The following is a 72,089-nucleotide window of genomic DNA, read 5'->3' as shown; positions in this document are numbered from 1 at the left end:
ACATACCTATAGTGGCCGAAGCTATTAGATAACTTAGGTCACTGGATTCTCGTAAAGGGCGAGATAGATAGACTCAATGTACCTAAAGCAGGCAAACAATTACTTGCATTACTATATGTTTCAAATACGTACTATTAGAGGTTGTGAATATCAAAACGCAGGCTACTTGCCTTAGCTTTGGAAATATTCAGCATTTTCTCGGATCCCGCGGTCCGTAATCTTCTGACTCCGACTGTGCATATATACTGATATACCTTCCGCAACGAATCCGTTGATAAAGGAGCTAGCGAAGTTTAATGATGTTCCAAATTTCACTAGTTTGGTGCGCGCGTTACAGGTGGATAAAGTGAATCCCGTCAAGGAAGCACCCCCGCCCATCACTTTCTTTTTTCAGTTATCCGCGTATACTGTGCTTGATGCTGTTTTAGATGCGCACCCGTCACGCTTCTTTTTCACCTTTCAGCCTGAGCACCTGAAGCAGCTTGACGGGCGTGCCGCATGGCTAACGTCTCCAGTACTCGTTAGTCTCTCTCTCTTTCAAGGCCGCCAGTGTTGTGAGTTGAATCACTGAGCATCGCCATTACTTGACTTCAACCCACCTAACCGCAGTAGCGCGAGCAGCTTTGTACAGGAGGAGCATTTCTGATACTGTATTGCTCTCCTGCGGCGCCATGTTTTAGGGTTTCGTTCATTTTGTTTGTTTGTTTTCGGTACCGGTGTTTCCGGCGATCATCGTGAGAATCAAGCGGCAAAATATGCCATCGTGTCGCAAGCGGCGGGTTTCCTCCCGCCGATTTCCGTCGTCGGGCCAAGAAGGGGCAACGCGGTGCAGTGAAGATCCTCGCTGCTGGCCACGGCTTCCGGTCCGTGCCGGCGTGAGCTGCGGCTCTGCAGCGGCGGCAGGTCGCACTCCTTGAGACCGCGCGCGCCACTACTCGCGTCGGGGCTTCCGGTCCTGTGGGAACGGAGCACGCGCGCGTGCCGTTTGTGGAAGGAAGCGGTGCGTGTGTTGTCGCCGGAGGCTGCGGCGCGGGGCGAAAGTGGTCCCCCCCCACCTCTAGAGAACCTCCTCCCACTTCGCAACGCTCACGTCCGCGCAGCCGGCGGTGCTGTCGCAGATGGAGTGGAACACCGCGCCAGCCACGCGTTCAGGGTCAGCGCGCACACCGCATTGTTTCAAAAGGGCTTCTTTTCACGACTCAATGGAGTCCTCTGCGGCCCGTGTCAACTCGCTACTCGCGCGCTCCGGGCCGGCGAAGAGGAGAGGGAGAAAAGAAAGCGGGCCCAAGGTCGCGACGCGCCTTATCGCGCCCCCGTCGCGAGAGCTCTCCTCTTGTCGCGCCTCCGGTCGCATTGTCCTGCCGCCGCGGGGCTGATTTTATAATTAAGCGGGACGGGCGACGGAAGCTTCCGGCGCGCGGCCGAGGGCGTGCGCGTCGCGTGGTGGTCGCGGGATGGCCGCGGCTCGCCTATCTCGCGCTCCTCAGGCGCGCGCTCCATCCTTTGTTCGGGCCGCGGGGCGGGGGCGGCGTCGCCAACAAGCGCGGCCCGTCCTCTTGAAAGGAAAAGTCATAAACTGCCGCCCCGCTTCGAACTCGTCGCCTCCCTATACTCGAAACCTCTGCTCCCCTCCAACCACACTCCCCCCTGGCCCCCTTCTAGCTCCTTGAGATGTTTGAAGAGAGCGATCTTGTAATGAACAAGCAAAGCGGAGCGGAGGCACGTGTGATTCCACACTGTGGCATAAAAGACTCGGCACGTCGCAACCGGCGTGTAAAGGTCCACGGACAGCCAGGATTACGTAAGTGAACGCTCGCAGCAAGAGGGCATGACTCCAGAGGGCATGGTGGCCTCAACCTATAAACTACAAGTTGCCTTGCGCACATGGCTTTTTTCTTTTCACGGAGACATTGTGCATTCCCGCACTATTACCGTTTACGGAGCTTATAGAAAATAGTAAGACTGCGCGCAAGTCTACCATCCTCCTGTGTCAAAGCTTCAGGGGCTGAGTGCCACTGTGTTACTCCATACTCTGGAGGTTTTCCTTGTAACTTCGTGCTACTGTCAGGTGAAGGATTATTTTTGTTTCCTTTCATGTTTCAGTAATTTTCGTTACTATTTCTCCCGCTAATTTTCTCCAGTTGAAAGCGCTAATTAAAAGTGGCAAATCCTGAATACAGCATCTAGCTCCTCGTTTCCAGCTAATTGCGCAATTTATCGGGCACGTGAGAGAGAGCTGTAGAGGAAGAGATATATAGCGCTCTCAGTGTGCGTGCAGCGAGGCACCGCCGGTCCAGGCACGCGTCAACTCCGCCAGGCAGTGCCGGCACTCGGACGACGGGCACTTGGGCGCGCAATCTCGGGCCGGGATCTCGTCGTCGGCGCGGGCGACCGCGGTGCAGTCAAAACTGCGCTTCCAGGAGTCGCACTCGTCGGCTCGCACGCGGCGGCAGCCGAGTGACAAGCCGGCGGGCTTTCTTCGCTGCTCCAAAGCGTCGCCGCCGCGCTGACGAGCCTTCCTTCTCGTCCGGCATCGCTCGACTCGATGGGCTTTTAAGTTAACAAGGGCTGGCAGCTGCTGCTGCGCGACACCCGGTAGCCCGGAGCGGCTCTCGGCCGCGGTCGGTGCATGAGTGACGTCGGGACAGGGAGCATTGGTGGCACCGCGCGAGGCGCACCGGAGGCGAATGGGAGGCGATGAAGTTCTGATGGCAGTGCTGAAGGTGTAATGAAGCTTCCGCGCCGTCATCGTCAGTGGTCGGGAGTGCGTCGGGGAGAAGATCGGCGCGGACGTGGCGGCCACGCTGTTCGCCTCGCTACAGGCGGCGAACTCTTTTGTTGTCACGTTCTTCTTCTTCCTTACAGCAATGAGCGGGTTTCGTTGCAGTTTGTGCGCTGAAATAAAGCTCGCAGAGCGCCGCGTATGCGTTTGGTCGATAATTGGCGATACATCGCTTCTTTTGCATTGCGCAAGGGCACGCAGAATAAGACAGAGCTCTACTTCCAGCCAGAGCTTTGCTTTGACTTCACGGGGATATATAGATTTTATCTGTCATATATGTGGAGTCATACATAAAATCAGCGTACAATTTTGGTTGGGTATAGCGATCTGTCTTGTTTCCTTCCGCATGTGCTTGTTCCTGCAGGCTACAAAGGAAGTGCGGGGGAAGCGAGCATCACACATAATATCCCGTACACGTGTTATGGCGCTCTATTGGGGCTGGTCTTTCTTGTCGCCCGATCAAAGAGGGTTTCATATAATCTTTTGAGTAAGGAAGCTACTAATTCAGAGTAGCAATGTCTTTCACTGTAACTAGTGCAGCCCGAGGGGCAACCGCGAAGCACTGCATACTAGGATATGTATTAATGGGGACTCTGCTTGCAACGTGTGCGCATTCCGCTCGCGAAGTGCCTATCGGGCTTTGACGTACAACAAAAAGGACGTTTCACAGCAAGTTCATAGCACCTCGAGAGTGAACGCAAAAAGGAGTTCGGCAAAAGAAGATTGTTCATTGTATAAACGCCTGTATCACCCATTTAAACGTAATCTGAGCCCTGCATTCACCGAAACTACCTGATCAAAATACAGCCTTATATAGTATTCGACAACAAAGCAACCGGTGACAGGGATGCACGCACGTATGTGCATCTCTTTTTTGATGCTTCTTTACACAGCCAGAAATTTATTCACCTCTGTCATCTTACGCGAGTGTCAGTCAGTATATGCACCAGTTCACATGTGCGATCACGTGCTGCATATAACTTTTACGAAATTTTTAGAAATCGCCTGTGGCAGGTATCATAATTCTTATCATTGAGCTGGGTTATTCGATGAGGCGGATATTAGTAGCACGAGAAATCGAAACAATCGACATTCAACCTCGTTTTAAGTTCTATATTTAAACACATATATCGTTAAGCACAAAGAAGTTGGTGACTGCATATTGACCGCTGCACTTGCTCCTCGTGCTCGCCTCTTCGTTGTGTACTGCTGGCTTCCAAAAATCAGAATTCGCTGCGTCTGTGTGTCATTTCCGTTTCACGCAGCTGCTGGGGGGTTGTTGTAATCTTATGCAAAACGTGCTCACCTGTGTTTTCACCCCCAGTAGTGACGTTTATAGAAGGCGAGACGAGGGGCGAAGCAACATTGAAGGCTTGCCAAAAAGCCAACGCCCTGCTTGCTAGCCGCAGACCAGTGTTGCAAACTCGTGCGCAGCAGATCGTGACTCGCGCTGCTGTTCTTGCGGCATTATTTTCGTCGAAAAAATCCATGCATTTGTTTTCGATGCCAAGAAGCAAAAGTGGCCTTGACGACGTGTAATTATAAACGGTACGTCCACCTCATCGTCCACCACAATTCCTTGTTCCTATTAATGCTCTGTGAGTTATATTAATTGATGAGTGAAAAGTCAATAAAAAGACTATCTATTAAATAACAGTTAAATTACCGTTAAATATACAATAATTAGAAAGCACAGCGGGAGAGTGTTAATGTAGAGACGGACAGGTGGTGCGGGCATGGGTTCGTGCGCGCGTGCGCGAAATCTACAATGACAGAAGATCCGTGGCTCGCTGTATTCAAGCTTCCAGGCAAACGTGAGCCTATCTCAACGTCGCCTCTGAACAAGCTTCGAAGCTTCGTATCGTTGCATTAGGTAGCAGTGTTTGTGCTGGTGCGAATCATATAGGCCTCACATATGGGCAGTTAGCTACACAAAGCAAACCATTCAGGAGCGTACTTTTTGTTCAGATGTGTTTAATAAGGAGATGTTGGCGCCTATATACGGGGCCGCGGGTGTTCCTCTTCTCGGAAATTTGAACAAAGCGCTGCAAATGTTCAAATAAAAAAAATTTGTGGGAAATACAAAGTGACATCACTTCGAAGAGAGAGGGAGAGAAAAGAAAGAGAGAATGCAGGGATGTTAACCATGCAGAACTTTGTCTGGTTCCTTCGCTATAGGAACCAGACAATGTTCCCTACAACAATGAACCAGCCCTATGCTTTAGGGGATAGAAAGATGAGAGGGAGGAAGACAATGAATGTAAAGTTCACAATATACTAATGAGATCTCTCAGGCGTCCGCACTCCACCACCCACGAACACACGGAAACACAGAAATAGGAACATCTGCAATTAGACAGAACAGGTATACTACCCCCACAAATACTACGTTTCACCGAGATGACAGGCGCAGTAAACAGCCACGTAGAAACTTCGAGATAGCGTAGATTCCTCAAGAAACTGCACTAATGTACGTGCGGCAGTGGAAAGCTATTTCTCTGTTGGCCATCCACCCTAGCTGTTTCCAAACAACACTGGCTTCATATCCAAAGTACATAGCATCGCCCAAGCATGCCTCTTTCGGTTAGCATCCTACTTTTTGCAGTGTAAAAGCCGATCAGCTATTTTTTTTTGTTATTAATATTGAAATGGACGTAAAAGAAACAGGTGTAGCCAATCCATATCGGTGACGGCTACTTCTTTTCGCATACTAGGAACAATAAAAGTAAAAATATTGTAAGATACGAAGAAACAACGTCATAGGGTCGAAAGAGCTAGTGCGTACAGTTCTATATATGCACGCAAAAACCCAGCGTTCGCAGCGCACTTAATCCCTACATAAGTGTGTAATCAGAGTTACCAAACACATACACGAGGCCGCGATACATTCTGAGATGAGCAGATGCACAGGTGAGAATATATACGTATGAAATAATGCATGCATAGAGATACGACAGCCAAAGGCGAGCTTCATTACAGAAATGAAAAAAAAAAATAGAAAGAAGAGTATGGTACACGTAATAGACAGCACAACGTGAACACAAATAATCGTTCTTTTTTGTGGGATTTTACATGCCAAAACCAACATAATTTAATGAAGGTAATAATGAAGGTAGGTTGTGGTTACATTGTGGTTACTATCCAGTGCAGCACCTAAAGTACACGTAAAGCATGTCTGTCTCTTGTAAGAATTGTTCGAGTGTGTTTAATATTTTACGCGGTGCTGAGTTCGATAGTCAAGGACAGTATTTGTTCGTCAATCTCTGCACATGAGCAGGCAGCGCTGACAGACTTTACTACCCTGTACAAGAAGCACTTAGTAGAGATTGTGCCAAGCCGAAGTCAATGAATGGTTTCAACAAAGCAGTTACTTTTCATCGGCATACGGTAAATTGCATGTCGGGGTCTATCTCATATAATCTGACGCTCTCCGCGCTATTTCTGAACCAAGTTTACCTGGGATGTACATCCGGCCTCAGATATTGACTTAAAAAAAAAAACGCGGCGTCACTCAGCGTTAGAGCATCGTTCTGATGCGCAGCCCGCGCCATGCCATCTGCAGTGGCATTCCCTGTAATGTCGCAATGACTTGGGAGCCACTGCAATATACGATGTCAGGATGAAGCCCCCTTGCTATGGCGTAAACATTTTGCGCTTCATTATATTAATGTGCCATTACCTTTTCCCGAGCTGACCCCCAATGAGCACAACAGTGAAGCTTGCGAAACACTCAGAATTGGCCCGATTTAGAAATCTGTAAATCACTAGGTATTGCACAGAGCTGTACCTTTGTAGGTGTAGTGGGAAGTGAAACAGCTTAAAGGGGCGCAAAATAGAAAACTTATTTCAGCTGTTGTTATAAATTACAGTCCTACTATACGCCATCCCCCTCCTCCACCCCACCCCCTCAAAAAAAAAAGCCACTATTACTCTGAGGAGCCAGAAAAGCACATAAACTAAAAACGGGTGGTGAAGGTTCCTTGAAATTCCCACACCCACTCATGGCATCATCACGAACTTTGACGGTGTCCCCTCGTGTCTAGTTAATTTTTTATAGGTAGTTATTGACTGTATTGTATTTCAAAAGAGACAAAAGACGGAACAAACACGTTATAGCAACTTTCACTAATATCTACAACACCCCAAACACGAACTTCACTTTGAAATTTGTGACGTACGTACCACTGACGTACATACATGCGCTGAGGTTTCGGCACGAAATACAAAAAAAAAAAAAAATCATCTTTGACCCTCACTTTCTCTTTTAATATTCAAAGTATTACCGCACGGTTAACGAAAACAGGGCTTTGAAATAATAATTTATTAGACTAAGCTGACTTAGGGTGCTTCTCTTTAGTGCCCTTTTGTATACTATTCGCGCATGCTGTGCGGGTGTGATGAACACGGATGTACAGTTTTCATACTGACACGGACCATCCGTGCAGACATCAGCCCAATCCTGTTATCTAAAGTGTGTGGATGTGACAAAGTTAACTTACTACAATTGCTGGCGTTCAGAACTTACCGGCGAGTCCTCACTCCGTAGCACCGATTTCCTGAATTGTTGGTCCATTAATTTCTTTTGCTCTGCATACAGGCGCCTCTGTTCCAGCCCAGAAGCAAAGCAGTTGAACGGAAAAGGACAGTGCATTGGCAGAAAAATACCAGGCAACCATAACTGGAATAACCGAGGACGATCAGTGCATAGCGTGGCGTCATTCGATTGCGCGGGTCCACAAAGAGCTACATATGTAATGTAGCGGCGTTGCTGCACGAGAGAGACGAGAGGGCGATGACAGAGATGCTGTTCGGCTAGGCTGGAGGGTGCGGGGAGGGGGGAGGCCTCTTTTGACGGTATATATATTCGGTCGTCATCTTGGTGAGGAGATCCAGAGGCGGCTCCCTATACGTGCCGTCAGCCGTCAGGCGAAGAAAAAACACGAAAATAGAGACGCGTGCCCTCTCGGAGCCGCTTCGCATCCACGGGCTTGCTGCTTTACGCGACTTCTCCATCCCCCCTGCTGACCCCGACAGCGATGGCCAAGCACGCCCCTAACTTCATTCTCGCCCTCTACTTTCGGCAACTCGTACCTTAACTGGTTAACGAGTTGCGCAGGGCAAATCCTGTGGGCCTTCGCTGCGCGCATCACTTACAGGACAGCCTCTCGCGGGAGTACGATTACTTTTAGTGGTGCGACACAATTTATGTCCTTAGAGCATTGAGAACTAATTGAGTATCAGTTGACAGAACACCCGCTATGATTATGTGCCGCAAATCTTGTTTGACCTAACACACTTATGTGGATTTACGTGGCCTGTTAACGACTACATATAGTTAACTTTACGAGCGCGCCTCTACATTTCCAGTTAGCGCATGAATTGCAGAGAAACAAACTCTGCAGTTAAGGCAAGTGCGACCATTTTGGGGCGCCGGAATATCGTACACTTGCTGGCAATTTGATTTTACTAAATGCGTTTTGTCCGTTATACGCTCTACTAGAAAGGTGTACAATGGCCACCAAGACGTTTTGGGTGATGACAGACTGCCCTTTCAGGCATCATTTGCTATACTCGTTGGCCAAGTATAGAGTCACCCGAAGGAATTGACGCTGTTGCAACTAAGCAAACTGACAAAAACGGGCCTGTCTGTGCTTCAGATTTTGAGGCAAATCCGCACACAGCCTCGCACACACTCTGCTAGTACAACGTTGTCGTTTAGTAACCACCTTAATTCCTTTGTTGCCTGCTTATGCGCACTTGTGAGTACTCCTTGATGGAAAATGTAATGAATCGACTATTAAATGCCTTTGAATTCTTTTCAGTCGAGGTCTGAATAACGCTCGCATTCACCTGACCGCGCTGTAATTGGCACCAGTTCGCAATTGCGTTCGCTCCGTTCGCAACGGAGCTTGACTAAGCTCGACTTTAGCTGCCTATAATACATACGAGCGGCCCTGTTGATAAGCGTCGCTCTTGCGTAAACTCAAACTGAAGTCGAAGCCCTGGCTCCGCAACGCACAAGTCACCGCGTCAAATGCTCGTGATCGTTATAGACTATTACAGATACGTGAGGGAAGGTCGTCACCCATGCTTGCCGATGGGCACTCAAACATACCAAATAACGCCACGTCAACGTATATCATCGATTAATGATGGCAAAGATTGTGTATACAACCCCGTTTGCGTCGTACTCCTAGTATCGGAGCAGCCACATATAAAAAGTTAACCGCCGTGAAGAAACGAGCCTTCAGAAACATATTTGCCGAGTTGCATAACGCCGGACTATAGCAGCACAGACATAACTTTAAATGGCTATACGCGAACATGAACACCACTTTTTTACCCTCAAGTTTTACCGTTTCTGGGAGAAGTGGAGTTGAACTGAAGAGCTTTTCTAAAGTCATTGCGCGTGCTTTGATTATTTTATTTTCTTGTTTCCTTTGTTTATTCTTCTTGAAAGAGGCTAGGGTGGCTAGATATGCTTGCGGTCAGTAACACAGACATAATTCCGGCTACTTATTTCGCTTCGCCGCGCATGAAACGCCATGCATAGCTCGGCTATCGTTTCGCTCTTATTTGACTAGCCATAACATCACTCGTGGAGCATTGCAGTTCCTTATAATATACAGGTCTCGGCGGCTCAGTGGCTATCGCGTTCTGCTGCTCAGCACGAAATTATGGGTTCGATTCCTGGCCGAGGCGCCCGCATTTCGATGAGGACGGAAATGCAGAAACACCCCTAGCTGTACTTAGATGTAGGTGCACGTTAAAGAACATCAGGTAGCCTATATTAATCCTGAGCCCTTCATTACGGCGTGTCTCATAACCCACTGGCAGTGGGTTATGACCAATCCCACGTTTTTAGTTCCTTATAGCAAAACCAACCGTACTGCATCAAGCGCTCGTAATTAAAACTTTGTTTTAAAATGCCTTTAAATTCACTTCATAGATCCATCCGGCCCGATACACGTGTTGGTGCTGAGTCACGGCGTTGTTCACCCCGACAGGGACGCACAGCGGAGCGACCGTTCCCGGCATGCAGAGACAGAGAGAAAGAGAAGACGAGGAAGACGCTGTCTGCGGTTCCCAGCTTTTCACGTCCATTGCTTCGCGTGGGAGGATTTCCGAAGGAGCTCGCAACAAGCGCCGGAAACGGCGGCGGGAACGACGCACGCCTTCAGCTGTCCTTCCGGAAGAGGTGCCACTTGTGAAACGATGAAAACTATCTATGAAGAAAAAGCAAGCAAGGAAGTGGAGAACACGGCTTCATTGTCAATTTCCTGCACTGTCTGCGTTTCTTTTCTTTTTTTTTTCCCCCTTCTCTCTCGCTTCAATGATGCGCTCTCACAAGAGGCTATATCGCGTTTGCGAATTCCTGCCGTCGGAGCAGATCGTAAATCGCGAGAAGTATAGATGAGTGAACGTAGTATCTAGCATCCGGTGCAGATCATGAGGTTACACAAATATAAAAAGTCGAAACCGGTCTTTTTTTTTTTTTTCTTTCTCTGGTTCTCTATTGGACAGCGTTTGGCGGGTGTAAAATGACTGAGCTCTCTGCAATATTTTACTTTTACGTAAGCGGGGTTTATTTCGTTATCACAGTTCTATTCTCCACTCGGGTTATCCTATTTTTCTTATTGCTAGCGTTTACAGCAAGATAAATTTTTCTACCACTCAGGGCTCATAGCTATCTACAAATAGTGCAGAAAAAGTTAAGGATAAGCGTTTTTTTTTTTTTTGCGTATATACCAACGTTCTCCACTAACTGTCTTGAGACAACTGAACACCGTAAAGGTTTTCGTGTCACAAGGAGGACAAAGAGCACATGCACTAATGAACTTAGTCAGTAAAGCGGCGCTTAACTCGAGAGCCTAGCGGCACGTTTTGTTCTCTTAAGAATAACAGCCCCGATCAAATACCACATTGCAGCAGGTGTTTGTGCATGTCATAATGTCATTTTAATTACACATGACTGAATCCAGAAAGAACGGTCACAGAAAGTAACATTTCTTTGACATGACGCTCCCATTGCGTAGTAAATGCACGCAGTGTGGCAAACACCAAGCATGCAGCGCAACAGAATCGGCTTTCGACATGTGCGCAAACGTTGCTCATTCGTGGAAATGGCATGCGTGGAGTTCTCACGCTTAAGAAGGAATTGGCGACGAGGTGATTAGCGGTTGCAAGACGTACAGTTTTCCCGCAAAGTTTCGCAGCCACAACCCTTGTTTGGTATATACTCGTAGCGTATACAGCTCCTCCTGCGGAAGCCGAGCATTTCAAAGTCATTTTGCACCAGTTCTATTCCGCCACATCCCAAACTCGTGGGGAGCTCTTATTTTTGCTCCGAATGTGCACATAAATAGGATGCAGCGAAGCAGCACGCATACCAATCTCGTTCCTGCCTCAGCGCAGTGCGATAGCGCTTGAGTTCAAGCTATCCCTACGAAGTAGCGGATTACTCGCCTTTCTTGGGTCCTAAAAGCGTAAGCGAGTGCCGTGACGTTAGTAAGCTGGGCTAAGATATTATCTAACATTCCTTAATTGCTTTGGCTCGATAACGTACCGCACTTTACGTAATTTTTATTTTACTAGTCGAAGTTTTATCAGCAATAGCTGACCACGTACAAAAGAAAAAAAGGGGGTTGGATGATGTCGGTATTAAGCGACATTTGAATGTATCCATTTTCGGAGGATTGTGCGTGCTTTACCACGAGCTTGCCGTGATTATGCGGGTATATCACAGGGGACACACGTCAGCTACTTTAATTTTCGCTTCCCCCGCCCCCCCCCCCCCAAAAAAAAAAAAAATTGAGAAAGGAACGCCAACCAAGTACCAAAAAAAAAAAAAAAATATCTTAAAGGCCAGTTCGCGCACATCTGTTAGCCATAATTGTATGTGCGAAAAAAGTACAACCGCACGTCCTGTTAAAGTGTCGATCGATGTGCGGCGGTGATTTCTTTTTTTTTTTTTTTTTTTTTGCGCACACGATTATGCCAGCTGGTACCAAAACATACACAAAAAAAGAAAACAAAAAGGAACGAAAACGCATGAGCTAGAAACACCAATAAGGAAAGAAAACCTCTTGGGAGGAAACCCAAGAAAAGATCAAGGCGCTGTGAGTTGAGCCAGCCTGGTGGTTTATTTTTCCGTCACTTTCGACAGTTTTGATATGACAGGCGAAGGTTGAATGATGACGATATGTACACTGACAATGGTGGCGAATGTGTCACTGGAAACCAACCTTTGCAACAGTTTCATATAGGGATCGCGAAGACAATGTTTTTACTTTCAGGAACACGCACACTGTACAGCGGAGTCGCTTCTTTGCTTTGACATGACTCCGCAGGGTTCCTTATCACGCATACACACACACACACCAGATACGATGTCGGGCACACAGATAGGATTAGCGAACACCGAGGACCGGATAAAGACCACAAGTGGCCAGTGAGGTAATTCATGCGGCTGTAGCGGCTCGTCAGCAGATTTGTTCACCGCAAGTGAAATAGGAAAATTTAAGGTAATTTTATTAGCATTCGCAACACTTCAATCGACGCGTATATTAGCCATCAGTGGCAACCTTACGAGCACATTTCGCTAAAGGCATGCGTTGAACAAATATGATGTGGTTTGGCGCTAACGTTGTGATCCGTGGATGCGCTTGAAGGCGACGCATCAAGTGCGCGGCGCTCGAAGGTCAAGTTCATTTGGGGCAGTTTTCACGAAACTTTGCGTTCGTAAGTCTTCGCCACTGACCGGCTGCCCTCGTTAATAATAGGTCGAGAAACAGGATTGGCTGGAATTTATTGTTACGAACAATTTTACCGTAAGAGCTTCTTTTGTAAATTTGGCCCCTGATGGCTTTTCCGCGGATAATTTCGTCATGCTGCGCTTATCTAAAGTGCAGCTAACTAAAGTATTATTTGTTTCCGACAGCGAGTTATGAGTTTAGGCATAAATGCACCACTGCGAAGGTTCGACGCGTTGTCCTTCAAGAACAATGAGGTTCTCTGCGAGGCGATTCTGAACAACCGACTTGAAAGTCTAAATTAAATGTTGTAGTAACATACCCGCGATTCGTTTGAACAAGTTTGCTACAGTGAGATACCGTTTCACATGAGCATGTCGGCGCAGTATAATCGTAATAGCTTGCGTGAAACAAGACTGCTGACGAGCAACACGTAAGTACTATATACACATACACGTCGTAGAGACGGCGTTTTACCGAATGGTTCAGCTGGTCGTCAAATGATACCAATGTATCGATGGACGTACAGGATTGCTTTAGTATGGTAAACGCCACTTTTACGCGACGTTTTTTGGTCGCTCGACGTACCACAGTTTGAAGCATTCACTGCTCTTTGGATGAAGCCATAATCGTTTTTGTCCCTGGAGCCAACGAACGTGAGCCAAGAAAAAAAATGCAGAAAAAAAAACAAAGCTGTGAAGGAATAAACGTAATTTGATGTGTTGTTATGACGTTTAAATCGAAAATATGCATGGCAAATGTTCTCTCTTAGGTATGCGGCTGCGCGGCAGCCTCTGCCTTTCAATGTGACGCGCAGACCCAGTCCAGAGCTAGATGAGGAGACAACTGGCTTTCTGCTCATCACTCATGTCTCATGCTCATGTCCACATGCCCCGCGCGGGCTATGATATCGTCACTCAGCCAAAAATTTCATCCTGTGCAGTGATTGAAACGATTAAGGGTGTAGCAGAATGTTGAGAGACAACGTTCGATATGACTCCCAGTGGTAATAAAGCACTCTGAAGCGACATTTTGCCAATTATTTCTTTCATCTGAAGAACCACCTCAAGTATTCGCTGAGAAACCCTCGGTACAAAGGTGACATCTGACACGAACAGTTGTCTAAATGCGCGGTACACCAAACAGAAAACGACAACACTGAAGGGGGGGGGGGGGGGGGTGGAGCTATTTACAGTGAAGTGAACGGGATGCAAAAGCATTGTACCGGCCGCCTCTTTGGTCTAGAGGTCTGAATGTCACAGTCGCATCTGCTAAATCCAACATTTCATCGTTATGTTTGCTGTAAAGATGGCAGTCGAATAAGATTTTTAAAAAAAGAAGAAAAGCTCTGATGATGAAAAATGTGCCCGTTTGGCCATTAACAGGTCTTCCTATACGTGCAGCCAAAGCACGGTTGTCTTCTCCTTTTGGGCTTTCATTCTCACTGCGCCAAGTGTATAACCAAACACGGTAGCGTTTTTCACCAATGTTTTGTATTCGAAGGGCCAGATGCGTTAGGATAGAAATGAAAAAAAAAAGAACATTTTAGCTGTCATTGTATATAATACTGTGTATTCTACAGACCAATGCTATGGACATGCGGCGTTGACTATTCTCTCGAATTGTCTTCATGGCGTCTTTCTGAGAATACCTGGTGCATGTTGCACTGTGACTCGCTGTGTTGCCAGTAAGACGGTAGTCCATTTGTGTGTGGCTGTGTAAAGGGCAGGGGAATGTATGTCTCTGCATCACTTGGCGGCTCCTTTTGGCGAGGGTCGCCTTGCTAGCATGCATCACTCACGATAGTTTCCGGGACGTCTATAAAACCTTAATACCGTCAGCATGTGACCCTGTCCTTGCAGATCTTACTGGAATATCCTCTGGTTTCTATATATAGCGGTCATCCTTTTTTTTCCAGAAAGAGAGAAAGAGAAAGAGCAGTCAAGGTTTTGCTAACATTGACTGAGTTTGGCTCGGTATTGGACTGACGCTGTACGAAGTGCTTTCCATTAACTCTCAACATCTCAGGAGCTGCACTGAGTAACGACATACAGTTTTAAATTAATTGTTCAAACACAACACGGTGGATACTACATTCTGGGCCGCGGAGAAAACTAGCGGCTGGTGTATACTGCACACTCATTGTTATAAAAATGCCACTAATGCGTTTGTTGTGCGCCTATTTTATACAATAGGAAATTAATTTTAAATGGAAAGCACGCGTGAGAAAAATAAACAGAACCTTCGGCGTCTGCATCGCAATGTTTCAGTGCAAAATAGAGCTAGAGCAAAATATGGCAGGATGCATGAGGCTTACTAGCGATCGAATGACTGCGTTAAGTTAGACGGATTTCAAATCCACCAATACCCCCATATTGAGGACATGCGTAGGCTCATAGCCTCCGGCGCGACTTGCACCTGCTGATGACATATCAAAATTTTACTAAAGTTCTTGCTCCTCCAAAATAAATAAACAATTATTAGAAGCGCTTGGCCATATGTTTAATGTGTCGCTATGGCGTACTGCGTGGGACTCTTCTTAAGCCGCATGCATAATATCATACGCCAAAGTCGCTAGCTGAAGACCGTACACAAATTTGAAGACCGGCATTCTTTCAAAATAAATCTACCTTTTCACAGAGCATAGTTCCGTTATGTAAGTGATAAATATGTACAACTTTCTTTTTATGGAACAAAAAAAAAAAACACAGGTATACTTGTACACTTCACAGTGAAATCTCAGCGAAGGAAAGCCTACTGACTTTCCCAGAGCACATACACTACGTGTAATGGGATTTCTGAATATCTCTTCTTTTTTTTTCTCTCTCTCTCTCTTCCACATCAAAGCTTCAGTCACACATAGTTTTCCGCACATATCATTTGCGGTCCTTTGAGAACAACCACCACAGTCCGAGGAATGAGTTCCCGTGACGTAGAGTGCAGTAAATGCATTTGGCCAAGAGCACACACATAAAAGGGAGCGTCCCACAGGAGGTTGCCAGGTGTGGCAGAGAACGCCGCAGTCGAGGCGCGCAAGGTCCGTCGGTGTGACCTTTGGAACAGTACTTTGCAGAGGTGCTGAGGGAAGGGCGCGTCTCTTCGCGGCTGTTGTTGCCGGCGCGTGGGTCGACGAGGTGATGATGTCGTGATGAGGACAGATGCAGTCAATAAATAGGTACTTTAGCCCCGGTGCCATCAAAAGAGCTCCTGGAAGGATCCGAGTGACTCCTGCGACGCTGTAACCACGAGGGTCGTTTGAGCGTTGCTGTAGTCCAGGGGAGCTCCGGGACTGGGTTCCGAAAATGAGCTCGTGCCTCCTGGACTGCTTGCCGGAAGGGAAGTTGTGGGCTGCTCCTGCTGACGTAGATTGTTTCGCCGCCACTTTGCCCGGGCGTTCTGGAACCACACCTGCGATTTGTGATAAACGAAGCGAAATCACATTAATTGAAAACAGCAAGAAACAGAGAAAGAAAGCGAGAGAAAAAAAAAAGTTCAAAGCTCAGCTCTGTTAAGAAAACTGAACTTAGTAAAACTCAAGCACCTCTTATTGAGTGACCACTGTATTACTTTCCTCATAAACAAACGCAGTGCGCAAGCATTCTTGAATTGCCCGGTCTTCCATCATCTTTCATTCATTTCATTCCTTGCCCAAGCGCAAGGTAGCCAGCCAGTTTTTACCCTGGTTAACCTCCCCGTATTTCTCCTTTTTTCTTTCCTTTACTATACTTCACTGCTTTCAATTATTACGAAACCAATCATGGACTGCACTTATTCATCAACACTTATGAACTAGATCTAAGACATGCGCCCCGTTTCAGTTCCCTCCACGAAATATGCAGAAGCTCGTACAGGGGTACAGGGGTACAGGGGTACAGCGCAGAATATGACGAAGACGAAGCGAGGCAGAAAGAAGACACGTTTTTTAGAAACCACCGCCAATGCGCGATAGAGATATGAGAAGCAGTATCAACGCAGTATTTTCTTGTTTTGTTACGGTGTTCAGTGTACAATCTGTCTGCCGGCAAAATAAACGTTTTGTTGAAAGTGCAGCGCCTTGTGTGTCTTCTTTGTGCCTCTCTTCATCTTCTTCAGATTCTGCGCTGTTCCGCTGAGCGATGCACAACCAAGAAGTCCAATTGGAAATGCAGCAGATGCTCGCACGTTTCGCTCACTTCATGGAATAACTGAGCAGTGTATATGCGCGTGGCAGCGCGCCCGTGTTCCAAAAGCGCACGTGTGTAGAATGGTATCACTTGCCTGGAGAACTCTCTTGGAGAGCCCCGTCTTCTGGGCAAGCTGCTTGAGGTCCTTGGCATCGGGATTCTGATTGATGGCGAAGTACGACTTCATGGTCCTCAGCTGGTGATGCTTGAACGAAGTACGCATTCGTTTTGTGCGTTGTTGCTGCTGCTGTTGCTGCTGCAGCATGGACGAGCCGTTGCTGTCCAGGCCGGCCAGGTCCTGGAGCCCTGCAGGGACACAAGCGGGAAAGTGCAATGAATTAAATGTGCGTCCAGGACTGTACGTAAACTTCATTTGCTGTTTTTATCATACTCTGCTCTACATTTTTTGGACCTATGCGTTGTTTCTTTTTTTTACTCTTATGTGAAAAGGAGTAGCCGTCAACGTTATAGGGCGACGAAATATCTTTTATTTTCATTTCAAATAAATGCGTTAAGTGAAGGAAAGATGCAAGGAATGTGTTATTTACGATGTCACTGCACTGCTCCAGGGTAAAAGGAAAGCGCGGGGAAAGAAATAAGGCCCTTAAATAAGCACCAAATACCGTGTCCTATGTTGTAAGCTCTTGTATCATTTAGTTACAGTTTAGTCACCTGCAACTTTATTACATCAAAAGCGCATGCGTCTAATGGTCCTGGCAAGATATATGCCACCCTATATAGTGCTGGCTGTGAGAAGGTATTTCTGCTCATGTATTGAGTCGACCAGAGCAGATAATGACGATGATTAGTGAGTTTTTATGGCGAAAGAGTCAGTTCTGGCCAAAGAGCGCCAGATAAGAGCAGAGAATGACACCAACGAATGCTCTACCAAACTATGCCACTGAGCGCGGGAACGTCACACCACAATCTGAAAAAATAAAAAAATAAAAAATAAAAAAAGCGTTTTCTCAAAGCGTAGATGTGTATTGTACGTAGCACCTTTGCAATCTTTCGGGTTAGTGTATGCCATAGCAACATTAGACACTAACTGCTATAAATTCCTCGGCAAAATAGCGTAGTCATTCGTGCAGTTTTTAGTAACCGACAACAGTAGTTCCCTGAGACGCAGCTGCCCGAAGGCGAAATTCTATTCAAAACCGCGCTTAATTACCCCGACGCTGACTGAAATCCTACACGCGGTTGCCGTTCTTTTGTGCGTCCTGCGTCTAGCTTCCCCCTATTTATTCGTGTCAAATAATACGGGAACTGTCACCGCTCAGCGGCGGTGGCAGCACTTTCTCATTCAAGACTGTATATAAATAATGATAATATAAAGGAACAGAAACCTTTAACGCGGAACGAACCAATAACTACATTTACTGAGACCATAGCGTTTAAGCGGTTGGCATTTGTCGGTTGGCAAAACGCGTCCGTGAGATCCTGTGTCGCGCTGCGTGTGCACACGAAGCGCGTTAAAAAAAAAAGAAATGCAGCAAGAGACGGCGCACCTAGGTGTGGCGGGCCCTCGGGCAGTTCTCCGGGCTTGCGCTTTCGCGGCCGGCCCTTGCGCACGCCGTACGGTCCCTGCGGAGGCGCGTACGGGGCTCCCGGCGCCAGTGGCGGGCTGCAGGCCCCGGCGGTGCCCCCGTTGCCGCCTCCGTCGTCGTCCTGCAGCAGCGGCGGGGGAGGGGGAGGAGGCAGCCCCGGCTGGCACCCTTCGGCCAGCAGCTCGAAGTGGGTGCGGCAGTAAACGAGGTTGTCGCGCAGGCCGAAGTGGTCGCCCTGGGCCAGCGCCGCGTTGCACCAGGCGCACGTGAAGCAGTGCAGGTGGTACACCAGGTCGCGGGCGCGCATCACTAGCTCCGATGCGAAGATGCCCTGCTGACAGCGTGCGCAGCGCTTCACAGCGAACAGCCTGCACACACGAAGAAGAGACGTGACACAGTTACTGTACTGAGCGTTGTTAAGCCACGCTATATAAAAGCGTTTGTAATACGGCGACAACCGCAGATACACCTCAGGGAGGGTAGAACGTAAGTAACACGGATGGCCTGGAAAGGTTCCATCTTTCGACGAAGCAATGCCGCCTTTTGTCACCCTCTGCTATAACGACTTCTAAATTTACTGCAATTCCGCTCGTTAACCATATATTCCTGCTGAACAATGCATTCAAAGGAGTATTCAATAGCACATATATTTGGTGTCGCTTCACTTTTGGGCCAAGTTGCAGTAAAAAAAATAAATAAATATAAATTTTAAAAATCGACATTCGTACGTCTATATCCAAAGCAATTGTCTCTCTTTCTTACGATAAGCTGCTCTGTAAATGACAAAGTGTTTAAAGAGTATGTTTGACTGTCATGAAATATTACTACGCACATCCGAAAATCGTGGCACACCTAAATCCGCACCGGAAGGCCATACAGCAACAGTAATGAAGCGTTTCACGATAGTCTGCCCAAGATGCATGAATAAAAGTGAAATCAGATAAGACATTGCTATTCATAAGGTGGAGTTTTTCATATTTTGTATATCAAGATGCTCTACGTAAGTGAGTTTGTTTGTGAGTGAAATCAGTGACGCATGACGTTCCGCACTATCTAACTCTCTCATCTGTTCGGCAACGATCAGGTGTATGAGCATGGTTTGAGCACTGTATGCCACATTGTTCAGTCCAAAAAAAGAGAACTAAGCGAAATAAAGATGCCACGCGTAAAAACAGTATAGTAACTCGTCCGCAGAACTAACACTGAAGGCGTTGACCGACATACAGGGCAAAATTCCACGTTCAAGATATGTTATTCGGAGAAAAAAGAAAGATCACGAAACAGAAACTTAGCGAGGCGGCTGATCCGCCGGCGTGTGATAAGGAACCAAAAGGAAGGTGGTCGAACTTCATTCCGGTGCCCCGAGTCTCTGCTCGTGCGGCGTTCCTAATGACCCCAGCGTCGTCCGGTGGACCACACGCCTGCCAAGGGCAGCGAGGCCTACAGGCGTCGCGAGATGAATGCGCGCACTGCACCATTCCAGCGGCACGCGTGCACACATACAGACGCCGCCGCTTCGTAAACCGGAAGCCGCTATCTCTGCCAGTAGGAACTCGCCTCCGGCTCAATTTCGAACAGCGGAGACGGAAGTCCGGGAGCTTGGCTCTCGCACTTTTCGCCGAGCGTATCCTGTCTATCGTGATGTATCCGAGGCCAATTAAGCCGCCTGCCTGCCTTGTATCTCGCTCTGTTTTTGCTCTTGTATCGCTCTTGTCTCATTCAGCTGTTGTTGGAACGATTGCGCCTGGCGACAAGGCGCGCTGCCCAGTGGCTGATGCTCGAGACACCCATCATCTTCTTCGCAAAACAGCCGGAACTATACACAGCGTTGACATAAACAAGAAAACGATTTGCTCGGTGGCGGCTCGCTGGACACAGCGACATTCAATAAAGACGCGGAAGGAGCATATGCAGAAATATTAGCATAGCCTCATAAGCTACGTCCCATGGTTCGTAAAAGCAACACATGTTATAAGAAGACAGAACAAAACTTACTCAAAACGCGAAGAAGGTACAGTCGCATGCACCTTACTTACTTTTTAGTAAGTTTGGTTGCTCTATTCGCTCTTGTTGTTGCAAATCATTTATTAGCGCCGCGGAAATTTGAAGGCGTTATCTACAGCTGTTATAATGCAGGTCTTGTCTTACTAAGCTAGCACACTAGAGTGGGCTAGAATAGCTCGCACGGCTTTTCGCAGTATCTACATGTTTTCAACGGCAAAGGACTTAACGTTCATCTACGCTTCCTGTGGTTATGGCAACAGATCACGATTGCTTGTATACCGTTATTTAGTTTCCATCACAGATTCAACTCTTCGTCGCAACGATCCTAAAGAGAACGATCACCTATAAAGCGGCCTCATTGCAACACACCTGCGTATTACAGTTATCGGCTAAGAACTACAGGGATTATTGCAACTAATTTTGGAGTAACACCGAGACCTCTCCTAGCACTGTTTATTAGTTATGTACAAAAAACACACCTATCGCATTTCTCTGTTCCCTTTCCGGCTTCGACTCGATGAGGAAGAATGGTACCGCCTGTTTTCATCCCTTCAAGAAGTGCTAAAAGCGAAACCTCGCCAGAGGCTCGACCTGCGTGCTGTTTTTATAACTTTCCACGCCACTCTTTCATTGCACGTACGAGTGACGCCGAGAAAATAAAAGCCCAGTCTCCTTGTTCCCCACGCTAACACGCTACACGGGGTCCATAAACCGACACAGAGAAAGCCCGTGCATTCTTTTCTTCTTCTTCTTCTTTTTTCTCTCTTACTACTCCTACCAATACTTCTATGTCCATTTGGCACCCACCGATTCCTCAACCTTCAAATGGTAACGCCAAGACGCGCAGGAGAGAAAGAGCACGCACGACAAAAACAAGTGAGCACTTTCGCAAAAATTTACTCCCGCACCCATCGTAGAAAAAGCTGCTTTCAGAGGACGAGACAAGAGACTGACTTCATGCCGGACGGCTTTACCGCTCAAAAGCGCTCCCAAGATAAGAAAAGAGACGTCGCCTGAGTCCTCGTCGACAAGTATAAGTCTCCGCTGTGCCATTGTCTCCAGTCGCAGCGAAACGGGAAGACCCCGTTCGCCAAAGCAGCACAGCACCCTAGCGGAAGACAGCAGGAAAAGAGACGTGACCGCGAGAGGGCTCCCGCAGCGCAAAGGGTCTGCGTGTACGCTAGTAAGAAAGAGAAGACGATGACACCCTCAGGGCTCTACCCTCCTCCTCTCTTTTTTTTTTTTCTCGTTCTTTTGCTTCTCCTTCTTCGTGAACCAAAGCTTCATCGGGACAACACAAGTGAGCCAGGAGTGAGGACGCACGGCTCCCCAAAGAACAGCCGCCGCGAGCGAGCTGCGGCGGCGGCGTCAGTGGCTGCCAGGAGGAGACGACCCAAGAGCGCGCCGAGGGAAGAGGGCGCCAAGACGAGCTGCCGCTCAGCGCGCCGTCATTAGGCAGCTCAAAAGAGCGGCAGCATCAGGACGAAGTGGAAAAGAGGGGAGAACCTCATGCGCTCAGATGGATGGCAGATTTGGAGACACAAAAGCTTGGCAGCCGCGCGCAGCAGCGCACCTTTCGCGCGGCGGGGGCGCCCGGGCTCGGCAAGACACTGTCCTCAAACTGTCTTCGCGCCGCTACCAGGCTGAGGCGGCAAGCGAGGCACGGGCACGCACGTGCAGCAATGATCCGTTACCGAAGGGAGGCGGGCGCCTAACCCGCTTACAATAGGCGGCGTCGCGCACTGCGTCCCCCTGAGCTCTCTCTCTCTCTCTGGGCCAAGGTGACGGAACGCCTTGCTTCGGTGCCGTCTACGCTGCTTGCGTTCAAAGAGTGTTGCCGCAGACGTCACTGCGGAACCCGCTTGCGCAACCCGTGTTACGCCAGCTTTTATGCGGGCACCGCTATACGACGCCTGATTGGCTGGTCATGGCTGTGACCAGCGAGGCGTTATGGAGAGGCGGCAGGGTTGCATGTATATGTGTTTGGGGTACGACCGAGAAAGTAAATCTTAATAACAACGCTTTACGTAAAACGAAATAGTCTTTTTTTTTTCTTTCTATAGCGATAGTTGCCCTTGGCTGAAATTAATGAGCCGACTTAGACGTAATCGGCAACAGCCGCTGGCTCAAAAGAAAACAAAAATCCTACCCCGCCCCATGATTCGATCCTTGGAGCCCTGCGGGGCAGCTGGCCATGCTTTTGCATGCTTCCATGCATTCTTTTATTTGAGCGGCTGTGTAATATCGGAGAAAGTAAGAATGACTCATGCGAATTGCCCGTAAAGAATAAACGTCAGCGCAAAGGTGCCTGGTCAGATAAGTGTATCTGTCTCTGGAAAGGGGAGAGCTAGGACAGCTGCTCGACCTGAGCTATAAAACTGCATTGTGCAGCTGCTTTCCCAAGTTTCGCGCGACACACGGGAAGGAGACGTGATGATGATTATCTTTATTGGCATCCTCTTTGAAATAGAGTGGCGACCTAGCCTGCTTGAGCTAATCAGGTTCTTGCAGTCGAGCATTTTGCCTATCTCTCATTGATCTTTTCTCGGCGGCAGCATGGTTTAAAAAGCGAACGGGTGCAGCTGTTATTCTAGCTGAGAGGCAATATAGGAAGAAGTGGACTTTTCAGGTCATTTAATGCGTAGAGTATAGATAACCGGTTGCACGGGGAAAGCCTGACCGTAGTTCATCGGAGTTACAGGCTGAGGGCTAAAAAGAAACGAAACGCAGTCGACGGCAGCGGCCGGTTACCTGAATCGATGATAATGCGAAATTTGAAGGCATATAAGGTAGACAGATGACGCAAGAATTAAATATCCCTGGGAGAGACCTTCGCCTTGTAGTGGTCATAAAATATAATGCTGATGATCAAACGTGAAAAAGTCCAAACGCGAATAAGTAAATCGCGATTAAGGTGAAACGAATATTGTTACACGTTAGATGTTCTTGCTGACAATCATTATCTACTCGTCTACTGAAGAACAATTAAGACTATTATTAGATTAAATAGAACATACTATTCAAGCTCGGGCACTCGGTGTTTTTCTTGACTTGCCAAAATGTGCGTCAACAGCGGCAACTTTTGGAATCACCGACCAATACACCAACCAACCAACCAGCCAACCAACCAACCAATACAGGCGTACATTGCGGTGGGGCTGCTGAGATTACAGATCAGGCACTTTGCCCGAGCGCTGTTCCCACCATCTTGCAAGACTAGCTTTATCAAGGCCGCAGTTATCATTTTGTAATGGGGTCTCTAATTATTACGACCTTCCATCAGGCTTCACCACCGCAACAAGGCAATCGATACCCCCTAGGTAGCTGGTTCGTCCTGGAGTGAACCTGACAGTACCAGGAATCAGGAAAAAAATCCGCACTCTCATCTCCGGCTCCTAAACAGCTCCGTGAACCCTTTATAGGCGAGGTACGCAGACCATGTACGTATTTATAGCGAAGGACCAACATATTTCCAAGGTTCGTCGAGAGCCGTGGTTTTTCCAGCGAAAGTCACCTCTGTCAGTATCATGACATGCCACACGACGACATGGTCGGCCACGGAACTTGCAAGTCTTCGCATTGCACTTGGTCTCGTCAGTCAATAACAAGCTCGAAAATGGTCGATATTCAGCGACTCGAAGGCAGCACTGCAGGCTTTGCTATCAGAGTTCCGGCGCCAACCACACGAACAACTGGCATTCAAGATTAGAGAACTTAGTTAAGGGAACCTAACTTATTATAGATTAGAGAACTTATGTCGGAAATTTCAATGCTTTTTTCATCGGATTGGTCGACCACGCCTCATGTGACGACTGTGGTCGCGTGAAAACGCTTCAACACGTTCTGTGTGACTGTCCTTGCTACAGCGTAGAAAAATGATCGCTCGCAATCGCTCTAACTCACTTTGCACAAGAATCATTATGAGAGCAAACCATATTAGAATCCTGACCTCACAGGCCATCGCAGCAGATGGCGATGAAGGCACTGCTACAGTTTTTACGGACAACAGACCTGCACAAGCGGCTGTAGTCTGAATTGGTGATCGTTGGGCTGCACGTATAGTCTTTGTATCGGATAGTGTGCGGTGATGTTGACTAGCGGTGATCGTGTCCGCGCCCCCTGTCTCTGTGCTCTCTCCGTCTCTCTCTCTCCATATATATATATATATATATATAATTTCTTCCTATCTTTATATCCCTCACCATTTTCCCAGGTAGGCTAGCAAACCGTATTTCCCGCTCCTTTTAACCTCACTGTCTTTCCCCTTTCTTCTGTCTGTTTCTCTCTCTCTCTCTCTGCACAAACACCGTGACAGCCCATATGCGCTCTATACACACTGATCTTCATATAGTCGTAAACGAGACTCAGAATTCCTGTTAAGCTGGACAATTGAAAACTGACGCAGTCTTCAGCATCCCCGTTTAGCGCACTCAGTACCACATTTCTAACATATTTTTATGCAGAAACTTAAATAAAATGAGTGATATTTGGCGCTTATAGCGTTGTTATAGCAGGTAGGATCCTATAGCCCTGCGTGTGTAATTCTGTGCGGGTTCCTCTTATTTATTTATTTTTTGTTTTCGTGAAAAGAAGCATCACAGCTTAACTGGTACGCTTCATATAAAGACACCAATAACTTCTAGCTTTACGTCCTCGTCTGTATCCGCGGTTTTCTTGCGCCGTTGCCACAAATATATATTTGTGCAAACCTTTGATCGGTTTGCGTTTTAATGAACTTCTGATTGTCATATGCTGGATGATATGCTACATTTTTAAATATCAGTATAATAACCAGGGGTGCTCTTTCTTTATATCAGTGATTAATTATATGTGTTAATAAACATATGTCGTAACTAATCACTGCTAACGATCCCAGCGTTCAAAAGCATATACTTTGCCTTGTTGCATGCAGTTTGCCGTGACAGAGTAATATGCTGTCACGTATGGCATCCTCTTCAGTGCCGTCAACGCTGCTTGCGTTCAAAGAGTGTTCCCAGGTGACGCTATTCGTAACGTAGTGCATTCATCTTAGCATTCTATAGGTGATTCCTTGTTCCTTTCGAAATTTCTTGTTTTGCCACACGTGAAATAAGCTATAGCTGACGACGCCTCCTTCTACGTTTGCAATAACACCAGAGCATGCGAACCCTTTCAATCGCTAACACTCTGTCTCTAACCACGCCCCTTAGTTGTGTCCAGCGGAAAAACGCGGCACGTCTCGTGGCATCTCACCGCACAAAGGAAGTAACGCAAGGGTACGGAAAGCGTCCGCATTTCGCGAATACGTCTGACTCGAGGGACCCGCGTCCTTGTGGAACGCGTTGGTCTCTTCACCTACAACAACAAAACTCAACACCAACAAGATTTCACCAGAGGTGCGTTTAAAGGAAGAGCCACCCACGCATTAAACCTTGTTAGCGAAGTGTTGTGCGTCGGCCTCCCACGCAGCCTACCTCGATGATCACCTGCGCGCACCTTTCTCCATGGGCGCCGGTATCGTGACACATCGGCACCACGCCGGGCACGGCGGGTAGCCCCGACACCGAAAATGAGGGATCCTTCGAAGGTGTCCCCGTCGATAAAGACAGCGGAGCCTCAAGCAATGGGCAGCCCTTAGTGAACAGCCCGTGGAAGGGTCAACAGAGCCCCGGGGTACCTGCCGAAGCGAGGGAGATGCCGCGTGCCCCAAAAAGGGACTAGCGCGCAAATGAGGAAAAAAAGTCGGGGCGCGCAGGCGAAACGCACAAAAGAGGCAGCACCAAAGAGCAAGTGCGTGCGCGAGCACGCGCTCGTACGCACGGGCCCGCGGACTCGCACGCATGCCGGGAGAGCGTTGCATGCGCCAGCAGGTGAAGTGGCCGAAGAAAAGGAAGACTCTCTCCCGCCCCCGTCGGCCGCCGTAAAGCGGGGCGCGAGGGGGCCTCTCCATGATGAAGGGTCGTAAAAAAAGGGCTGCCCATGATGGGCGCAGCGCGCGCCGCACAAAGAACCGTCGATGCACCCAGGGCCTACGCGCAGCGTGCGCTCCACTCCCGGCCGCCGCTTCCCTGGCGGGTTCCCACGGGTTGGCTTGCGCCGCGTCGTTTACGAGCGACCCGTGATGTCTTCGTTATATCGGCGCGGACAGAAAGAAGTGCCGGGCGCGGTACCCGTCCGGTCATTACGGGTTCCAGGAAGCGGCCAGTTTGTTGGTGGTCACCGAGTGGATGATGCGCGCCGTCGTTCGCCCGGAGGGGGTCCGCGGACCCGAGTCGGCTCCCGTGCGTGCTGCAGCCGTCCCGTGGGCCCCAGCGCGCGAGACGCCCAACTACTCGGTGGTCGGCATTGCGGCGAGGCATGTATCTGTAGGCGATGACAGCGGGGGCGCGCTCCTTGGTCCGGAGGCCGTATAGAGCGTGTGCCAACAGGAATGAACACCGCCCGTGAAGCCGTCTGAGATTGGTTAACAAATGGGCGGGCGCTTCCACGAGCAAACAGAAGCACTTGCGGGAGCAGAAACGTGTACCCGGAGATACCAGGGGCCCCGTACCGCAAGATGCATTTGCTCCTAGATGAAAGCGCAAATGTTCAAGTGAGATTGAACGATTTCTGCTGTGAATATGTTAGACGATAGCAAAAATATTGAAGAGAAGTACGAAGAGTTTGCGTTTGATCGATGCATCGTTTCCAACCTTACCAGGTGGCGATTTCAACAGCTAGTGGTCAGGCTGTCAGTGATTTGAAAGCTAAACCATCGCAGTTGTTGTATTCGGCAGATGACCTTTCTTCTCGAAGAGAACAAGCACGAATTATACGAGCATCTGCGATGAGCGCTTTTCCCTTGAAGTGAGTCTGAGTGGCCCTCCTTCGTTGTCACCAGGGTCAGACTGACATGGTAGGCGTAAAGATTATTAGGAATGAACGAACGCAGTCGTACCATTATACCACGGCCCTTCTTTCCCTCAGTACTCTCGTTCATCATTTGAGCTGTTAAGTCATTCAACACTTTCCTTTCAGCATTTGACCACGGCCGCTCAAATCGGATGGACTGATGGTCGGCGAGCGCATGTACGCATATACGTCTGTCACAGTTTAGTCGCAATGCAACCGGGCCGACGCGCTCGGTAGCGGAAGTGAAATGAATGGCTGTCGCGTGTTTTCTTCATAAGTATAGATAATGAAAAATCAAACGAGAAAACAGAACGGCACCTCACATGCGCCACAGGCGACTGCTCAGCGAAAATAAATACGGCGCAACACTGCAACTAAACCGGCTTTGAAAGAGCTACAGATAAGACTCACAACCAGCCGTATGCGTGTTTGCCTTGCTTATGTTACTGTCGCTTTAATTTCCCTGCCGGTACGCACAGTGCGGAGTCTCACCCCCAGAATGACACCATGGACGGGCCCGCATCTGACAAGATCATTCGCCCTGCAGGATCAGGCCACAATCGCGATTCGTCCGAACAGCTGCGCCGAGAATACGAGTGTTCGCTTCATTCTGTCCCCGCCGCATAGCAGTTTGCTGCGCCTTTGATGTTACACCTGACTGTATACCAGGCATAGGTCGCCGATATCTTTACTGCAGGTGCGTATGAAGCATGCACCTTTCTAGTGGACATTACACGCGCGCAGCTGCACGAACGGCCGCGAATGTGGCGTGCTGCTTTTATACTGATCTCGGCGAATAAAGAGGCGCTCTTGTGCACGGAAGCCGTTCCAATGTTTTATGAGCCAAGTGCAGCGCAAAAGCAAGCATTTACTCCTCCGAGCAACCCTAACAAGAAGCCGAATCGGCAATGCCTTTAGCAAAACAATTGTTTGACACATTGCCGGAGCCTTTGCTATTCGCCCTTACGAACCTACACAGTCAATTTAGCATAGAACGGCTTTCTGAATACGAACCTAAGTGGGCATAAAGCCGAACCTATTCGTCGGCGAAGGCGTCTGTCGTCTTGCCGTCGGTTCAATGTACCCTTTCGGCATGCTAGATAAGGCCTGCCTGCCACCTAAAATCAGACCAGAGGGCAGTGGGCAGTAAGTTATTAGTATTCAATGCAAAGCCAATTCAAAGCCAATGCTAAAGAACTGAGATTGACAACGTTTGCCTGAATGAGGCCATAGACTTCATTCGAAACAGATAGAAGCGTGAGAAGCCTGTATTCAACTAGAGCTATATATATATATATATATATATATATATATATATATATATATATATATATATATATATTAAGGTCACCTTTCCCACTTCCGCGTTGTCGGTAGTAATCCATGTGAACTAATTTGGGCATGCGACGGTGTTGACAAGTACGCGCTCAGATTATGTTCTCCGAGGTGCAAGGTTCAAAAATTCCTCGGCACGCGTAGGCCGTGCTCAGAAACCTGATGCGCTTTCCGTTCGAAGCCGACATTTTTTCGAGCTGGACATGGCAATAAGTAAGGGTAAGAAATTGATTCGGGTTTGGACCATACCATACTCCACTGCAGCGCAGATCGTGATAGGGAGGAAAAAAAGTCGTTTTATTTTGCGCCTGTGTATGCGCTTTAGGACAAGCAAAACGCCGACTGGATACATGGATGAGCATGGTCGCCGCAATCACTCCATTTTGTATTTTTCTCGCTAATGCAAACGGCGTTGGACAGTCTCTCTGTTCCAAGTTGTACATTTCTTTAGCCGGCTCGGCCTCTGAGTCTGAGAAAGCGCCCCTTGATGGGCAGTGGGATATGAGCTCGCTCGGACACGTTTGGCGACGTGCCCGACGAAATCATGCCAAACGAGCAGCGCTCAAAGCCAGTAGAGTAGTCAAATGAAAGCCTCTGGGCGTAGTTCATAAATCTTTTGTTCCGCGCGAGTCCGAGCGCAAAGGGCTCGTTCTTTCTGAAATAGTGCGTTATCCAACGATGCGGTATTATGGGAAACATTTATTCGCAAGGCTGATTTTTTTTCCTTGCATTTTTTTCCTGTCGTGGGAAAATGTCTACTGATCCCAGGTAATCAATTTGGGAACCGCGCACTTAGATTATCACTCTGAATTAGCTTTTCTTCCGCTCCTATAGGGCGGCACGTTGGAGCCACGCCTGGAATAAGGCACGTCTGGCAACGGCGCGAGCGGTTTGCTGCACGGAGTTCGCAAGAGTGAGCAGCATGCTTTCTTTTTCTGCGCAGAAAAACCTTGGCGCTTAGCGTTTCGATGCGAGCGCCGCCAGCTGAGCGCACAACTATACGCGCACGTCATGCGTCTGCAGATCGGCGGAAGCAAAAGCGGAAAAACACCGCATTTTTGGCTCGAGTACGGGCGTCCGCGTATTCGTGCGGGAAAAGCGTCACCAAAAAAAAAAAAAAAAGAGAAAAAGAAAGAGAAAGAAAACAAAACTACCATAGCCCATGCGGCTGCACCCGCAGCTGGCAGCCCATTGGCGAATGCCTCTGCTCGATCGAGTGCCGCGAGTATATATCTATAAACGTATATACCTATCGGTCATACTCATTCACAAGTACAGCAACAGGCGCAGTATAATTAAACAGTCATCTATGTGGTGATTTCGACATCGTGAAAGTTTCCGTGAAAGTTCGTTAAGCCTTTCATGTAAGGCATCACAATTCATGCTGCTTTTAATATACGCTTGCCGGGGCTCAATTGCATAGCAGCCGCAGTTCGGTTGTTTGGAGCAGCGTTTCAAAACTTGCAGACGACGGACCTCCAGGAGTTCTAGAAGGAAGTACACACGAGGTCCACAGGAACCGGGCTACATAGAGACATGCCATTGAAGAACATTCTCTATCGAAAGGGAGCGCAGCGCCTGTCGAGGCATTTGTCCCGATATCTCTGAATTTGCTTCAGTAAATAAACATTCGAAAGCAACAAACAAGGTTATTATTCAAATGGAGTTGGAACTTAGCCTGTCTACAACACATTGATTGATGATATTCAACGCTCCCACGCACGGGTCCAGAAAAAAAGTCAACTTGCGGAGACGAATGTGAATCTCATGAAAGTGTTGAAAGAAGATCACTCCGACGTACTTTCTTTCTAGCCTTAAGTTGCCAGGGAATGGTTTTGCCAATACGACTTTTTAAATATTTGAAACGTACTCGATTAGCCGCACATTCATACAGTGAAAGGGAGGTCAGATAATCTGATGAGAGAATAAAAAAAGGAAAAGAAAAGTGAAGAACACAACGAGCGGTTACGTCACCTTATAAAAAAGGGTCATTGATAGGTCTTAAGGAGTGCGTTAAAATGCAAGCATAAACGAAACGTGTCTGGACATAAAGTACAAGGTCTTTTCACATTTCCAGAGCCACAGGCTACCACGGACAAGTTTATCCGTCGGGGTATTCCCCGTACACGACGGGAAACGCGGCAGTGCGAATTTTACGACCTCGTTGGCATACATTCGCAGCTGCTGCCTGCTAGATCATTTCACGTGTTTTCGTACCGACAAGCGTAGCGATCCGCCGCATGCTTCGACGACACGTTTTTCTTTTTTTTTTTTATTGTTATTTTTTTTCGTTTAGGTTGCAACGCGTACATCGACGGCCGTAAGTGTAACACAGTGGTCGTTACGTGCGGCTACATTTGAATGACTGCTCTTTGCACCTGAGGCTCAAAATCGCTAACATGAATCACGTACAGAGTCAAATGCAACCTTGTGTGCACATAATAGTCAAATGCCATGATATGCAAAAAACAAAATGTGCAAAACAGCAACGTGTCGGTCGAAAACAGAGTATGAAAGGAAAAGGTACGTGTAGTGAATGCATTGTCAGTCTAAAGGGGCACAGCAGGGTAAAAATAGTTCACACGACGAGTGTTCCTAAACCCCTCGCACGATTTACGATTACAACACCCTTAGAGCCCCACACACGCAGCAATACTGCAGAGCAATACTACGGTTAGGTGCCAAAAACGGCGCCTACATGTACGCGAACATCTCCTCATCTTTTCTATGCTAATAAGTGCATTTCATGACTTAAACGCAGATATGAAGATGGAACTACGTGTAGTACATTGTCACGTTGCTGGCGCGTCTGGACTTTTCACGCAATCGCAGTGATTTCAAAACACACCTCAAGTTTGCTTTCGGCCGTCTGCGACGACACAGAGGTCTAGATCAATTGAGAGTCAAACTCCTCGAAAGCGGATGACAAGAATATGAGTAAAACACTTCTTTACAGTTACGCATGCACCGTACTTTATACCCAGAATGAATATTTTGCGTAATCAATCGCGAGTGAATTTGTAAAAAAAATGTAGAAGGCAATGTGCAATGTATTGTACAAGAGGTCTTAGGAGGATACATGTATGTTATATATGTGCAAGTTACATTTACAAGATTGCCAGAGTTATGTACAAGAGTGTATGGGAGCATACGTGTAAATCAGTAATTCTTGATCAGATAAGGAGTAGCCGGCACCGCAATCGTGTGCCAAAACCACCCTTTTATCGTGCAAAAAAAAAAAAAAAACTCTTATCACTAGGCCTCACTTTAGAAGTTGGTAAACTGCGAAGTTCTCTGGGTTTACATTTCGATTTGAGATGAAAAACGAAGGAGATGTTTCCTTTCCTCCAAAACATCTTCTTTAGAGACTAACGGCACTTTTCACGGGACAGAACTAAGTGCCCGAAAGTTATATTGCCATTGGTTCGTATTGCTCGGGTTCCAAATTGGGCGTATCTATGCGATACAAGGAAGCTCGTGCTTCAACGCACACGCATGCTTTGAAAGTTCCCGATAGGTTCTGGTCAAGAATATTTCCGGGTAGCCGCTAAAGTGCTTTATAAATACCAATGGAGTAATTCAAGCCTGCATCTTGCTGCGTTGATGTTAAGCAGCTCATGTTTTCCTTTAGTAATTACATTGTTGTGTATGCACATTTCTCTGTGTTTATCGCAGCCATATTAATCTCGCGCCATGCTACTTCTCATTGCCGTGTCTTTTTTGCCCTTTTATGCTGCGTCCGCTGTACCATTGCTGCGCCGTTTGCGCCATGCTGAAAACGGAATGCAGACCTCGTCAGCACCCCCCCCTCCCCCGCCCAACTTTTCAGTTATCTATTCAGGTAGCATCGTCGCAATTTCCGCAATGAGTGTTACTAAAATGAATTTCACTTGATTTCATACAGCAATAGGGGGAGAAACATCTTGAGGTCAGTGTAGTTCCCTCCCCTAGGGCTTTCAATGCAAGTGACGCCTTATCCACGGCAGAAAGAGCAAAGCTTTGCGCAACCATTACTAAAGTGTAGCATCAAACAACACGGGGATAAGTGATAGCAGCACATACGGATTTCGTTGGGGTATATGTGAAATCTTTCTCACACATAGACTAAAAGCTTTCTCGCAAATTTAATGGCCTTGCGCAAGACGGCCAACATCTCGCTCGAAGCATTCTTGAAGCTAAAGCTATCACGTGAAGAACGCAGAAGGAAGTGCGACAGAGATGATTGCTATACAGATCATGCGCACAAGCTTTGTTCTAGCGCGAAGACCGCCATCTTGTGTGTGCCAATCATGATGCGTCGAGAAGCGCAGCTGTGGGATTTTGGATATCCACTACAGCTTTACATGCGGAAATGTGCGGAAATGAAATTATGTGGAAGTAGCGGGCGGCATGCTGCGTCTCGCTTGACGTTCGTCGTTGTCGTTAATCCTCGCTGTATGTCTCGTCACGGTCTCACTGGCTCTACCGCCCCCGATAAGTGGCGATCGGGCGGAGCGACTGCCGGCAGCTATTGCAAGGCCAGATCCGCCTGCAGCTAGCAAAACACCTCCTCCTCCTCAGTCGGAGAAGCACACTTTCCGGCTTACTTGTTCTGTTAAACTGCATCTTATGTTCTGTTCGCGCTTCAGTACTTTTCTAAAGCTGTGTAGTTTTTGACATCCAGATCTACATCACAACTTATTGCGATTTTTTTTTTTTTTTGCATTGTTGAACACGGGGCGACTGCTTAGAGTTAGCCTCTTCATACTCCGGGTAATACTGGCACTGTGACATTTACAGTGGTTTAAACATATCTAATGTTCTAAACATTTTGTTCTCTATGCGAAGTCCTCAAAACTATCGAAGAGCAGCACTTAAAGGCTAAGTTGAAGTAAGGATGAATATTACGGGGTCACGCAAAGTCAACATGGTGGTCGAACCCTCCGGGTCACGCGGCTGGGAGCGCCAGGGAAGCTTGTCCGACCGGGCCCTCGATGCTTGATCAGTAAATGATTACGGCAGAGAACAATTGTTGCCACCCGTTCGCCCGCCTCGTGTCTGTCGTTGAGAGCCTTGGCTGGCCGTCTAGCTCGAAAGACACAAGACACGGCCCTGAGCCCACATTATAGTTAATAAAATGTATGCTACCCAATCATCGTAAATTATATGACAATGAAAGTTCGGTTCTTTACCGTAAGATTCAAACAATCTTCTTGCCTCATGGTATCACTTGTCATTCTTTTTGCAGACGTGTCATGCATTAGCCGTTATTACTTTCTCAGCTGTTGGCCCTCCATATAGATTGTTTTGCAACACCAAACCTCAACTAGAGGACATAAAGCGATACATTTTGTACCCTCAAGCGCCGCATTTATCTTACGCGATTAGCAAAAGAGCAAATCGAGTTAAGAAAAGGCAGCGTTAACCCTTACATAGGCACGTCTTTTACCTGTATCGGCAGGCAGCAAAGCAGCCAAAGCAACGTTGGCAACCAGTGTGTGTTGGGAGCTTTCCACCTTTCATACTACGGTTCAAATTCAAAACAAGCGTCCTTTGGAGGGCTGAAGGTATAGGCAGGCAGTCTCGGGCCGCCCATCTTCTTCAATTTTATAAACGAGCTCGCTCGCGCCACTGCGTCCTTTCAGAAGAAGCGCAGCGTTGCGCTAAAGCATACTATGGACGTCATACACCAAGAAATTACATAATGAACATGGTGCGCTCAGACTAAGAAAAAAGCATTTAGTACGGTGCTATAATTTAGGGACACTACAAGCAAAAAAACAAAGCATACAATGTAAAGAAGGAAATGGAGGAAAGAGCTATACGCGAGAACTAACCCAGTCCTACACAATGGGGTTTTGGTCCCTTTGTAGTCTGAGCGCACTCAGTTTCCTACATGCGATTCGCTGCAATTCGTTATACCACCATACGATATGTTGTGTTGTAAAAGCATGCTGACTCGATTACGAGCACTGAGCTCCTCCCAAGATCTAAGGGCGTGCACCGACCTGTAGTAGTCCTCCTTGCAGTAGATGTTCCCGTCTCTCGCGAAGCAGGTGAGCTCGGAGTCCAGCTGTTGCTTGCAGTGGCAGCAGCGCAGGCAGTGCGTGTGCCACTGCCTCTCGACGGCCAGCAGGTAGAAGCGGTCGGCGATGGGCGCGCCGCAGCCCGCGCACAGCTTGGGTGGCGCCAGGGCCTGCGCCGCCGCCTCGTCGGGGCCCGGGCTGATCACGGGCATGCCGGCTTCGGCGCCGCGCCTCCGCTCACGCTGCTGGGCCTGCCGCCGCCGCCGGAGACAAGCAGACGCACGCCCCTGCAAGCGACGCCAAGTGACACGGTCAGCGAATGGTTTCGGGCATTTTTTTTTTTTTTCGCGCACCGCCGTTCAAACGAAACTGAATCCGAAATCACAGACCAATTGGCACCGACCACCACTCGCTTCTTGGTCACCCGTATAGCGGAAAAACGCGAGAATTTGAGGAACAAACCGGTAGACAAGGAAAAAAACAAGATGGCGGTCTTCACTATGGCAGAAGGCTGCTTGCTTGCTTGCTTGCTTGATCCTCATCCGTGGCGCTTCCCCACTACGGCGGATTGGCCAAGAAGCCGGCGGTTGAAGGTTAAAGGGAAGGGGGAGAAGGGAAAAAAAAAAAAAACTCGAAGAAAAAGTAAATCAGGATGAAGTATAACGCTTATGATAATTTGGAAAGAGATTTACAGGGCAGAGACAGAATTAAAATAATTGTAATTGTATAGAAACAGCAAAAACATTTGTGGTGGTATTAGAGTAATTTCGAAACAACAGTTAGCTATTTAATGAGTTATCCAATTATTTATTTCGAGAATTAACACTGCTGTCGCAGCAAATTAGTCTGATTTCTTCTTCTTTTGTTTCTTCGCACACCGCGTATCAAACAAAACTGGGCCTGTATTCACATGATCGATTCGCCCGCCTAAGTGATTCTGAAGAACTGGCACAGGCGCATTAGGATGGCAAACATAGCGAAGACCGTCGGGCATTGTGAAACGGTTATTACGGGCACTTTACTGGAAATTCGGGCTAATTGGTTAGTCATCCTCTATAACCGTACGTAAAACGTTCTTCTTTTCTTTTCTTTTCTTTTCTTTTTTTCCTTTTTCTTTTTCGTTTTTTTTTTTTTTTTTTTTAAGGAAGCTGTGTTGTTGAAGAAGCCAGGGGTAGACGACAAAAAGAGATTATGGAAGAAGATTTGATTAAGAGACTTCGTGAGCAACCGTATAAGCACCACTTTTGTCTTTCTGTTTGACAAGGGAAATACTTTTTTTTTTTTTTTTTACTATGGCCTGAACTGTGTTTCTTTTCAAATAAAGAAAAGGACGCCGGTCAAAAAAAAAGTGTCGCTAGTAAGTATCAGACGTTTAGGCTGTGATACGAAAATCTTGTTTACAGAACAATAATATGCAAGATGTCTAGGTTGGTTATTAAAAGAAACTCAAGCTCGCTGTTTCGATTAGTTCTTGTTTTGTGAACAAGGCTTCCGTGTTGAAGCCTATAAACCTCTAATACTTATTAATCACACCTTCTTTCGTCGGCATCCTTTTCTTTCCTGTGTAATAAATTTACTACCCCACCAGCGGCATGTAATCAAACCTTATTAACTATGTTTACTAACTATTTACTATTAACTATTTCATCGTGTTTCTTTGCGCTGTCTCGACTATAAATGTGCGTCCTCTGTCAAATAAAAAAAAAAGCAGTTGGAAGCCAGTGCTCTGTATGTCTCTTCTACGTTACGTCCCTCCTTTTACCCGCTCTTATATTAGATGATGTAGAAGGCAGCCTCAGCGAACGTTATTTAAGGAGCGGCGCACGTAGACACGGGGGCTTGGAAATAAGTTTTAGCGGATCATAGGTACAATATGCCGACAATTGTCTCTAAAAGAAAATGTCGAGTGTACACAGCTGATTTTTGTGCGTCTGCTGGCGGCTTTTGGTCTTCGCTTACTGTACGCAGGTGAACTGTGCATCCACTGGAGATGACTTAGGAGCTACGATTGACGGATGATCTATTGCCCGCATCTAAAAAAAAAAAAAAGAAGAAGCTAAAACAACAAAAAGAACAAAAAAGAACGCCTTCACCGGGATTTATTTCGTAATTCCTTATCCTCATATTTCTGCTCGCTGTCGTAGAAGCCCCCCATTCAAGCTTCTTTAAGTCCTCAACAAATAAATGCAAGGCTGATATGAGAAGAAGGTTTGTTGCAGGCAACATCGGCAGGCTTCGTCATGCCGAAAAACGTCGTCTGTCATTTTTGCAGCGATAACTATTCAATGAACGTTTTACTTTAACTAAAATAGGAGGGAGCAGCCTTGGTATTACAAATATCAGTCAGTACACTTGCAATGAGAGCGACGATCCCAGACCAATTAAAGATGGTGACTCGCGCTTACGTTACACACCGTCGGCTGCACTTCGTGCAAAGCTGCCACGACTTACTGACAAGCACTAGTGACAAGCACAGTAAAATGACCGTCTAATTGCATACTTCCAAGCAATGCGACACAAATTACTTTGAAGCCGCACGAGCTCGGAAAGGCTTGGTAGACGGGCGGGAGTGAGGGAGTATGAATAGAAGGGCAATATAGAAAAAAAGAGACCGTAACGACAAAAAAAAAAAAAAAAAAAAAAAGGCCGACATATTATCAACGTCGAAAAAGACGATTCAGTCCATACACGATATTAGGACGCAATGCGCGTCCAGAGAGTTGATCTGCCGACTAGGTATGTGAATCATAAAGGAAGAACCGAAGGAGGTTGGAAATTACGTACGGGCGGTTCACAGGGATCGCCTTACTACGAGTCAGCCCGCATAGGCCCCGTGCCGGGATTGCAGCTACTTAAAAAGTGGCAATAAAGCGCGGAGGGGAGGCAAAATAACAACGTATCGGGCAGCGTAGTGGAAGGCGTCGTGCTTTTGTTAAAGGACCCCCGTTTAGGTGACAGTGACAAGGGGGCGAAGTGACAAGGGGGAAGAGCGATGCATTATCTTTATGCTGCGCAGCCGGCGGCTTCTTTTCCGGTCCCAATACAAGACAGGGCGCCGCTGACAACCTTTTAACAAACGACGACGAGCGACGCGCAATCGAGCAAAAGCAGCGAGAACGGCGAAGGATGCGGCGGATGGAGGAGAGTGAGAGCACGAGCAGCGTCGCCGCTTCCAGACGCGCCGGCGCTTCGAAGAAAAACCTGTCTCTCCCTCGGCGCCCCCACCGCCGGGGCTGAAGATAAACGGACGAGACGCTCGCGGCTTTGCGACAGGTCGTGTTTGCTGTTGCTTTCCACCACGAGCCTCACTCACGGCTTGCGTCCATGAGCACGGGCTTTGTCAAAAGGCGCATACGCGCTTTAAGGTATACTGAGCCAAGCGCCCTCAACTTCAAAAGAAAAAAAGAAAGGATACCAAAACAAACAAACAATCACGGTAGAAACAAACTTTTTGCTGCTTGAGTGGGTGGACAATCACTCCGGGGAATGACCAATTTCAATTTGTTTTGTATGCTATATCCGCGATATCGCAAGGCGACAAACGCAGTGCGATGTGGCAGTCCTGGCACGCGCTTGATGCGGTGTCGCGACGGAACTCGCAACCGCAGGTGCGGAAACCGGAAAGTGGTTCCGAACGCTCGAGCGACTACGGTGCAACGTGGCCAGAAACCAACTAGTACATTATAATGTGTACTCCCGCCACGCGTCCCAGACGCGACGATCAACAATCTCAGATTTTATGAAAAGAAAAAAACTGTCATCCCCCCGAGAGTATAGCATGCAGCTACGAATTCTCTCAGTCCATGAAACTTCTTCTACCTCGCGTATTTCTGCAAAATTGATTTATTTATTTCTAAGAAAAAAAAGGTAAAGTCTTCAACCAGAATATACCGTGTGTTTCACCGAACACTTTCAAATATATATTTTTTTAATTGCGTGTGGCAGATAGCACAATTCTAGTCCATGAGCCGGTCTACTCGAAGAGGCGGACATTACTTGCCAAAAAAATTGAAATGCATAATGCAATTATTAACAAAAATTCACTAATTAAGTTTTTAACTAACTACCTGATGACAATTGCAACTTACAAAGTCTAGCCGGGAGTTCGCAAGGCTATCCACTTGGAACGAATTCTCAGGATGACACCAGTTTGGAACGTATTAATTCCCGAACTTTGCGGAGAAATGCATTGGTGTTGCAGTTACTTTTGTGCTTCAATGCGTAAAACGACATTTTGTTAAGAAAGTAAGTGGAACGAAAGTGCATTTTTACCCTCAAGATTGACGGCGCATATTTCGTAAATGGTGTCCTCCACAGAATTTTTTTCTAATGGATATAGTTCTTTCCAAGTCCAAAGACTACTGCTTACTTAAAAAAATATTTTTTTTTGTTGTGAGAATAGAAGCAAGAATTCTCCTTCTCCCCAAATTATACGGAAATTTCACCTAGCAACTTCTCTGGACTTTTCTCTAGACTAGGGGGGAGGGGTAAGAGGGGTAGGAGGGAAGGAGACCCACGTGCATGAATATACACAGAAATACGCTCACGCTGATTCCAGTGATTCTCATACCATATTTTTGGGAGCAGTGTAATTCAAAATTATTTAGTTTGCACTTCCTATATTTTTCTCCACCAGTTTCTCCACATTCGCCATTCATAACCAACTTTTCTAATCCCGAAAAAATCCTCAGCTCAGAAAGAGCGATCTGGTTGTCGATAGACTGATGTCAGTTTCCCTTTAGTTTCTGTTTAAGGGAAACATAAGAAGACGAAGTTGCACGCATCTCACACGCTATTTCAATACCAGATGAATACTATTTCGTGTATCCCGAGCTGTAACTGTAGCCGGATTTCTTCCTCCTTGGTGGTTGAGTTGGGACAGGGTCAGAGGGTGCTTTGGATACTGCTTCGGTTGTCACAGGCGCCGTTTTACTTACTAAGAATGAACTTAATAATAATTTAGTCTCCTCATCAAACGCATCGTCTTCGCCTTCGGGACACTCCCTTTTCCAATGGGTGTCGCACGTTTCGCCAGTGGCTCATCCGAGCGCATGGCTGGTACCGATGAACTCGTAGCATTAGGTCTTGTTGACACCGGCGTTTCTTTTCACCTGTCCAGCAAGCATCACTATCTATTTTTTTTTCTCTCAAGCAAGAGTGTATAGTTTTCTGGTGGATATTCATAAAGGCAGGCAGTTGGAAACCTGAAGACGGTGAACAATATTTTTCTTTTTTCATTGACGTCGCCCGGCGATGGCACAAAACCGTGTTGAACGTTCAACCAATCGCGGGACTTTCACAAATGGCTCATAACCTACGAGAATAGTATCCGGTGCACGTCAGTCGCCAGCAGTCGAGAGTGACAAGTGCCTAAATTACCCAACTGGCATAATGCCGATTTGCACGGTGATACATGTCGGCAGTAGCTTACCTTAAAATATACCAGACATTCACAATCGCAAACATTGGAGAGATTTAGCGTAAAAGATGGCGTATACACACAGACGTGTGTAGAGGAACATCTGGAGATCCACCCGAGAACGGCGTCGTTTGTGGGGACATTTATTTGACGCCGTGATGACTCATAAATATCTTAAGAACAATCTTGCGTTTCAGAAAAAAATATCTCAGAAATATAATTCGTGATGATTACCATATTGCTGTGGACACGTTTACATTAGCAGGTATGCGGAATACACCTGGTAATTTCACTAAAAGCTATGCGAGCTTGGTTTAAGTACAGTGTCAGCTGTTCGCGTACACGCCTCCATATTTCGATATGGGCCTCCGCTATGTTAAAATTTCCAATATTGGTTATGTGGTTGACTAAAACAAAGCTAAACACGCCCATTTCTAACAATGCCAAGAATGAGCCGCTTAACGCTGTAGTACAGGCCGTGCGGCCGTCGACGTTTCCGGTTTGAACGCTGCATCTCGAGAACATGTTCATATTTTTTTTTGTAATGTTCTCTTCTTATCCCACGCCATCATATTTGATAGCGTTACACAATAACGCCATCACATTGACGTCATGCCATAAAAGATTTTGGCGTGTCAAGATGATCGTTCTTGATGATCGCGTGACAGGACTAAAAACGGCTGCGTGAACGAGACCTCAATCAGTCGTCGGATCCCAGAGAAGCCTTTGTTTGAAATCGCAGCTCAGTCTGTGGTGTGGATTTTAATTTCTTGGAAAGCTTTAAGCATAGAGCTGTCGTGCACGCGTAGACGCGTGGACATATACAGGACCATCTGAATATTTATCTGAGAACAGCACTTCGCGTTATTACATATAGAGGGTGTTTCAGCGAACACTCAGACATTTTTAAAGCTTGCCAGTGCCAGATAGCACAACTCTAGCTCATGATCTGGTCTACTCGAAGAGGCGGACATTACTTGCACGGAAAGTTGAAATGCATAATCGAATAATTAACAATATATTGCAATTTAGAAATTCTAGCCGTGAAGTTCGGAAGGCGGATCCACTTCGAACGAATTCTAAAGATCACTCCAGTTTCGAGATTCCCGAATTCCCGAACTTTGCGGAGAAATGCATCGGCGTTCCAGTTAATTTTGTGCTTCAATGCATAAAACGATGTTTTGTAAAGAACGTAACTGCTACACGGTGTGATATTGCTTGCGAGTGTGGTTACAACTCGGGATGAAGAAAAAAGGTGCATATATATGATAAATATAAATGAACAGCGGGAATTAAAGCATGACGCTGACGCAAACAAGTGTTCGCCTATAGCTCATTGTTGCAAACACATGCACAATGTGTCGCTCAATTATCGCCTTCTCTTATAAAAGTGTCCTACCGACGCTGCATGGCAAGCTCGCACGGAGAAAAGATCCTGTATACTCACGCTGGCCTTCGTTGAAAAGAAAACATGAGCGAAAACAAGAACAGAAAACAACAACTTAGTATATATGGTGCAGGTTTGGGGCCAGCTGGCACCTCACACTTATTTATTTGACACACACACACACACACACACACACACACACACACACACACACACACACACACACACACACACACACACACACACACACACACACACACACACACACACACACACACACACACACACACACACACGCACGCACACACACACACACACACACGCACGCACGCACGCACGCACACACACACACACACACACACACACACACACACACACACACACACACACACACACACACGCACAAACGCACGTACATGCACGCTCACGCACCTGACATTCAGAACCAGAGTTTGCAGGTACCATACGTTTCTGAATGTCAGGTGACAACTGGGGGAAATTTGGGCTTATGAGCCCCCGCAACGTCGAATGACTGTCTTCTGCCACGTACTGTACAGGTTCCCGCGCAAACTGCATTTGACTGCGTGCGCGCGCCCGCCTCAAGTTAAAACTCAGTCGCTGCGAGAGCGTAAAGTTTAATGATAAGAAAGGCAGAGAGGTCGGCTGAGGCACATTCATCTTGCCAGATACTCTGCAATCGGAGAAGGCGAAGAGGGAACAAACGTAGTTGCACAAAGCAGCCGTAAAGAATGGTCGATCTGGTTGTATTTGTGGGCCGTTCCGGCTGTCCCCTTCACCATCTGCTCACAGAAAATTACCCTGGCTTAGGCCGACTTTTCCTCATTTCTGAGCAATACATTGGGTATAGTTCTCTGAGCTGCGTATTCCCGAAGTGCGAAAAATAAGCGCTCAAAATCAAAACGCTCTTCATTGCGCCTGCCGATCAGCATGTCGCCTGTAGCGCGCGCGTGGGCGGTACTTTGTCATCAACTCATTAGTGCGTATGACGGATGGGAATTTCGGGGAGCGATGTGGAACGCCGCACACGACAGCATGTGCAAATGGAATTTTCGCTTCGCCATTTTTTAAAAACTATAAACAAATTTTTTCGTTAATTGTGCGCTTGTATTTTTGCCTCAACGTGACATCGCCGGTTCACCGTGATGGTACTACAAGAGAAACGCACGCCTATAATGGTACGAAAATTCCATCGTATATGCTCTATACTATAGTGTATATTACTAGCCGCGATGCACGAGAAAGGAATGAGACATGAGATCAATCATTAGAGAATATGATATTTTCGAACAGTCTCGCAGTTAAAGCATCATCTGCACGAAAAAAAATCCCGAAGGCTGGTTTGTGCGCATGGAAAGAAAGAGACAGTGAATGAAAACGAAAAAAAAAAAAAAAACACAGGCGCCAGTGTGTTTATACATCCGGTAAATAAGATCAACAGTTCCGTTTAACAATCACTTATGTCTTCAAAGTACAAGGGCATTCGCATGCTGGAAAAGTACTATTGCGCTAGACCATTAATTTATTATTATTAATAGAGAGTAAGGGTACCGAGGAGCCGTGGGCAGGAGTACCAACTTCTGCGAACAGCTGTAGAAACGCGCGAAAATACCCGCCGCGGTGGTTTACCGACGGCTATGGCGTTCAGCTGTTAAGCAAGAGGTCGCGGGATCGAATCCCGGTCGCTGCGGCCGCATTTCGATGAAGGGCGAAATACAAGAACGCCCCGTGTCCCGTGAATTGAGGGTACGTTAAAGATCCCCTAGTGGTCAAAATTAAACCGGAGTCCCCACTATACGGCGTGCCTCATAATCAAATCGTGGTTTTGGCACGTAAAACCCCGGAATCCAATTCAAACGCGCGAAAATGGGGAAGACAGAGAAAGAACACGCCGCCAAAGAAGGGCAAGCCAAGCCTTTGTCGCCTAACTGCGGTTTATCCCGCTTTTGTACACGTCATAGATAACCGCGGCAACATAACCTTGCGCCGAAATTGGGCACTCGGCTCCAGTGACACCGGCTTATCTGCATGTACACAGCCATTACGTGCGAAGATTGATGCCCGCTCCGCACGTAGCGTGAAAACCGACCAGATTGTTAGCCGCGGCAAAACGGATCCGAACGACTAAGTAAGAACGGCGGACGCAGCGTTCCTCCCGTATTCTTCGTTAATCGTTGATGGTCCGCTTGCGCACTGCTTGTATAATTGATACCTACCAACTTAAGAAATAAGTGCGTTTTCATTGCATGCTGCTAACATTTCCTCACCTCCTCCCCACATTTCGCCGGAGAGAAGGAGCGAGGGAAAGGAAAAGGAACCGAAGCAAAATGAAAAAGAGATTTACACCGCACTCAAACAGAATAAACAGGTCGCGTTAGCATACAGATGCTTGCATGCATGAAATGATGTTGCACCTCGCTCTTACCAGTGTTACTGTGTGCTTGAAAGCATCTCGACAGCAATTGAAACAAGATCACCGAGTGAACATTCTCGAGATGGTGTACTTCAAGTACACGCTAAACAACCTAGCGGCGTGCACACTGGCGGAAGGAATTATGCGGGAAGTGCTGCGTAGCTCTAAATGGCATTCCCAGGAAGTGTGCGGCGCTTCTTCGGAAGACATTCTTCGTGACGACCTTTGCAGATGTTACATTTGCATTTGTCAAGACATGACAGGCTTGCTTCGTTCGGCCGAATTCATTATTTGATGAGCGCAAGAACGCTAGGCCCTGGCGACTAATGGCACATGCATTGTTGGAAGAGGTGTTATTCTCAGAACTTGGTGGCGTTCGCGCCAATTCGATTGACGTATAGTGCTCGCGTCATTTAGGAACTTGTAAATGCAACTTCTCTTTAGGCGGCTGCGAAGCAATATAAAGCTTGGTATTGCATCAATCTACATCGTATATATATATATATATATATATATATATATATATATATATATATACGATGTCAGTAATGACAGAGTTGCCTGGATGCAGTTTAAGCCTACAATGTACATTTTATTTTAAATTAACATCTGCCAAAATCAGCAACAATCGGTAATCATGCAGAGATCGGATTGCTTCTTGTAGTTACTGTATAAAGAACCGCGCACCAGAGGACGGAGGACTGCTATAAGGGACAGACACAAGTGCTTTGGTCCCTTTTCTTTTGTCACTGATCCGTGCGCTAATGTGCTGTGCTTTTCTTCTTCACAAGAGATTACCAACATAGCCTGATCACGGCAGACAGACATTTTGTAGTTAACCGCACAGCCGCTGTTTGCCTCTTCCTATATGCAGGCGCGAGCCTTCTATCCTATTTATATAAAGTCGCGAGAAGGTATACGACCAGACATGATCAGTAAGAACTGTAAGAAATCGCATATTCGGTCGCAGATAAAAACTTACGAGTTGCAGTACTGAGCGCACCTAGATAATCAAAAGCTCGAAGTATAACTTGCGCGCCATGCAGCTCAGTGCCGCTCTCCTCACGAAGCTCGCGAGAGCGCTGTCTCATTCGGCGGCGATAGCGCGTTCACCCGGCGAGCAAGTGATGAATCGCGGTCCCTTTCCGTACCTCGCCGAAGTCGGACGACTCACGGCCGGTTTTTCGGCACCGGCGATCAGAGGGACCGCGCGGCTCGACGCTGTTTGCGTCGCAACCCGCGTGGATGGTCCGCCACGCATGAGCCGCCGCGTACTTTTGCGGCCCCGAAGAGAGGAAATAATTTTGTTATCCTATATATAGGAGAAATGTGGCGAGGCGAGAATGACATTACAGTGTGGACTGCACTAGACTGAAGATGTGATGGCTGACGTCAGGCTATACGCTTTAGCGTATTTGTGCGCACATCCATCAGCGGGTTTCGTATCATGCAGCTGAGAGATCATAACATTTGCGGTAACCCATCGATTGGCCGATACATTGATTGATCGAGTGACTGATTGATTTATCGATAGAGTTACATTCGCGCAGCCATTCACAGTCATGGGCAGATATCCCGTGTTTCTTCCTTGCGCGTTCTAGAGCATGAAACGATCGTTGTGTTTCGAAAAGGGCAAATCTTAGTGCAGATTTTTTTTTTCTTTAGTTCAGTCTGACGGCGGTAGAAAAGAAATTATGGCCCAAGTAAGCATATAGGCAGTTACGAAAAATGTCCTAATGAAATGTCATCTAATTTCAAACCGTTCGGCTCAAGTTACTTAAAGCACGTGACTGTTAGGGTATCTTATTCCCGGGAAAGTAAGGTCGACCCGGCCGCGATTAACTCATCATCGGGATATTATAGTTTCTTTCTATCACGCCTGCACGACTTTGCTTCAACAAACGATCGCTGCTCTTATAAATGAAATTAAATAGTCGCATAATGCATCGAAGGTGGACAGAACGATCTCTCCATTCCTTCTGACTATGTATACGTTATTGTATTTGCCAATAGAACTGCCCCTATAGAAGCATACTTACTCGTAGAAGTAACGTTCTATATTTTGAGCATGTCGCTTACCGATCTGTAAAAAATGAGTAATGCCCGAACGTCTGCAGGCGCTATAAGAAAATCTTAGGCATTATAAATATGGCCATTTGGCAAAAAAAAATGTAGTTTCAGTTTGCATTGTTTGAAAGAAAAATCCCGCGGAAGAATTCAATTTATTTCAAAACGGTTTTATACCGATTCATGCCGTGCACATCTTCGAGTCGTCCCGGATGTGAATATTTCGGAACACGCATGATGACTTCGTAACTTTTCTATCGGTAATGGCATCAGCACCTAAGCACTTAATTTTACAGGAAGCGAGAATGAAGACGCGAGTCTATCTCACAAAAGGACGTGGTCGTCTCGCATGTCTTGCAGGCCCCCTCGGCGACTGCTCAGCAGTTCAGGCATCAAGTGCCGAAGCTCAATGCAAAAGCCCGCATGCGAGTCCAATTTGTTGCGACACTTGAAATTCGTTTATAGGTAAAATTTAAATGTGCGCGTATTCGAGTGAATAGCTTTCTTTGTATGTTTCGGCCATTTTCGTAGTTTATAGCTTTCTATATTTTGAAAAAACACGAACTTAAACAACTCGTTAGCACTATATTGCCACATACCAAAAGTTTTTCCGAGCTTCCACCGCTTCAAAATTTTATTAATGTGACCAAGCAGGCTGCCGGAGAGAACAGACGGGCAGAACCAGAACAACTCATTACCAGTTTTCAAACAATGGCACCGATGCGATCGTGCGTGGTTAAAAAAATAAAAAAAAAGAAAATTAATGGGTTACATTTGCTCTTTTCAGTTCCGAATTCTTCCCATTGAGAAAATACTTATCTAGCTTTCAAGTGGCACATTTTCGTTATCATTACTCGCCTCATGCTCTCCGCGGACGAACATAGGGGCCGGTTATCTCAAAATCATAGGTAGACAAAAAGTAACAAAAGACAAAAAAAGAAAAGGACGTTCCGAAACGGAGGAGTCTTAACGAAATTGTATTTTCTTTTTTTTTTCTTTTTTTTTTGCAAACTTGTTTGTCCGTTCGTTTGTTTACTTTATAAAGTTCTTCACTTTTGGACCTCTCCGAGATTCTCATCGCTTGCCACCGCGAGAGACGACAGTGCGGCGCCTTTGTGAAGCTGCCATTTTCGTGGCACTATGACACGAAAGTGACGTCTCTGGAATCTGCGCTTTCTTCTGTTGATCGCATTTGCCAAACCCGCGGGGCATCCGTCCTCATCCGTCTCTATCAAGCTCAGCAGCGGGAAGAACTGCCAGCACAAAATGCCTATGTCCGCATCCGTCGCTTGACGTCGGCGCAGCGGAAATCCAAGATGGAAGGGAGAGGGAGAAACCTGCCGTCGAAGAGCGAGAAAGCGCAGATTGTAGTTAGCGCGCCCCTGTTCGCGAAAAATCGTATACGCGCGAAAAGATGTAAGGGAGAGAGTGTGACTTACATTTGCCGCCTATACATTAAAAAAAAAAAATTACACTGTAGGGCACGGGGAAACGTCCTCTCTCGACTATTTCGCGCGGATACAAAAAGGCGCGCCTTGCCGCTATACGTGCATAGTGCTTTTTAGCAAGTGCTGCTGCAGGCTCCCGGACAGACCGAAGGGCATTTTCGCAACGCCCACGCAGCTTTTGTTGGCAAGCTCATATGCTGAGCAAAGCAAAGTAAAAGAGACTAATGCGTGCCGAGCAGAATGTCGGTATTCGGGGGGGGGAGGGGGGGGGGGGGAGGGTTTGCTGTTTTTTTTCGCGCATGCATTCAGCTTGCCTGCGATGCATAGAAGAGCTGTGTCACAGCTGTGTCAAATAGAAGATGGAGGAGGAAAAGGAGAAGGGAAATGTGAGGAGGTCAGCCATGCAGGCGAGCGTCCAGTTTGCTATCCTACACTGGCGAAGGAAGGGGGTTAAGGGACGAAATGAAAGAAGGAAAAAAAAAAAAGAGGGAGCGAGGCACTAGCAGCGCGAGCACGTGGACCCGTCGTCTATTGCGCCTACAGTGAGTCGGTCACCGAGGTCAGCCGATTTATTAACCTGTTGTAAAGCCAGTCGATTGAATAACCCGTAATAACCTGTAGTAAAAAAAAAAACGGTTGTGACAATTACGAGCATTGAAGGCTTGAAATACTCTACGTCTGCTGGTCGCCGTATCATCGGCACCCAGCAAACGAGCGGAGGACTCAAATCTAATTTATTTACTTTCGAACAACTTTAGTCGTTTTTCGACTTAGTAATCCCAAATTTACAACACGCTCGTAACGATCACGTCTATACAGGGAGAGTCAAGCGGGGTCTATTCCGGGTGACAAGGAGAAGCAATGCTCTCGGCATTACTGCTGCCATGTTGGATACCCCGCAGTGTGGACATGAGATGCACGGCATAATTCAGACGACGAGGTTCATCCATAGGTTTCTGTCGGACTCGCATGGCGATGTATACTAAGCGTCGCAGTTTCGCCCGAAAGGCGAAGCATCGATTACGATAGCAAATTAGTAGAGAGCTATACGAAGCAAGGATAATAGTTTAGTGGGCCGTATAAAGTTGTAGACATTCGCTTAGTAACTAAATAGACAAGCACGGGGTGACGCGCACACAGGTAAACATGAACACATCTCGCTTGATGACCGCGGAAACTCGCTGTGAAAACGCCGGAGTGAGAAAGCGCGCCAGCAGCAGCGGGCAAATTGACCTTTGCGCTGTTTCTCGTCTGGCTTCAACGCGAACTAAACGTCGAAAGCACAGCGTCTACGCAGCTACCGGCACTTGGCGCATGCACTTTGTCCCCATCGCAGACCCCTTTGAAGTTGAGGCCCGCGCGGGCGCGCACTTCTCCCACATCGCAGATCGCTTTCAAGATACGGCACCCTCCTGGCCGTGCTGTAAGCAGCAGCCGACGGGGCGGAATGCGCCCCTCCCTCTCCGTCGCCTCGCCCCCGTGCCTCGCGCGCGAAGGACCGCGCGCTTCCGGCCTGCCTTCCTCCCTCGCGTGCGCTACATTGAGCAGCGATTGCCGGATCACCCTCGTACGCTTTCACTCACACCTACAGCGAACGGCACTCGGCGACGATTTTATCGTCGTTGGACTTTATAGGGAACCTCACGGCGGCGGCGGCGGCGACGACGACGACGCCGACGGCAGGAATGCGCTTGGAGTGTCCATATAATTGCTATTGCAATAAAAACAGCGAGGGCACGACGCAGCCCCCTATTGAAGATCTACTGCCGCATGGACCGGGCTGAGCTCCACGCGCTGCAGGATGCTATCGTGAGCCCTTACAGGTGCTCTATGGCGGAGCGACCCCATGCTGGAGCGCACAGTTCAACCGCATTAGACAAGTGGGATGGAAACTCTATGCCTACGTCTCATCACATATTACTCGACTTCTTGCTCTATAGCTTAATTCATCGGGCTTTTGAAGCTCCGGCGTCGCTTTGATTGTGCACATTTCGATAAACGCGCGTGTGATCATTTTATCCTTTTTTCTCAGCAAGACTGTGCGCGAAGGACTTGCTTATGACAAAAATAGTATCGAAACTTTCTGCTGTGGCATGAAATGAGACTTCTGCGTGTTGATGCAGACATATATCGACGCACACGCGCTTAACGCTACATATCTTGTAAATTTTAGCCCCTATGCCTATGCGTGCATTAGGTAGCCAACCGTAACTAACGCTGGTTAACTTCCCTGTCTTTCTGTGCATCCAGTCTCTCTCTCTCTCTCTCGGGTGCGTGAACCGGATATTTATTACATCCTATCATTTGAACTTTGCAAATGCAAACTTTCTTGCCACAACATAGAAATGTTCGGCCGTCCTCTATGCTCATACTCGGCAAGTTTTGTCCGGTTTACACCCAGTGGGAGAGCTTAGCTTCCCGTCACCCTATAATGCGAAGACACGAAGGTGCAATAACATTGTTTGTTTTTGTTTTCTTTGAAATTCAACAGGTAAACGAAGTTCGGCGTCCGTCTTCACTGCGACAGTACTAAGCGTTAAGGGCAGTGTATAAATGTGTAGCCACGTGGGAGCGCACGTTGCCTCGCGCCGAGGGCGCGCACACGTGGATAGGCGACTGACAGAGCGCGGCTACCAACGCGCAGCTGTTGCGACCGGAGGGCGGTTCGTTGCGCCCACGCAGCCCACGCGACAATGAGCAATAAGCGGTGCCCCATTCGGAGCCCGACCGGAGAGACAGCGGCTCATGCCCAACTTCATCGGCACGCATGCAGCTTTCATCGGCCTGAAAACAATGTGTATGAACGTCAGAACGGCGCAGCCGCGCTAACGGGTGGTATTGCCACGTTTAAAGCGCTGCGGAAAGAGGCTTGCTTCATCGCGTGGTTTACGCGGGCACCGAAATTCCGTCGGAAGTAACGAAGCGCGCGCGCACGCTGCCGTTATATACTGACTTCGGTCACTGCAGCGGCGCCTAATGGACGGAGGGTGCAACGTGAGTTTGTAGTCTAAAGCTGGCAACTGTATGCTCAAAACAATAGGGGGCTAACACGCAAGCCATTTCATTACAACGAGAAATATTTCTTACCCGAATTTTCCTGCATGCGACATTAGTTCCGGGCTGTGTGAGTTCACAGCGAGAAGAATCGCTAAAGTCAGTGCGATTTCCTTAGGGTTTTTTTTTCTCCCCCCTTTATTTTTTCACTACAAAAGGATCTTCCAGGGCCATGTTGTTTCAGACGCTTCCCTTGTAACGTTCTTCATGCACGTCTTTCATACACACTTTTAGTATTCGCATACGTTGTTTGCGGCGCGTTCGGTACATTGTTAAAAAACTTTTGCCTTTCAGAGGTAGTTACAAACTTTTAAACGCTAAGAGCAACAGGGAAGACAGTGGTGCGGGACACGCACTAAGCGGGTACTTCTCAAGCGTCCTTTCTCCTTGCTCCGTAGTATATACTCAATGCTAAGCAGGGCATTAACTGATGGTGTGCCTTGACTACTGCCGCAAGCCCGCTGGTTCTCAAACGAACAGACCTTGCCTGCAGACATGCCGATGGCTGCTCAATGCACAGTTTAACGAACGCGCAGTGAGAGCCACCGCGCGCATGCCTTGAGAGTAATGTTCAATCTGCTCTCATGCCTGGAGGCGGATGCCATCCTATCGCGTCGCGGAAACGACAAAAGAAAGAGGACTCAGCGGAAGGACACGACCTGTAGCGACATTTGTGCCGCACGCGGAAAGTATATATATATATATATATATATATATATATATACTTTCGGACTCTAGTTTATATATATATATATATATATATATATATATATATATATATATATATATATATATATAAAACAAGGAAAGTAAACGTGTCTTTATCGGTAGAAACAAACGCTTCGCCAAGCTATTGGAATCTTAAGTTCACGGCTTCTGTTACGCGTCTTGTCATTCACGCGCAGGGTACATGAATGATTGGCTACTTTCCGAGCAGTGCTGATCATTTACTTTCTTCACAAAACGTCGTTTTATGCATTGAAGCACAAACGTAACTGGAACGCCGATGAATTGCTCTGCAAAGTTGGGGAATTAATATCTCGAAACTAGTGTCATCCTTAGAATTCGTTTCAAGTGGATCCGCCTTGCGAACTCCACGGCTAGAATTTGTAAATTGCAGTATCGGCCATAAGGTAATCAGTTAAAAACTTAATTAGTTAATTTTTGTTAATTAGCCGATTATGCATTTCAATTTGTTGTGCAAGTAATGTCCGCCTCTTCGAGTAGACCAGCCCACGAACTAGAATTGTGCTATCTGCCACAGGCAACCTTTAAAAAATGTTTGAATATGTACGCTGAAACACCTAGTATATATATATATATATATATATATATATATATATATATATATATATTTTTTTTTTAAAGCAAGAACACGATTGCATAATTTTTTCAAAGGCTTTACAACATCTTTGTTAGCCTTTTTTCTGCGCTCCAGCCCTTCGTGATGTACTGCGATGTTTTATGCGCACTATTCCATAATTGAATATGAAAGCCATCACTCGTTGATGCATCTCAGTGGTAGAGGGGAGCACGTTGCACGGCCGATGGATGAAAAACTATATTTAAGAGTAAAAAAGATGAGAGAGAGGAAGTGAGCTCGTTGATCACTGACGGTGTGTCGCGAACATCGCTTCGAGTTACGGAAACTCGGCAGAAGAAGAGAGGGCCAAGGAAATGCTTCCTACGACTCCCACGCACTTGTTAGAGCGTCGACAACCGTTGCCGGTTTCGTTATTTTCGACAAACTATACGCCACACGTGTTCGCGCGTGGGCGCAATTAAAAACACCATTTGTTACCAGCCGCACTCCATATTCTCGCTTTTTTTCTTAATTCTCTATACATTACTGGCAAGTGTCGTCGCTTTTCACTCTGAAGGCGCGCTTGTGGCAATTGAAGCAGCAAGCCTGGCATCATTTTCTCTATTTGTCTCTCCTAAATATTAACCTTTTCGAAAAGAAATCCAAAAAGTCATGCCTATACGTCCCTCTTCCTTTTGGAAGTAACGAAAGTTGATACCCATACTGCCTGACAGCTAGATAGATGATCAGCGCAGCGTTGCAAAAATGGAGCGCGTCTAAAAGACACGCTTTAAGTACCAATCACCGACGTTCTGACCCTGAAACTATGTGGCTGTTGTACAGTTAAGGCTTATCGTCCACTAGGGATGAAAGAAGGATACTGTTAAGCAGCCAGAATACATTTTGCGGAGAATGCTGATCTAACATATACGTTCGCAATGTGCAGTGCTGTTAAAGCGGCCTTTTTCCCCCTTTCGCTTTTTGTACCGCTTTTGTTTTATAATCATACTCGCAGGTTACAAAATTGACTTCCGCTGTAATGCAGAATTCACTGTCTGCACCTGAATAAATCACTTGTAAACTCCCAAACACGTCTGCAGCCCCTTTGCGCCATTCCCCCCCTCCCCTCTTTTTTTTTCTTTTTTTTTGTTCGTCCGCATGTCGTCACTTTTTTTCGTGTTAAGGCCAAGTTTTCGTTGTAGGGCTCAGTTCGCAGAGTGTACCGACGGCAGTCAATTAGCATTTCAGAAATGATAGAATCATTTGCGCCGTGTTTTGTTCTTTCAATCGAATAATTATAAGCCATTTGCCAAGGTCAACATGACGACTTGAGAAAGATATCGTTTTGAAAACTTAGAAGCAGGTTGAGCAATATTCCCTGCCTCCGATCAGTGGCGCGAGTTTGCTAAATACGAGCAAAATGCGTCAAATATAGGCTATAGGAATCGAAAACTTTCGCATCACCACGCATCACCACGTAGATCCACCTGGCTGCTCATTAGTTGGTTTCGGGACTCTAGTTTTGATATTTACTTTTTTTGTTTTGTTTTCATAACGCTAAGCATGGTCTCGCATTTCACGCTGGCTAGCACACCCTGACAAGAGAGAGAAGAGAACCAAATTGAGTTGGTTATTCCATGATATGCTGCCAGATTGTCCAGAAGAATATACGGGATGATCATTTTTCAGTTTTACAGAATCTTTAAAGAACCTCACGGCGACGGCGACGGCAGAAATCCGCTTTGAGTGTCCATATAATTGCTATCGTAATAAAATCGCCTGTGCTAGATAGCATCATTCTTGTCCCTCAGCTGGATTATTGGAAGAGACGGACATTACTAGCACGAGAAATCAAAACGCATTTTAACTAAGCAACGAAAATTCACTAATTAACATCTAATTAATTACTTTATGGCACATATTGCTATTTAGGGATTTACAGCGTTTTGCGGCGAGTTTGCAAAACGTATATACCACTTGAAAGGAATTCCCTGGATGACACCAGTTATGAGATATTATTTCCGAAAGTGTGGGACGAAATACATGGGCGTTCAAGTTACTTTTGTGCTTCAATGCATTTTCACGGTGAGTTTGATGGTGCATATCTCCAAACTGATGTCATTCTAGAAATTCATTCTAATTGGATACGCTTTGCAAGCTGCGCCGTAAATTAATTAATTCGTAAGTAAAGTAGTGAACTTTTGTTATTTAGTCGAATATGTGTTTTGATTTATCATGCAAGAAATGTCCACCTCTCTGAATAATCCAGCTCAAGGACTAGAATTATGTTATCAGCAAGAGGCGACCTAAAAAAAAAAAATGCCGTAAAACTTAAATATGATTACCCCGTATACCATTGTCTGTAAGGCTTTTATAATTCCACCGGCGCTTTCTACGACAGCTTTGCCGAGAGAGGGAAAGAAGAACATTTCTACTGACAGGTTGCTCCAACTTATGTAAAGAATGCAATGTCGCACGACAAGAGGCGTTTGGACCCTGTACATTTTCCTGAAATTGCCAAATCACCAAATGTGGTCAGGAGACTTAAGCGCCCTATGGAGCCCTACCCCAGATTAAAGAAGAAAAGTATAAAGCAGGTAGAGACTCTCCTGATAGCTTGTATATTGCAATGCAATTATACCCCAAATATTTAACGAATGGCTCTCTGTATAATAGTTGCGAAAGCCATGCTTGCCTTAGGAGCCGTATATTCCTCCTCGCACACGACGGAGGAAGGATGAAGCGGTGAAGCGTAATTAAAAAAAAAAACTAAACAAAATGAGGCATTACACTGAAACTTGGCATGCATCTATAGCCCTGCTGAAACACTGCAGCTTGCTTCATCAATAATCAGTGCGCACTAGCGGTGTGGCTTGTCCATCCCGCTTGCTTTCAGCAACGACAAAAGTTCCTACTATATATATACACCACGGGAAGCGAGTTAGGGTCACGACACCCTCTTGGCTTCTTGCACATCGAATTGTCGACGCCATGATGCCGCGTGAACAAGCTGCAGAAATGCAGCCGGTACCGGAATTGAAACATCTGCTGAAGACCGGAGACATCGTGCCAACAGACGCGGTGACGTATGCGGCCCGTGCGCTTTCACTAACGTATAGATGAGTAAGCTGCTGCTTGCGCTAGAATTGTTGAAACGAATAACCACGTCAGAATCTGGCAAGTAAACACTTGATCCCCGAAGCTTTCATAAGACGAAGTGTTCCGGGAGGAAGTTATGCCTTCATCTGGATGAAATGACCTTTCGAAGCTCACCCGCGCAGTTTGCGTGTACTATACGTGGCTGTGGGCTTCTGGCGTGCGGAACGTCGTATTTGGCTTGCGCCGCAGACGATATGGAAGAACTGCAGCTCTCGACTCGAATTTTGATTGGAGCGTACAATTCGCGGAATAGCGCTTGACATATTCGTCGTCAAAGTTCACGCTTCGTAAGCCGCCCACACAAGTCTATCGAGTGCGCGTGCCTATAGAGGGGACGTATTCGGTGACGATCATTTTCGGCGATAGTATCACCTCGGCGACGTACAGTGTCGCTGTCAGGCGCCCACAGATTGGCTGGTTGAGCGAAATCGGATGAGCTGATTGGCTGGTTGAGCACTACGTCACGCGAGGGCCATAGTATCGCCGAGGCGATCGTCGCCGAATACGTCCCCAGATATGCCGTGGACCGGTATTTTGTAGCGATGCGATATGCTTTATTCTATGCTAGTCTTATCATCAACCGCTCATGGCCGGCGGATCCCGTCGATAACGTGAGCGGACCGTCGCTCTGACCGCTGACCAAGCGCGAAAAGCACGAAAAGGCATTAGCACGGAGAAGGCATCGCTACAAAATACCGGCCCTGTTTGCAGATCGTATTGTTCTTCCATTCCGCTATATCGTATCTCTGCGATCGACTACCGTTCTCGAAACAACATTTGTTCACGAGGGAATCGAAACGGCGTGCACAAATTCAAGTTTATTAAAGGGAGAGAGAGAGAGAGACTGTGGAGAGAAAGAAGCGGCATTTCCTGCAGCCCTTTTAATGAGCACTACTCAGCGCTTTAGGTTCCTAAATTTGTATACAGTGCTGGTGTAGCTATGGGTATAGAGAAGGGCAATGACGACTAAGGAAAATTAATAATAATAATAATAATAATAATAATAATAATAATAATAATAATAATAATAATAATAATAATAATAATAATAATAATAATAATAATGAAGATGATGAAATTCACAACGTCCAATGTTCCTTTTTGCCTCTTTCTCCCGACAGACTGATCATTCATTTTACTGTTCTTCATAGGTTCTGCACTTGGGCTCTTTCACGTGGGCCGACTGATTTTGTGCATTATAAGCCGTTTGAGGTCCAATGTGCGCCAGTAGCTTACGCCAACTATATACCGAAACACAGAGTGTGGCATATTATTTTGAGTTTCCTGAACAGCTGCAACGCTGCGCATTAGTTCGCATCACTGGTTTAATGCGTTTGACTGAGAACTACCAATATACCGTGCGACGCAGCTATATATTGCGTTTTTCCTTTCCTTTTTTTAACAGCGGAGCTGTTTAAGCTGGCCGTAATGTGTGCCGCGAGCCGCAAAACCTTGCCGAGCTATGACGTCACTGCGTTGCCTAGCAACCCCATAACAGCTCTGCGATAACTTAGCAAGACTGCGCGCCTAGACACTGCGCGCAGCGCGTCTGCTCCGCCTGCTATACACGTTCCGTGTAGCAGGTGTGAAGGCGGGGTTGCTAGTGTGCGGTCATTAGTAGCAGCCATGGGGAGACCGAGGAAGAACCGTACTCCCGAGGAAGAGGCCGCTTTCCGGGAATCACGCCGCTTGGCCAAACAAGAATACAGTCGCCAGCGTCGAGCTGATCCTGCACAGAGAGCCGAGGAAGCCTTAGCCAAGCGACGGCGCAGAGTCGAAGATTCCGAATACGCCGATCGAGAAAGGGAACGAATTGGGCGGATCGGTATGCGGAACATGAGCGAAAACCCTGACTATACAGAGAAGCCGAGGCATCAGGACGCCGAGCTCCTAAGTCCATGGGAGAAGCGTACGGCCGTTTCGAGCACCAAAAACCTAGCAAAACAGCAAAAACTTAGTAAAACTACAAGAACTACATGATCGTTGCTCCGCTCTACTTAAGCCTTGCGTGTCTCAGCGCAAGCTTCTTTTATTTATTTTTTTTGCTCAGATAAAATAATAAAAGCGAACTAAAGCACCCCGCGGGAATATTACAACGCTGCGGAGGTGAGATTCAATGCTAGGAAAATGCAGGTAGTCACATAAATTCACAATTAAGGGGAAAAAATAGTGCACGTTTGAAGAGTACTGGCTTTAAGCATCAAAACTAAAAAGAATAAAACAGACCAGGATATATCAGGTGTGTTATTTTAACATTAACTTAACCTTTTTTAATCCCCTGTGACATTTAAAACAAATGTACTTGTTGAGCTGGAATGCTCGAAGAGGTGTGCACTACTTACACTGGAAACTAATACGCATAATTTGCTTATAAGCAATGTTTAATTCAGTAATTTTTCAACTAATTACTTTAGCGCACGTATGGCAATACACGAAATGAAGCCAGTCATTTTCATTCGTTCCAAGGCACATGCACTTGGAACGAATTTTATACTGAAACCAATTTTGAGATAAGCATAGATAAACTTGCCGCGAAAATTGACTGTTGTTCCACTTACTTTTTTTAACAAGAAGCATTTTTATGCATTGAAGCTCGATAGTTAGAACATCAATGCATTTCGTCGCACACTTTGGGAACCAGTATCTCGAAACTGGTGTCATCCTCAAAATTCGTTCCAAGTGGAAATGACTTTAAAAGTTCCCTGCTACAATGCGTAAATTGCAATATGTGGCGTAAAGTAATTAGTCTAGAAGTTCATTAGCAAGACTTCGCTAATAATTAAAATATTCACTTTCATTTTTTGTGCAATAATGTCTGCTTATGAGAGTAATCTAGCTCAAGGAGTAGAATTTTTCTACATGCCACGGGCTGATTTCTAAAAACTCTGTTAACGATAGAGTAAAACACCCCGTATATGTCAGAAGACTGCAATCAACATAATGTGCAGCATCAGTTTAAACTAGTCAAATATACTCTCATTAAAGAAAAAAAAAAGAATGAATGAATGAATGAATGAATGAATGAATGAATGAATGAAAATAAAGATAATTTCCTAAACATATTTTCAATAGCTCCCGCATAGCAAGCCACATAAAAATACAATCTAAGTATTTCTTGCAGCGGTCCATAGCAAGCCAAAGCCCCATAAGTAGTCGCACGAGGGGAGCAAACTGACAAAAACTGTCGGTCTATCTCACATACGGATGTAGGCCTAAGCATGAAATGCTTCTCTATATCTGGTATGGGAGCCATACACTACGTGATGGTTCCCATACATCTGCGCGTCAAGGTGACTGGGCAGCATTGCGATTGCGCGGTAAACAGCCGGGACGGCAAACATAAACTTCCCGCATGCCATAGCATGCAGCAGGCCACGTGACTCACGCCGATACCTATAGAGTTCGCCTCCGCTGTAGTCATTATAACGATGCAGTGACGAGAGAGACTTGTCGAATCGTCGGGATCCGGTGAGAACTCCGACGACCGCCATTCTGTTCGCGGAGCTATCGCGTACTTATCTGTCCGCTACTTCACGGTGAGCATTCATCTCTTCGTCCATAACTGCGCGGATAGCAGTCACTCTGATTTCACAACGTTTGGAATGCGTCAGCTATGTCTGCATGAGCGAAGTGTTTTGCTGTTGCTCCCGAAATGCAATGCGCACACGGGGATGTTTTTTTTTCTTTTTTTTTCTCGCGCTTCACGTTACGCAAAGCACAGAGCGCTAGTTGGATAGCCCCTATGCGCGTATAGACTCAGGGACATGCGATCGACCCCAGGTGCCGGCCAATAAATGCAGCTTCAGAACGCAAGACTTGCACTGGACTTTACTGACTTTCTTTGGATTCTCAATGGACTCACAGTGCATGGCTGCACGAAGGAGCACGTATACTGACCATATCTCCTTCGTGCGCAAGGAGTGTTTACAATGGGGTAAACACTTTTGGGTGGATAACTACGTGAATGCATACTAACGACGTAATATTCGCTTGGTGCCACCGCCATAAATATGAGATTGTTGTGCTCAAAGCGGCAAGCACACTGAACTAGGTTTCAACGCTCCATGTGACTGCCGCTGAAGAACCGACGCTGACCAGTCAGTCTGCCAGTGCAAGAGGAGCTCTCGTGAACAAAAAAGAAGAAAAAGAAAAGCTTTTGTGCGTCGAGTTCCGGCGCCCAGCCGGACACACGTATATATAACTCGGCTCCTTCGAATTCGTCTTTATATCGAAGCGTGGAAATATGGGGCGCGATCTTGTCCGCGTTCCAAAATGGAACGGAGGCGGTCCGTTCCATCGAGCCGCACACGATTGGTCAATTTGAACCGTGAGCCGCACACAATTGCTCAATTTGAACGTTGACGATCAAATTGACCAATCGTGTGCGGCTCGATGGAACGGACCGCCTCCGTTCCATTTTGGAACGCGTACAAGATCGCGCCCCATGGGCCTTGAACATTCCAGCGTCAGGGGAGTTCAGCGGCGCCACTAATGCATACGCTGCATCAAGCCTCTCACTTGAACTCATCTCCACTCAAACTGCTCACACTTCATTAATTAGGTGCGACCTGAATCGTTCAATGATACTGGCCGTTCCCAAGTTTAACGGGACGTGTCTTCACAGAAACGCCACAGCGGTGTCCAATATAGTAGATTGCCTTGGTTCAAACAATCGGACGTGCGCGATCGTTACTCGGACGGAAATGTCAGCAGCGACAAATGTTAGCACCATGTATACAATAAAGCAATAATAGATGTGTCACGACAACAGGACATTCTTTTCCTTTATCAACCCACGGTATTGACAATTTCGCAATATATGATTAAACCGCTTCAGGCACTAAACCTTTGCTGTTCAAACATGGAGGAGAAACGTTCTATATAGATTTAGCCTTTTCGACCCTTCGTGGTTAACGTCCGGCGCATGCTCTCAGCCGCGGCCATAATGCCATGTTATAAGCAGGATGCGATGTTGGGTTGGTTGGTTCATGCTTGAAATGTGGTTCTGGCGTAAAGAAAACTAAGCGGACCCCAACATTGAGAACACCAACTCGCTCTTTCTGTCGCTTTCGATCGCTCTTTCTGTCCCTTCATGCACCAGCACCACATTTCAAACATGCTCTAAGCTCTCGCGCTCCTTTTAATAAAACTAATCATTGGCAGCGCACAGTTGCACGGCCTCGTCGACCAAACTATCGACAACCTTCGAACGTGCGGTACCAGTGTAGCAGTTTTTCCCTTAGAGCGAAAAAAAAAAAAAAATCACGCAGGAACTTTTCTGGGAGTTGTCTAAGTGTGCGCAAGCATTGTGCCACTTGATCATTTCCACGCAGCCCGGTGCCACTATCAATGTTATGAAACTTGATCCGGCCTGTACAAACGACAGCACTGCGGCGACACGTACGGCTGCGGACGGCGGTCCAAGGTGAATTGATGACGCAAGCAAAGTACTGCAGGCGGCGGCGCCAGGTGCGCTCATCACGTTCCGATCATTATAAGCCGCTATCGCTCTTTAGCGCCTTATCCATCCGCGTCGAGCCATCATGAGCCGTGATCAACCGTACTCCGGCGGCGGCTGCGCATGGCACGGCCGCGCGGGCCGAATCTTGAAAGTGATCTGCGAAGAGGGCAGAGAGCGCCGACTGCTGATAGCTGCGCGCGCTGTATTCTCTCCGCTTATTTCGCGTCGAAGCGAGAGGCAGCACGAAGGTGAATTCGCTCGCTGCTACGGGCCGTATCTGGAAAGCGATCGTCTTACGGCACGGACGGATGGACGGACGGCGTTCCTCGTTGGGTAAGCATAAAAATGCATACGCATTAAAAAAAAATTAATAAACGGAGGCAGGAGCTGAGACGAAATTAAGCTCAATAAAAGACAGCGGACGAGGAGAAACAGGCAGAAAAGAGCACTTTCTATTTCTGTTCGCCCGTTGTTTTTTTTTTTTTTCTCTCGCTGTTAATTTTGTCTCAGCCTTCCAAGATGGACCAACTATAGTCCAATAGCCCCTTCAGTCACAGCGTACACATTTGTGTACGCGACTTATTTTCGCAATTTCTCTGCAGTGGTGTCAAGGAATAGATCGCGAACATTAAGCTTATAGTAACTTGAAAATTCCGCTTACCTAATGTACCTCCATTTTATTTCTGAGTGCAATGTGTCACGATAGACGACCGCTTTGGTGAAGGCACTACCGTGTTTGATGGGCTGTTCGACGTGAAGCGGTTTGGTAGCAGCTGTGAAATAACTTTTTTTTCCTTTCTAGTAATGCTTGCAGCGAATAATTAAATTGTGTATGTAATTCGAGCGGTTTACTAAATTTATTTTATGAAGAAACGTAGTATGACTGACTGATCACTATAATTATAAGTCTATAATTATAATGAGTCATCATAATATGCACAAGGAGTCCTTCCACTACCTAGATTTGCTTTCAATGGAGCATGCAGTACCTTGGCATAAATATTTGTAAATTTCATACATTTATCGAAAGTCTATCATAATTCGTGACTGAAGGGGATAGTCTTCATTAAGGAGTCAGGAGCGCCCATGTGGAATAGGCAACACAGCCGCCGCCTCCATCGGCTATAGATATACTCGCCATTACCCTGCGCAAGAGGCGTGTGCTATACCCAGGTTTCCTTTTATCATTCGCTAAAGAGGTGTTTTTTATGTAAATAATTAGCGAACCATTGCCACCTTTACCCGCCGCCGTGGCTCAGTGTTTAAGGCACTGCGCTGCTCAGCACGAAGTCACGGGGTCGATACCGGCCGATTACGACGGGGGCGCAATGCAGAAACGCTCGCGTATGAAAATTCCCGCGCGGTCCAATTTCATCCGGAGCCCTACAATATACGGTGCGACCCTCATAGCACAATGTGCAGTTTCCGGACGTTAAACGCCGCAATTATATGATCTTAGTTACCACATTATCGCTAAACTGCTATACCGTCCTTGCCTACCTATACGCACTTGGTACGTGCCCATGTGTATCGTTAACGTATGGAAGGGGCGGTACAAGGATCGGTAGGGTGGTAACGGTACATGCTGAGGGGTTTCTATGACTGTATCTTAACTAATACCAGCAGGATTTAAACATTATCGTGCGGAGCAGGAAGAGAGCAGCGGATAAAGGCTGTGGATGCATCACGAGAGAGCGAAGTGCGTACAAGCGCGACTAGGCCATGAATGAATTGCTTGTATTTAACAGCAGTCATTCAATTTTTTCCATCCCATGTGAAGTGCAGTACGCGGTAGTCTGTTGCAACTTGAATATTTCTCATTCATGTCATTTCCGGTTATCCCTGACAATACGAAATAGGATGTTGTAGAGATGTCCTGAAATGTGCAAAAAAGGATTGAAGCGTTGTTTTGTTTAGGAGAAGGGTGTGAAGGTTCACGTTGTAATTGTGTATGACTATACCATGTACGCAGAACATTGTCTTCATTTTTTTCTGTTGCATTATATTAATATTTTGGGGTCTTACGTGCCATAAACACGTTCTCATTATGAGGCACGCGGTAATGTGGGACTCCCGAATAATTTTGACTATACCTGGGATTCTAAGTACACGGGCATTTTTGCATTTCGCCCCCTTAAAAATGCGGCCGCCGCGGCCAGGATTGAACCCGCGATCTCGAGCTCAGCAGCGCAACCTCATAGCCAGTAAGCTACCGCGGCAGGCTTAAATTGAATTAATGAAACACCCAGTGTCAGTCACCTATTCCATAGTTTTTAGCTTGTTTCCACCCTTTATATTCTTACTTATTCTTGCCGCGTCGACGGATTACACAGGTCACGTCTTTCCGATCACTGATATCTGTCGCAGCCGGGCATGCTACATACAATCTACGAATACAGTACTCCCTCGCTTGCGTCCTCGTCAGTTTCCATGCTCCCAGTTCAGAACAAACACGTTATTCCTGAAGAGAAACCACGCCAAAGAGGAAAGCGAGACCCGTGCGCGACAGCTGCTAAACACGCTGGAAAACTGAGTCCGTGTTCGAGAAAAGAACCAATAACGATAGTGAGCGCGCTATTAATGAAGGCGGCCGATCAGCCAGCAAAAGATCTTTCGAACCAAAAGCTTTGTAAATTCTGGCCTCTGGTTCCGACCTACGGTCGTGCTTTGTACAGAGGTCTCCGTTGATGCTCACACGTTTTACGAGGCGTTGCCGCATGGGAACGGAAATGAAGCACCACCCGCATGGTAACACTATAGCAGAGGGTCGAATTCATTACATTTCTTAAGAGCTGTAATTACCGTTACACCGTTCTCGCCTCGCAGAATGTGGGATCCTTGACATGAGCAGAATACATCATCAATGTACAGGTGGCATGGAAATTACGATATACCGACGGTGACACGCATATACCCAGATGGGCGCCGATTCGCAAAGCTGGTTTCGTATGCAAATGACTGTTCCCTCGTATAGGGAACAGTCACTGGCCAGCTGTACAGCCGCTGACATGGCAACCAAGGTACCGGTCTGAAACAGACAGTTATCATCCAGCAAAGGCATTTGCGACTGGCACAGATTTCGGCTTCGCTCATCATCCGCGATGCCCCGAAATGTAATGACTGAGCAACGAAGGCTATCCCTGTCCGACTGACCGGTGCGAATTGGGTAAAAGTGAGCCCTGAACTTGTACAAATGCTTTTACCAAATAGTGATTGCTGCGCGGACACTATGTGCGCTTAGCTATCCGTCGAGCCCATGATGGCTAAAATGTCTCGTAGGACGACGGGTGTTCAAGTTGATGGATTGGAGCGTATGTACGCAAGAAGGTGCGGAAACTGCTCTTCGTCGTACATCAGAGCGCCTGCCCACAAAATGGAGATCATTTTACCAAAAGCTTCTATACTATGCAGAGTGCGCTGTTTGCATGCATGGCGCTCTATGCGTGCATGAGCATGCGCATTAGCATGTACATCTTACGGGCGCGTTGCGATACGGCTAAGTATATGCCTATAGAAAGCAACGGAGGCAAGCATCATCCTGTGCATCATCCTGGACATTGACGTCATCGAAGAAAAAATCTCTTCATTATCAAAGGACTCCTAAAGAGCACACGTATATATAGTCTTGGGAATAGTGCTTTGGCCCTGCCGTCATCATGCACATGTGAAATTCCATCAGTGTTGAAATCTGGGCGTGTTGGTGTAACATTTTGCAGTTTTTTCTTGTAGAGCAAATAGCGCAAGGCCGTGTGTGTGTGTCTTTGTTTTTCATCTACGTCCTTGTGCTATTTGCGCTACGAGAAAAAGAAAAAAAAACTTCAAAAAGTGAAATTCCAGCTTCGCAACAAATGAATATTCGCTGTTAGTCGGCTTTATAATGTCAAAAGTGTGTCGTGGTATCTTGGGTGAGCATTCGGTTCTCGAAAAATCCATGAATTCGAAGGAGCATTAGAAACCGTCGTGCTTCGCAGGGAAGGTTATAGCGCTTCGTTGGGGTGTCTAAAGCAACAAAACTCCCAACCGTTTATTCATCTATAAGCACACAAAGCTTTTGTCTTTCCGAGCAACTGAACGCTTGCTGCCTTCTACGATGTATGGTTGCGTACTCCACACGCTCGCCCCTTAACAGCGTATACGCATACACCACACTCGCCGAAACAGCGCCTAAATGTTCAACGAGGAGCAAGTACGAGTTCATAACGAATGCTCTCCCTCTACCAAACTTCAGTAGAGAGCGCGGATGAGAGGCTTCGGTAGCCGCGAGGCCGTTTTGCTCACTGTCTATATGGATGGGACGTAAGAGGTTGCGGACAAAATAGACTTAAACAAGAGGAAAATTAAATAAATAAAAATAAAGACGGAAGGGAAAGCTTACCTTGACTTACAGCTACATCGATCGATCGTGAAGCATTTGAAAGGTGAGAATGACAAGCGCTCTGTAACAGCTGTTAGTGAGCGCTTGCGCACATCTCAAACTTTCCGGCTTTATAGCACTCGGTGCAACGTCGGCGGGGACGAGAGAGAAGACAAAAAAAAAAAAAGCGAGGAACAAACGAGACAAGGCGACACGACAAAGCGCGCACCGACGAGACATCGTTGATGAACGCCCGTGCTTGCCTCGTTTGTCCCTCGAGCGGCGCGAAAACTAAGCACAGCGACAACATCCGAGCATCACAAATCAATATCCAATGCAGTGCCCACCTTGGGGCGAAGTATCCAGCGCTTCTCCCTTGCGTCGCGGCACAGCGAGCGTCGGGGCCGACGATGCGCTCGTCGCTGTCTCCGGACGCGCACCGCGCGGCACACGACGACACGGGAGGCCTGTCCGGCGAAAGTCCGGGGCGGACAGCGGAGAACAAGAAGAACGCCGGGCGATCGATGCCGATGATGGGTGTCAGCGGCGGAGGGGATGGGAAGGCGAGATGAGAGGCGAGTCCCGCACCACCGCCAGCAGTAGTAACACGGCGGAACGGGAGAGCGAGCGTTTGACGGAGGCAGCAGCAGCAGGCAGCGGCAGCGGCGGATCCAGCGAGGCGGCCGCGCGAGTCGGGAGAAGCGGCCGCGGCAGCGCCCTGGTCGCGAATAAAATCCCGCCGGCGCGCTCGGCCCAAGCACCGCCTGCCGGTGGGGCCGCGGCAGCCGCGAAGGAGGGACTCGCGTCACGGGGCCCCCGCCCACTTGGCGCGCGGAGAGCGGCTCTGTGCGCGCGCTGCCGCTTTTTCGAGGCTCTGGCGCGCCCGCCGCTTGCTTTTCTGCTGCTCCTGCGGCTGCTTGCTTGTTGCAGCACCCGACTTGAAGGGCCAAGGGGAGGCCCTCTTTTTACCCTGCACTTGGGAAGGGGAGGGCGCGCACTGCATATGCCACTACTTCATTTCTCGGCGTGCGCGCGCGCGTCTGTCTGTTAGAACACGGCGTTTTCTTGCGCGCGCAACCCTCGCCGCCTGTTGTTGTATTTATCATCCCTCCTCTGGCACGTCCGTGTCAGTGTACTTTCAGGCCTGTCGGCACTTCTCCGGCTGCACCGCTGGTTGACATGGCCGCCCCGGTTTCCTTACATCGAATAACGCTATTTCAAATTGACTCAGACGCTGGAATGCGGATGGGGACCGTTTGTAAAATTGGCGCGCTCTCTGTTTATCTCTTTGCATTGATTTCCGTACTTGAACGGGTTGCGGAAGAAAGCAACATGGTCTTTCTTCTGTTGATATGTCGTTGGAACTATGCTAAACTCTGAAAACGTTCTGCCGAAGGTAATTGCACGTTTTGGTCGTCGTTCTCCAGATTACAGCTTGCCAATCGCTCATTGATTCTATGAAGCCACACACACCTAAACTAAGGAAGAACTACCATTCGTTTGTTTCTTTTTTGTTTTTTACTAGCGAAAACAAAAGGAAGAATAACGTTCATTTGGTGTCCAACAGCGCTATTGCTGCCAGACTCAATCGTGTTTAACAAAAAAAAAAAAAAAAAGAAAGGCATGAGAGAATTAAATCTACAATCCATGCTCCTGCATATTTTCAGCCCACGAAATAATGGAGCCGAAATTAGTCGTTTGTGCATTACCTTCAGTTCTTGGGATCGCGATTTGCAGTTGTATATACTGTAACGCCTCTGGAGCCTTGTTTTGTAAGCATTCCGTTTATGTCCAGGGGTGAAGAGCTGATGTACATAGAGTTTCGCACTATAACACCTAGAGGGTAATCTGGGGCCTTAAAACTTTCTTAAAGGGCGCTGTGCCGTCATGGGATTGACGGGACTGCGAGGCTTGTGTTGGCTGGTGTTGTACGAGACTTCGTCTAAAACGTGGATACGGCTATACAAATAATGCGTTCTTAAAATAAAATCTACATAAAATCTTTCATTCACCCTTATTACATCAATCAATAAAGTTTACTCACCTATACAATGCAGGATCAATCGAAGGAAAGCAAGAACAGACAAGTTGTTCCAAAGCGAGCGAGAATCTTGTCGTCTGTGCTCCAACTTTAGCGGCCAGCTGGTACTTTTTACGTTTCATATAATTGTACATCCAATAATAGGTCCTCAAAGTTAAACAAAACATGTTTGTGTGTAATAATAAAGCTAAAACAGCTTTTGACGTGCTGTTTCAGCAGGAAATTAATCCTTGTGACAGACGGAACGGGGCTAGCAGGCGCGTTTCCAAGGCGTTCTGGCTCTCTAAGAATGATGCCAATCCGAAGTCACAATATACCGGCATTCCCAAGTATACCACAGCGCAGCAGCGCCAGATTTCCCTCTAGGTAATATAGTGAGAAACTCTATGCTTAAGTATACCATAAAGGAGCGTCATCAAAAGGTCAAATGAACCCGCCAGCCTGAGTGGATGGAAAAGCTATAGAGAGATATTCGGCACAAGTCAGGCGGTATTTTAGTTGTTTATATTTTATTCAGGGAGTCACTTAATTTGGGTGTAACGTTGTTCTGGGTGTAAGGGTGCCTGCCGTGTAGAACAGACACGGCATTCCTGCTGTCGACGCCGTGAACTTTGTTGCCGCTCGGCATATATACTGTCACAACAAGGATACGGCAAGTGAGCAGCATTCATGCTGGATAAAACCTCCCGCGCGGCTGCACACCACTCACTGTGCTCGACCGTGATTTCGTTCTGAACTGCTTAGTTCTGACGCGTGCGTATAATGCGCATATCTTGTGACTGAGTGTATGGCTGCCAAGCCTTCCACACCCGCTTTCGAAACGGTATATTTACGCTTTTATATACATTAGTAAATAAACAGTCCTGTTCGTCTTCCTTCTCGTGCGTTATGTTTGTTTGTTTGTTTGTCTGTTTGTTTGTTTGTTTGTTTGTTTGTTGTTTGTTTGTTTGTTTGTTTGTGTGTTTGTTTCGCGCTCAGTCGCGAATGGCAACTCCGAATACGGGCTATATGTGTAAACTCGCACCACCTAACTTCCGGGGATACGGGGTGTCCGGAAAGCCAACGCCCACATTCGATTTCTTGCAGCTTCAAAAAGTACGCGCTCATTTGATTAACAAAAACTCCATGGCGCATATGGACGAGAGGAACTGAGGATTTTTCCGTCACTCAGAAGATTGCCCTTATTAGCTGACGGTGATGAAACTTTCGGCAGGTGGCAGTATACTAATGAGCTCGCGTGTTTAGCTCCAAGTGCTACTTTCGGCACTGTCAAATTCTCCCATGTCGGCGTTCTGAGTATATCAGAGGTTACAAGACTGCAAATTTGGCAATGTGGCGGAATTTGACAGCATTCGAAGTAGCGCCCCCAGTGCGAAATGTCGAATAGCCCTGGTTCAGAAAGATGCCACATCTTCCTGCGCAGCTGGTGGAAGGAACAAAATTGTGGGAGAAAGCAGCAGACTTCAGATCAACTGGATGTAGGCACGCGCCCAAGATGTGTTCACGAAGCTTACACTATAAAGCTTCTGCTGAAATTTTGCCATGTTTCATAAAAAAATGTTTGCTCAGACAGACCAGCGACGCTCTTCAGCACTTGTAATTCAAGACTCCGTACAATTCCTCCAACTTTGTTGTTCATAAAAAGAAATGTGGTTCCATTGAAATCAGTTTGAAATCTTGCAATCCATCAGAAATCGAAAGTGGGAGATTAACTTCGGGTACACCGGGTTGAATTCAGTGAACGAGCTCCTCTAACTACAGGACCTAGCTTTTCAGCGGAAATGGTTTACACGAAACCTTTGTTTCGCAGCTATAAAGACGGCCGAACCTTGGACGAGCGTCGAACTGTGCCCAAGAGTATCTTAAGCGCCCATAGCGATCCTCGAAAAATGATCGGAGCGGTGACCTGCAACACGCTAGTTCACATGGGAATCAGCTCGTGAATCCAAGTCCACCAAAACCCGTGCGGCTTTGAAAATTCTCGGCAGGCCTATAGGGAGGCTTCAGCTAATCGTAGCCTCGCACAAAGAAACAACATTGTTTCCCCGCAAATTAATGACTACTCAAGCTTGGTCGTGTTATGGTGAACTATATATAGTTGGTCGAATGATCAGTTTCCAGCGTCTTCCGGCACAATACGTCGAGCTCTGGACAGCGCAGTAAAAAAGACAACAAAATAGTGAGAAACTGGTTGAGACTATAAAAAGTCGCACAGGTGCCCTTTAGGGAGCTTCCGGCCCTTGGTTATTTTCCAAGTGTTTTCTTTTTTTGTCACGACTGAACTGCTCCGTGCAAGGAGCCAGACATACTTTATGGGCCCAGAGGGCTAATTTCTCACGCAGCTTTTCAGCAACAGAATACTTCACGAAATACAATGGTGGCTTGTTAATAATTTTAGTGCTTGCAAACACGATTTTCTACTTAGCAGTGACACAACTTGTTCACATACACTTTCATTTTTGACGTTTTGTAAGTATCATTTTAAGCAAGCAGCGCAATGTCCTTCACTGCGTTGCTTACTAAAACATATACAAAAGCGACCGCGCCTTATACCGTCTGTCAGCGGCAAAACTTCCGTTTTTGATAAGGCCTTCTTGAGCGTATGAAAGAAAGAGGTTTACTTCACAGGCCATCAGTTGACAAGTGGGACAAGTGTCAGGGGTAGAAGTCAGCTCTTTCACAACGCCAACAGATTTCTGGAGTCATTAAAAAAAACGAAAAAAAAATAATAAAGCCGGAGCACACGCATGCAGAGATTGCCATGTTGTGCAGCACATGTCGCAAGCTTAATTGTTCTTGTACAGTATTACCTCCATCGTGTCTTTTTTGACACTATGTATCCTTAGACGGACTGTAGTCAACAAGACGCTCCCTTTTTGCGTCCTAAATCTTAATTACAAGTTCAGCATGGGCAAAAAAAAATGCAAGACTTCTTTTATTACTTAGAACATGACGACTGGCGATGTATCCAAAAGTGTTGCAGTTGAACTGAATGCCCGAAATTTCAATAAAATCTATGCAAATTTCAAAATCTATGCATGAGTTCGGAAAAAAAGTGTCATGATCCGTACTTTCATCGTAGAGCGACTATATCGTCTCGTTCTCCTTTACATCACGACGTGATTCACTCACCTTATTCTTTACATGAACTTCCCCGAGTTGCTGACCCGCCGTGGTTGCTCAGTGGCTATGGTGTTGGGCTGCTGAGCACGAGGTCGCGGGATCGAATCCCGGCCACGGCAGCCGCATTTCGAAGGGGGCGAAATGCGAAAAGAGCCGTCTACTTAGATTTAGGTGCACGCTAAAGAAGCCCAGGTGGTCCAAGTTGCCGGAGTCCCCCACTACGGCGTGCCTCATAATCAGATCGTGGTTTTGGCACGTAAAACGCCATTATTTAATTTTAATTTTTCCCCCGAGTTCTTCCACAACTGCGTCAGTAAGAGCCTTATCATTGCAGTTTATTGATCCTGGTCTCTCCCATAGAACGACTAAAGGTTCAGCAAGTTGGTGGGGATTCATGTTACTCAAGGTAGGCGTGCTAACACTGACACAAGTAGTAATAAAAAGGACAAGGCAAACGCCGACTACCAATTATACAGTTGGTGAATGAATGAAAAGAGCGCAAAAGGCGGAACCAGGACAAGATTGAAGACAGGGCTCGTCCGATTTTCAATCTCGTCCTTGTTTCCCTTCTTGCGCTCTTTTCATTCATTATGAGCCGACTGTCATTTTTGTAGACAGGAGAGTTCTGTTCAGAATGACGAAGAGGCGCGTCGAATCATGGCGTATCATTTTACTAATGGCAGCAGATGCGGAAGTCAGCCCTCGATTATCTTGGATAAACTGGAATTGTGATGTCTAAACAGTTATCTTCCGTGAGTGCCCGCATGTTTTCATGATTGACGACCTCGCGCTGTCTTTGCTTGAGCATGCGCAGATAAGTCTTGGGCCTTCCTTCCTTTCCCGCCACCACACGACTCCGTACAATTCCTCCAACTTTGTTGTTCATAAAAAGAAATGTGATTCCATTGAAATCAGTTTGAAATATAGTTAGAAAGTTAATAGTCAGCGTTTGTGTTGTCCTTCTCGTTCCTGCATGAGTCCATCCTTAGGCCTTCAGACTCTCTGGGTGGCTTTTGACGTATTCGCTCGTTTAATTCAGAAGCCAGTGGGAAAACTGCCGCCGCACCACTTGATAACCTTCCATTTGGAGCGCTTTGGAGGATGACATGTGTACGAACCACCGAAACGTCCCATATCCTAGCGAGAAGCACAGTAAGTTTTGAAGCTGACCTTACTTTTGAGCCGAATGCTTTTGAGTCTCGTGCATCCGGGTGTTCTCGGATTTACCCGGGCAGCAATTCCGCGCCTCTTCAGTTTCCCCGCATTACTAGTGAGCATTACAGAAAAGCACGCAGAAAAATCTGAAATCGCGCACGTATACGTTTTACATACGTCGACACTGCACGAGTCGTCACTTTCATGTGCAGAGTAGCAGGAGAGAACCCATAAACTATAAAAACACGCTCCCTAGGACAACAAAGCACAGATATTGGCATCGGTGTATGTCGTTTCACGTGTCATGAAACGTGCATCGTGAACATAAGAATCGGTAAACGCGATATGAACAGCCATGACACAGTGTATGGACTGGGCGTTCTCGTCGTGTTTGTTAGAGTTGTTATTTATTTGGTCACTTCGTTTTTATATACTGGCGTGAATCACTGTAAAAAGAAAAAGAAAAAAATTAGCATACGTGCTGCACGAGCCTGAAGGGCCGTGCTTGCTTTAATGAAAAGAGATAGCATAGGGGATTGTTTTTCTACCTTACAACGCAACGAGAGACACTTATTCCTGATCTACCAAGGTGGCTACAAGGTTTATGACGTGGAAGCGATACTTGATAGTGCTTGGGAAAGAATTCATAGTTCAGTATTCGAAGCCGCGTATGAAGATTGAATGTCGTCCTACAGCTTGCGCTCGTTCCATTTTTACTTTCTTGAAATCCGTCACGCATGGTGGGCTGACTGTTGCGGTGGGCTTCTAGATTTTAATAGCAATTGTTAAAGGTTGCAGTTGGCGAGCCAAAAGTACACAGCAACGACAAACACAGATAGCACGTTAATAAGTGCAGCATTAATCGCACTGTGTTCCGTAGTATCCGTGGTACAAATAGATTATCATTGTCTGTCGCTCGAACAATCACCATTGGTGAAACAAAAATTTTGCTTCCAGCATGCCCGACCGCGCGCACACACACACACACACACACACACACACACACACACACACACACACACACACACACACACACACACACACACACACACACACACACACACACACACACACACACACACACACACACACACACACACACACACACGCACGCACGCACGCACGCACGCACGCACACACACACGCGCACACACACACACGTACGCACACATGCACACACACATACGCACACACGCACACACACACACACAAACATGCCAGCACACACA

At 46.9% G+C, this 72,089-nt stretch overlaps 1 protein-coding gene across 1 annotated transcript; it reads right to left on the bottom strand.

Moving 5' to 3' along the window:
- Positions 1-11,902: 11,902 nt before the first annotated feature.
- Positions 11,903-65,275, bottom strand: LOC119436774 (LIM/homeobox protein Lhx9). The gene is made up of 5 exons (XM_037703764.2): positions 64,889-65,275; positions 34,441-34,745; positions 18,206-18,612; positions 16,792-17,003; positions 11,903-15,942 (listed from the first exon to the last, which is right to left on the bottom strand). Exons 2-5 carry the CDS (start codon positions 34,668-34,670, stop codon positions 15,730-15,732), a joined length of 1,062 nt encoding a protein of 353 aa, XP_037559692.1. The 5' UTR covers positions 34,671-34,745; positions 64,889-65,275; the 3' UTR covers positions 11,903-15,729.
- Positions 65,276-72,089: the final 6,814 nt, after the last annotated feature.

The sequence above is a fragment of the Dermacentor silvarum genome, chromosome 1 (assembly GCF_013339745.2).
Source record: "Dermacentor silvarum isolate Dsil-2018 chromosome 1, BIME_Dsil_1.4, whole genome shotgun sequence".
NCBI classification, from domain to species: domain Eukaryota; kingdom Metazoa; phylum Arthropoda; class Arachnida; order Ixodida; family Ixodidae; genus Dermacentor; species Dermacentor silvarum.
The sequence above is the reverse complement of the archived record's forward strand: the minus strand, read 5'-3'. Positions and strand labels throughout refer to the sequence as shown.

Coding starts and splice junctions, on each gene's coding strand:
- LOC119436774 (XM_037703764.2), bottom strand. CDS start 34,670: ATGCCCGTGATCAGCCCGGGCCCCGACGAGGCGGCGGCGCAGGCCCTG. Junction 17,004..18,205: donor CGAGGGCCCGCCACACCTAG/GTGCGCCGTCTC, acceptor GTGTCCCTGCAG/GGCTCCAGGACCTGGCCGGC. Junction 15,943..16,791: donor TCTCCAAGAGAGTTCTCCAG/GCAAGTGATACC, acceptor CACAAATCGCAG/GTGTGGTTCCAGAACGCCCG.